Here is a 72,089-nt window from a genome sequence, read left to right on the forward strand (position 1 = left end):
AAAAGAGTACCCAATGGTGTTGCTAATTCTTGTTGGAGCCCAAGTAGGACACAACCTGGGATATTATCAGGTTCCATAGATGCTGTGTTTTTGGCCTTAGAGAGGGAATTTACAACCTGCTCTTTAGAGATACAAGGTAGGGGGCAGGTGGTAGGATGTCATGGGGTATGTGTGGTGGGGACAGAGGAAGTTTTCATAGAACCTGTTAGCTAACAGGTTGGCTATGTCCACAGGTTCAGTATATGTGGTATTATTAACTACCAGCTTGGCACAAATCTGGGCCTTTCCTTTTAGGTTATGGATATAACTAAAGAATGCCTTATGGTCATCCTTAGTTGAGGAAGCTAATTTGGATTCATAGTTTGCTTTGGAGGATTTCACAAGGAGTCTTATGTGCTTGTTTAAGCTGAGGAATGGAGTGTTTCCAGTTTAAGGCTCGCTCCCTCTTACTGTTAGACAACAATTTCTTCCTCTTATTGTAAAGCCTGTTAATGGCAGTTGTTCAACAGGAAGGTATGCTCTTCCATGAGGAGCTTGTTTTGGTCCTATTAGGTACGGCTGAGTCAATGCAATTATACAGGTGTTTGTATAAAGCATTGGTGTAGAACTCGGCACAGCTGCCAGTTTCATCTGAGGGGGGAGATACAGTGAAGCTATTTATACCATTCCGTAAGAGGTTATAATCCACTTTGGAGAAGTTTTTTAGTTTAGTTGCTGCTGGGAGGGGGTGGGACAGGTGTGAAAGTTACTTCGAATGAGACTGATTTGTGGTCAGATCTCACCAGGGAAGACCTCACAGTGGGGGTGCTACAGTGGTCCCTCATACTGGTAAGCACCAGATCCAGGATTTTGGCACCCCTTGTGGGGGTGTCAACCAGCTGGTCCAGGGCACTGGAGTTAACAAAGTTGAGGAACCTTTGGGCAAGTGAGTTTGAGCATAAGTGATTTACCCAGTCAATAGATGGATAGTTAAAGTCACCCAAATCCATAGCGCTTGCATGTATTTTGATAGACTCAAGTAGATCCAAATAGGGAGAGTGGGTGTCCTGATTCATGGAGAGGCCCCTGTAGCCAGCAATGACTTGAATAGGTGTCCTACTAACAGTTAATTGTAACTGAAGTATCTCTAGGTAATCATACTGTTTAACCAATCTGGAGGTGTATTTATCTTTAATGAATACTGATTCGCTGCCTCCTTTAGTTTTCACGCCTTCAGTTTGTGGTCTGAAGGTGTGGAAGTAGGTGTAATCCGGTATGGCTGGGGTGCTCTCCACAGTCTTGAACCAGATCTCTGTATCTCAACAAATGTCTGCATCTTCCAAGGTATGGACTGCTTCCAGTGAGTGCAGTTTCATGTTAAGATTCCTAGCATTTAGCAGCATAACATTTAGGTTGTTTTAGATGGGAGTTTTTACATCATGAATTTTGTTCTTGAGACACTGCCTAAAATGTTACTATGGGGCTGGCAAAAGCCTTAGCCAGTAGCCAAAATCCCAGGGGTGACAGATGACCATCTCTGGCAAAGCATCAAGGTCTGTCGATCATGTTATCCCAGGCTGACAGATACTGGATCCCCTTAGAATGACACCAGATACTAAGCCAATTATTGAAGTCAATAATGTTTTGTTTGTATTGATGGATCATCTTAGGTGAAGGTGAAATGCATCTTAAGGCTAGGGACATACCTGCCTGAGACACATAGTCCAAGATCTCAGTCATGTCTCTCCTCATTTAGTCCAGAGAGATACTTCTCAATTCGTTCACACCAATATGGACTATAATGGAGTTATAACAGTACCTGTTGTTGAGAGACTTCAGTGCATGTGTGATATGGTGAATTCTGGCACCTGACAGACAGCTGACCTTGACCATTTCCTTATCCAGCCTGGTGATAAGGACATTTCACGATGGAATCACCTATGATTAATATGTTTGGTTTTGTGTTTTGCCTTATGGGCTTGACAGGTGAGACACTGGTGCATAAGCTATTATGTGTACTGTGTTCCCCAGAGCAAGTATTATGTGTAGCATGCTTGTGGTTGGGTTTGGGAGGTCTCTACTGTTTAGGTATGTTTCTGGTGAGGACCTCTGCATATGTAGATATGTGTGATGTGGGTTTGAGTGGAGTAGGAGTTGAGGTATGCATGGTGACAACCTGCTCATTTTCATATGCACTGACTGGTGTGAGAGAGCATGGATTCAAGGTTCTTAATATAGTTGCATCTCTCACATGTTGTGTTTGTGTGGACTAGGAGTAGAGGGATGTTGGTGAACATGAGACAGTTGCTACACTGCCTCAGGATGCCCATGTTGACCAAGCTGGCTGGAGAAACTGTGGGAAACTGTTCAGCCATAGTGTTAGGTAAATTTATATGGTCAGGAAAAGAAGTTGTACTTAAGAATGGCTAGTGGGTGAGAGGTGTGTTGGTACCTCTGAGGCTAGTCTTAGTGTTCCACCTGGCAGTAGAGCAGTGCAGCGAAAAACCTCTAGAGAACCGCAAGCAAAGTGCAAAGGGAAAATTTAACAAACAAAATGTTTGCATCTATAACCATGAACAGTAACCACTGCTACGCGGCAGTGCAGGATGGTGCACTACACGCCAACAGGCTCAAACGTGGGGCTTAAATAAAACAAGAAAAAGCCCTTTAAGTCAAACTAGCTGATAAGAACACTCTCTCTGAGCTATAGTTCAATCATCCTTGATTAGATGGGACCCAGACAGCACTCTCCTCCCACAAGGGTGCAGAAGGGCCTTCACCAACAAAGATTGCTTAAATTTGATGCTGAGAAGTTACAAAACAGACCCAAAAATAGCAAACCTGGAACTGGTCTATGCTATAGCTGAACTAGTACAGTATACAGTAAAATGTGGCAAGAAGCAGTTCAGACAATTCAAACAGACAGTCAAATGCAAATACAAATTAAAAGTGTAATGTAAGAGCAGAAACAGGCACTTATAGTTGGAAGCAACAGATGCCTCAGATCTTTCAGTATATCAGTGAAGAGCTGGTTTTAGTGCTCAAATCATACCAAACAGTCTAGAGTCAGCAAGTCTGAATCTGGCCTGTGTAATAAAATACAGAAGTTCTAGAAATTCAAAGTGCATAAAATCGCAGTCACGACAGCAAAAAAGATTTTAAATAAAATAGCAGTTCACCAGCAATTCCCAGCTTAGAAGGGTATAGGCTACACTCTCCCACCACGAGAGTCTAGGCCACAAACCTCCCTTCATTATTTATTTATTTTATTTATTTTACATTTGTTTACTGGGATAGTCCGACTGGATACATGTCCATTTTCAGTGGCGGCCCTGGGAGAAAAGCTCCAAAAAGACATTCAACAAACTGTTACATTTTTACAGTTTAAAACACAAAATAAAACCCAAATAAAAGGATTTTTACACAGATGTAAACAAACACAAAAACAGATACACAAACAAATTATTACATTTTTACTCAGATGGACAATTCTAGACAGTGTTTTTAAGAATGATAGGGTATTGAATGCGTAGTAGGCTAACCTGATAGTAGATCCAAGGAGATCATAGGATTTATAAGTTAAGAAACAATAAAGCATAGGAAGAAGTCCTCCATGTGCACACGAGTGATGGTTAGAGTTAGTCTGGATTAGGACAAGGACATAGCCATCGTTTTTTTAAAGTACTGAATCAGACTTTTCTTGAATTCAGGTAGCGGGAGTTCAGATGTAAGATTAGCAGGAAGAGAATTCCAAGTTTTGCCAACAGAGTTAGCAAATAGAGATTTACCGGCTGTGTTGTTGGATTTGAGAGTTTGAACTAGTAGTCTTTCAGATGAACGAAGTGCGCTAAGGTTACTGTAGGGGGTGATGAGGTTTTTAAGTATGGGTGTATTATCTGATTGGTACAGGATCTTGTGTGCAACTGTTAGTTGGTTAACCTGAAGTAGGTTAGGCAGTTCAAGCCATCCTAGTAGATTTAGGTTATGACAGTGATGAGTTCTGTAGGCTGCATCGGTAGCAAATCTAGCAATGTGATTGTAGCTGCTAGAAAGTTTATTAATGTCAGTTTTGCTGAGGTTTGTAAACAGAGAGGAAGTATAGAGGAGGGTGGAGAGTAGATGTGTACGACCAATTACAGTTCTGGCTAATGTTGTTAGGAAGGGCTTGATCTTATATAGTGAGCCAAGTTTTTTATTAACTGTTTTAATAGTTTTATTGATATGCAGAACAAACTTAACGTTATTATTTATTATAACTCCTAACAGTTTGGTTGAAAAATCTGGGGAAATAATGGTGCCGTTGTTGGATTTTAATGTAAAGGTTATAGGAGCAGACCTGTGAGTGGGGGAGAAAAGCAGCCGTTTGGTTTTATTAGGATTTAACATGAAACAATGGTTAAGGAGCCAATTTTCAACTGTGTTAAAAGTATACTGGGATAGAATCTGCAACTCTGTAGGTGAAGTGTCGGAGCATACTAAAGTGGAGTCATCTGCATATTGATTGCATGTTGCATTTGGGATGATCTTATACAAATCATTGATGAAAATGGAAAATAATAGTGGTCCTAGTATAGAGCCTTGGGGTACTCCAAGGGTGATGGGTAAAAGGGTGGATAGTTTGCTCTGCCATAGGACAGCCTGTTGTCTATCACTGAGATATGATTGAAACCATTGGATGGCCTGGTCCTCTAGGGAGATGGATTTCAAAGTGTTTATGAGTATTTGGTGGTTTACCATATCAAAGGCTTTTGAAAGATCGAGAAAGATAGCAGAGGAAAGTTTATTATTGTTTCGGTGTTGGTTAATAACATTAGAGAAGGAGAGGAAGGCTGAGGTTGTACTATGGAATGGTCTAAAGCCATGTTGGGTGTTGGCTAGAAGATTATTATGGATAAGATAGTCCAGGAGTTGATTGTGGATGCATTTTTCCATAATTTTAGCCAAGGGTGACAGAATAGCTATGGGTCTGTAGTCTGAAAGTTCAGTAGAGCTGCCCCTTAATGGTGTGGGATGACATGGGATATCTTCCAGATGGAGGGAATGGACACTTCAATTATAGTTCTATTGATCAGGATAGTAATGGGGTATGCTACGGCATCTGCAACTTTTTGTAGATATTCTGCATGGAGGAGATCAGCTGACAAGGTGGTAGGTTTTAGTTTTTTTAAGTAATTTTCGGACCAAAGATGTGCAAACTGGCCTAAAGTTAAAGAGGAGTTTGGAGCAGGGTGTAGTGGCCAGAGAATATGGGCATCCAGGGAATAATTGGTTAGCTAGGTTCTGGATGGTTGTTGTAAAGAAGCTGTTAAAGGCATTGGCAATTTCTGCCAGGGGGGTTTGGTTAGAATCCAAGGGGGCAGGAGTGGAGGACTGTCCTGGACTAAGGAGTTTGTTTATACCTACCCAAAACTTTTGTGGCTTGTTTTGGTGTTAGTGACTTTAATCCTCATATCATCCCTTCTGTTGAACTTGTCAGAAAACATGCATATTCAGATAGGAGTTGTGGACCCAGCTTCTTGCAGCACTCAAAAGCTTTGAAAAATCAAATCTATTATCTCATCTGAACTCAAGTCATGCAAAATATATTAAAGTTTTCCACAGGCAAACAGGGAAACTATTGCTTTAACATCATGATGCTTCTAATGATAGCAGCAATGATGACGAAGATCTTAATTATGAAATCTGGACGTGCCCTCAAACAATGAACAAGTGCATGCATTTGCAGCTACTTACCACCATAGACTTAAAATTATTTTCAGATTAATAATACTATCCATGTAGCTTGTGTAACTTATTATGTTTGCAAAAATGCTTACAATAAGTTACTACATGCTGTTTTTTTATTGATGATGGACAGTTTCATTGTAGATAACCACATTCACGTCAGTATATTAAAATAAAGGCCATACTAAACAAATGTAACTTGTTAGCATTTTTGTGCAAAAAAAAAAAAAAAAAGAGAGAGAAATGTTTCTATTTTGTTTGCTAAGCTATCTAAATGACATCCACTAGTTACTGTACACCAGCCAAGGCAAGTGCCATGACAAACCGTTACATAACTTGAAATATTTGAAATACAACTTTCAGGACTGTATAAACATTTCAGAAGTGCGATGTCAACCAATGTATCATTTATTACAAGAAGAAAAGAAGTAGAAAACATCACTCATCATTTATCTATATAATTGTATGATTCTTTAAACAATATCCATTCCCTTTAAAGACAGATGTAGCATGACTCATAACCTAAATGCAAGTGAACTGAGCAGAAACCTTCAGCACTGGCATCTAGAACTGATAAAAATAAAATTAACCTTGTTGCTACGGATGATGTATTGACTCATATTGTGAGCTAACTTCAGTGATGTTCATTTAAGGTGACATTTTATGAAGATGACAGTGACAAATATTTATGCAATACTTACATGTAGGCTATAAAACCAGACAGCAAATCATGTCCCTGAAGTGTGTGGAAGGTGACTTTCCACAGCCTGAGCAGCATGCACCAGAAAAACAACATATTTTCCAACATCCTTTACCCATAAAGTAGTGACTGGTGAAAATAAATCACATTAAATGTTGTACTTTTGGCAGGATAAATAAATAAAGCAATTTATTTAATAACTAAATTGCTGTCAGAATTAGCCACCTAAACAGAAGGATTACAGCAATTTATTTAAAGTATCATTCCAAGTAAAGGCACTGCCTTTTATGACAGCAACAAGAATTGCTGATTAGGTATATGTCATCATTAGAACTATGACAGTTGTGCTGTTCCAGGCTTCATAATGTCAGCTGTGTGAATTATTTCTGAGCAGATGGCTTTGTTCTTCTTATCCCTATTAATCACTACATTTGAAAAGTAACATAATTCATACTGTCACATGTTTGAATAAAAACATTTCTATAATAATTTCCCTTATAAAGTTATCTACCATTCATAACTGATATCCTTTCTGGCTATCACCTTAAAATTGCCTAATCTCAACTGCTAGACAAACTGGGCATTTTCTGGTATCTCATATTCCTATTGCCCATAGCAATGAATAGAAATGCTCTAGCATATGCATTTGTTGAGTTGGACCCTGTCTCCACAAGAATAATGCTACAATGCACAATCTATATGCACCCAGGCGGTAATCTGCGGTGATACTGTATTAGAGCAGTTATGCACCATTTTATCTCTGTGCTGTACCCTTTCCAAAAAGGTGACAATGGTAACAGAGATATGCAGACAGTTCAGGCAGTTCTGCATTTCTTTATTTATTTATTACTAAATTATTTATGTTATTGTTATTTATTTCAATTTACCAGGTGAGTCATAGCTCTCAACTGCAGAGATTTTCACAGAATGCCCAGATTTTTGCCTCATATTTTTGGTCTAGTCACCATAAAATTTCTGGTTTTCTGACAAATTGATGATTGAAGTCATTAAATAACACAAAATAATGACAGACATTTGAGTTTCTGACTTTATATCTTTCAGAAAATATATAATCTTTTCTCTGAAGTATGGCGATCTCGGAGTTGGTATACATAAGTTCGGTCCCATATGGGGGAGTGCAGGGGTGTTTTGCACCCCCTCCAAAAAGAAGTTTTAAGGAGAAGTTCAATTTTTGAGATTCCCTCTTCCCCTATATTTTTGGTCTTCTTTTTTGGGGGGGTTGTCAGCCCTTGGCAATTTAAGTGCTGATATTTCAATAGGAAGCCCTACAGGGAAGTTTTCATTGGATCATAGGATTATAGGAGATTACTAGGCTACTGACCCGAAGGTCATTTTAAGCCTACCCATTTCATCCAAATATAATATCACAGAAGTACTAGTCATTACCCAAGATTGCATTTAGTGATGACTGCCCATGTCCAGGAGGGTTGTGGGTGCTATCCTTGGTAAGAATTTATGGTTCCCCATCCACTCATCCAGGATCCTCTTGAACAATGTCATAGAGGTGCTCTGTTTGACATGAATTGGTAGCCTGTTCCAAAGCCATAGCAGTCGCTAATAAATAAATCTGTCCCTACAGCATGTCCTTTTTAAGTTGCAGGCCATATTTAAGTCCCTGGAATGGGTAGCCCTAGATCCATTTGATTTACGGATATGCGATAAGTTCATTTTGGGTTTTGGGTTGCTCTGTAGGCCAGGCATAAGTCTTCCCTAAGATGTCTATACAATATGGATTATAGTGAAAAGGGATTTTAGTAGGCTCGTGTAAGACACATGCTGGAGGCCCTTGATCTTCTTTGTTAGAAACCTCTGAGGTGTCTCTAATTGCTGTGGGTGCTTAGTACGGTACATACCAAATGGGGTGTTATACTCATTTATGGGCCAGATAAGTGTCTAGTATAGAGCTGCGGTGGTGGTGCTGCAGTAGCGTTGTCGCCTCACAGTAAGACGTTGTCCTGTTTGATTCTCAGCTAGAGCATCTTCTGTGTGGAGACATGTGTGAATGGGCGTGCCTTCATTGAAGGTTGTGCATCAGGGATGGCAACTCGGCACATAAAAATCTACTGCCAATCATTAGCGGACCGGAGTTCCACTGTGGCGACCCCTAACCGGGAAAAGCCAAAAGACTCAGTCAGTCATAAGTGTCTAGTATAGAGGGGGTTATAACTACTTTTGGTCTCGAGGCAACGTCTTTACTAATCAAGTGAGCTACATGGAAAGCTTTCCTAACAACAGTAGACACGTGGTGGTCAAAGTAAAGGTCACGCTCAACCTGTGATCCCAGGTCCTTTACCACTTCATGGGTACTTACGGTACTGTTATTGATTTGATAGTCTGAAGGGACATTGTGCTGAATGGAATGATGATTCATTTATTTGCACTCAGTTTGAGACCATGACTAATATACCAGTCATTGATCTGTGTGAGACCCTCATCTTTTGGGGAGTCAATGATTGCACCTAGTTTACAGTCGTCTTTAGTTTTGACCGGAACTTCTGAGAAGTATATATCAAACAGTAGGGGGCCCAGCACTGACCCCTGTGGCACCCCACTGGTAACATGTCTGCTGGTTGATGTGGAGTCACCCACTTTGATCGTGTGTGTCTGGTTTGTGAGCCATTTGGCAGCCCATCTTACAAAGAAGGGGTTTACATTCAGTTTGCTAAGTTTAACAGTAATGCCTGAATGTGGGATTGTGTCAGATCCCTTTGCCAAGTCGAGATATGCTGTGTGCACAGATTTGCCCTCATCAGTGTCCTTAGTCATACTTTCAAAGAAATTCACCTGATTTAACAGACAGGATCTACCATTCACAAAGCCGAATTGTGTAGGATCCAGGGTTTGGAGGTCACCTATGTCTTTATTTATGAGGTCTATAATAATACATTACATGGTCTTACAGATGAGGGATGGTCAGGCTTATGGTTCTGTAATTCCCTGGGTCTGTTGTTAGGCCACTTTTGTGGAGGGAAATAACTGTAGCTGTTCTCCATTTCGCAGGAACAAAGGTGTGGTTAGGCTATGACTGAAAAGGGGACTTAGTGGTGATGCTAGTTCATGTTTTAGCCTGTTTAGAAGACAGCCTAGGATGTCATCTGGTCCCATAGAGGTCATGTTCTTTGCCTTGAACAGAGCTTTGAAGACCTGCACTTCAGATATGTAAGGTGGGGGAAGTTTGGGGGTGGGTTTGTTGTAAGTTAGGAGGGGATAAGAGAGTATAATTTTCACCAAACTTATACACTAGGAGGTCCACTATCTCAGTGGGGTCAGTATGTGTGATACCATTGGGCACCAATTCTGCACATGCTTGGGTCCTGCCCTTTAGGTTATGCACATAACTGTAAAAGTCCTTATGGTTATCCTTGACAGTACTTGCTAGGTTTCTGTCAAAGGAGTTCTTGGAGGATTTGACAAGTTGTCTTATTTACCTGTTAAGGCTGTGGAGGGTGCTTTTCCATTGTTGGGTCCTTGTCTTTGTTTTCTTGGACAGCAACTTTTTGCATTTATTGTAGAGTTTGTAATGCTGGAAGTCCACCATTTTACTTGGGTTCTGGCTTTGATTATATCTGGTACGGCTAAGTTTATACACTTACGCAAGTAATTGTACAGGGTTTTAGTGTATGCTTCAGAATAGTTACCACTTTCAGCTTGGGGTGCGGATTTGGAATGCATTAATACCTTTACCTAGGAGGATATAGTTTGCCTTGGTGAAGTTTTTTAGTCTGATTTCACCCTTTCTGAGTTCTGGTGTTAGTGTCAGTTTGAAGGTGACTGATTTGTGGTCAGTTTTAACTGAGGGTCCAAAAGTTGCAGCAGTGCACTTTTATATGTTGGTGAGGACCAGATCTATTATTATTTATTATTATTTATTTCAGTTTGATTACCGGGGAGGTCCACTGGGCTTTGGGGCCCGTTTTCAGTGGAGGCCCAGGGAGAAAAGCTCCACAAAAACAACAGTATTTATTACAAAAGAGTTCAGACATAAAATAATTTACAAAGATTAAACAGGATTTTAAGAACAGTCTACAGTAGTACAATAATTTACAATGATTAACAGGATTTTACAAACAGTCTACAATAGTAATGTCCGATGGCAAAACATAGCAAAATATTAACAGATTTAGTTAGGTTTCAGCACAAAAGAAAAGTGAAGTAAAATATTATGGGATGAAGAAAGCAGGAGGAGATAACTTTAGTTGCTCATGCAATTAGGAATATAGAAGAGGAGAGGAGAAAAATATGGTCAGCCTAGGGTGACTTAGTAACTAATTCATCTAGTAAAGATAATATATGAGTAGCTTATACAGCTAGTATTTTAGGAGAGGTGAAAGACAGTTTAATTGAGAATGGGGGTTATCCAGGAGAGAAGGAGGAGGATGATTTGAAAGGTGTAGGTTGAAGAGTGCAGTTGCAAATTTTATTAAGATAGAGGTGAGAATGAAGTAGGCCTTTGAAGTTATCTAGGTTGTTGCAGGATCTTAGAGAGGTGGGTAGGGCATTCCATTTTTTAGCAAGGGTGAAGGATAAAAGCATTTGGTCAGCTAGGCGCTTAGGTTTTTGTACAGTGATCAGGTTTTGGTGAGAAGATCTAAGGGGTCTAAGGAGGTTATAGGGTAGAAGAATGTTTGACAGAGCAGGACAGTTGGTTGGATGGAACAGTAGTTTATAGGCAATGGAGAGTTGGAGAAAGGTAAGTTGATTAGGGAGTTCAAGCCAATTTAGACAGTGGAGGGGGGAGCAGTGATGAGTGATGGACTTGGTATTGGTAGCAAATTTGGATATTTTGTTATAGCATTGTTCCAGTTTGGAGGTGAGACTGGATGAAATATTAGTGAGCAGAGGAGCACCATAAAGTAGAGAGGGAAAGAGGTAAGTAGAGGCAAGGAGACAGAAAGTGGTTATTTCTGTACAATAAGTCAAGTTTTATGTGTGTTTTTTTGATGTTTAGCTGGATATGATTATTGAATTTCAGCTGGTCATCAATTATGATACCGAGAAGTTTGGTGGAGGTTACTATTTCAATAGTGGAGTTGGAAAGGCTGGTAATATGAAAGGAGTGTTTGTCTAGTGGTGAGGATTTGGAGGGTGGAAACAGGAGGATCTTAGTTTTGTTGGCATTAAGGGAGAGGTGATTTTGGAACATCCAGTTTTCAGTGGTAAAAAATGCAGTTTGGGTTAGAGCTTGGAGTTCTGTTTGGTTAGGGGCATGGCAGATAAGAGTGGAATCGTCAGCGTATTGAACAATTGTGGTGTTGGGGATGGCTTTATGGAAGTCATTAATAAAGATGTTGAATAGTAATGGGCCAAGAATGGAACATTGAGGTACTCCGGTAGGTGAAGGAAGGAAGGTAGATGTAGCTTGGCCCCATTTCACAGCTTGGGACCTGTTTGAGAGGTAGCTAGTGAACCAGGAAAGAGCATTTTGGCTAAGGTTGAGATTAGAGAGATGGTTTAGAAGGAGGGAGTGGGAGATGGTGTCAAAGGCTTTAGATAGATCTAGTAGAACAGATGAAACTAAATTGCCGGAGTCACGGGCAGAGTTCACAGAATGAAGGAAAGAGAGAAGGGCAGTGGTGGTACTGTGTCCCGGGCGGAAGCCGTGTTGGGTGGGGGAGAGCAATTGGTGTTCAGTAAGGAAAGGCAAGAGTTGCAGGTGTATACACTTTTCTAGGATTTTGGAAATAGGGGAGAGGATGGCAATGGGATGGAAATTAGAGACATTACCATTCTTGCCACCTTTGTGAAGTGGAAGAATGAAAGCAGAACGCCAGAGTTTGGGTACATAGGATTCATATAGAGACCTGTTTATTAGAATGCTGATGGGTATAGCAATGGAGTCAGAAGCTATCTTTAGGAAGGAGGAAGGGATGTTATCAGGAGCATTTGAGCAAGGTTTGAGTTTATAGAGAAGTTTCCTTATTAGGTTGGTAGGAACAGGTTTAAATTCAAAAGTGGGGTGGGGGTGGGAAGGGAGAGAAAGATTGATATAGGAGGGTGGGTTGCTGTTAAAAGTCTTGGTTAGGTCAGCAATGGAAGATGTGAAGAAGGAATTGAATAGTGAGGCAATTTCAGGGTCTGATTTGCTGGTGTCAGGACATGGGTTGCTTTTAGTACCTGGTGTAAGGAGGGAGTTAATGGAGTTCCAGAATTGTTTTGGATTCCTTGTATGGTTTTCTTGTAATTTGATGTAGTAAGACTTTTTATCTCTGATGACTAGTTTTTTGGTCAGGTTTCTCAATTGTTTAAACTGAAGGAAGATTTCAGGCAGTTTGTGTTTAAGGTATGCTTTCCAGGATTTGTCTCTTTGGTGCATAATCGTTTTTGTTTCTTTGGAGAGCCAAGGGATGGGTTTAGTTCTGATTCTTTTTTTTCTTATTGGAGCTTGGGAGTTAAGGATAGTTAAGAATGTAGAATTGAAATATTCAATGGCTTCGTCTAGTGGCAGTGTTTTTAGGGGGTTCCAATTAGTTAGCTTAAGGGAGCTAGAGAAATAATCTTGATTAAAGTCGGTTAGATTACATGTTTGAATGAAGTAGTGAGAGTGGGGGGAAGTGGGAGTGGCTCAAATAGAGAAGGCAGGGAGGTGGTCTCCTAAAGGGTCAGGAATTACACCAGATGAAATAATTTTGTTAGGATGGGATACAAGTATCCAGTCGAGTATGGTGCCAGGGGGGTTGTTTTTGTTAGGTCTAGTAATGGAGTTAGTAAGTTGAGTGAAGTTGAATAGATTGATGGTAATGGAGGGATTAGGATTATTGATTTTTCCCCAGTCAGTGTTAACATCTCCCAGAATAAAGGTTTCTAGTTTGATGTTAGAAGAGGACCAGGAGAGGATGTCTTCCAATGTGTTAGCATTATTACCAGGAGGAATATATAGTGAAATAATGCAGATGCTTTTGTGGCTGCTCATTTGAAGTATGCCAATGACTAGTTCTGCATTATCGAAGGATGGGATGGAGTTAGGGTATGGGGTCATAGTCAGGAGGCTAGAGTAAATTAAAGCAACTCCTCCTCCTCTTTTGTTAGTGCGGTCAGATTGGAGGGAATAATATCCAGGAGGTAGGAATTCGGAGTCTTTGATGTGAGGTTTTAGCCAGGTTTCAGAGATGGCCACTATGTCTGGGGAGTTATGGGTAAGCCAGGCATGGAAGAGTGTGAATTTATTTTTTAAGCTTTGCGCATTAAAAGTGAGGAACTTGAGATTTTTATTAGGATGTTTATTTTTGGAGCTGGGCAGATTTGTTGGAGAGAGGTTAGAAGGGGGATTTGTAGGAGAGCAATAAGGACCTGGAGTGGGGTGAATATCGCCAGCTAAATGCAGGAGAGTATAATAGGTGGTACGTTTATTAGGTTTGTATAGGAAACATTGGTAGAGGTTTGCTTTAAGTCTATGGGTATTATTAGGGATTGGAAGTAATTTTATTTTGAAGAGAAGTAGAGGGTGGGAAATGATTAAAGAGGCTGAGATATTGTGAAAGTGCGATGTGGGCTGGTTTTGGGGTGAAAGAGGAGGAGAGGGCACATAAAAGGTAGTGAAGGAGGTTAAGTGGTATAGCAATGACAGAAGTAAGATGAGGTGGGAGAAGAAAAGGACTTTTGATGGAAGGCTAAGCATGGTAAAAGGAGAAATGAGTTATAAGGAATTAGAAGGTAAGTGACAGTTAAAGTGTTAGGGGTGTGGTGAAGGAAGAGGGAGGGGAATAATGTCAAACCTGATTGGTCAAAGATGAGGGAGTGACTAATGGAGTGGAGTAATCTGATTGGTAGGAAAAGGAGGGAGGGACTGTTAGGAAAGGTATATGTTTAGACGTACTGGGGGCGTGTGGGAAATGGGGGCAGGGTAGGGGAGTGGAGTGAGCCCGCAGGGCGAACGGAGCGGGAAGAGCAAAGAAGGTGGGAATGGCCAGAAACAATCAGTGATCAGCCAGAAGGAGAGCTACAACAGGGGGTGCAGGTAAGAGGGTGTAACCTTTAGAAGCTTAGTTTCTTAAGCTTTGTTGGGGAAGGAAAAGCTACTCTATTTGTCTTTTAAAAAGGAGGGAAATAGAGTATGGTTTTGTGAGATAAAAAAGTAGACAGAGTGGAGAGGTAAAATAACAGCAGTCTTAGTGAGGGGACGGACAGTGTCTAAAACAAGTGTATCTAAGTAGTGGGATGAAGTTATGGCTATTCTTGGTAAGGGCAGTGGCTGAATAGAAGTGAGAAAAGGAAAGGAATTACAGCTAAGCTTGGTGAGGGCAGGGACACTGAATGGGTAGAGTTGGATTGAGGAGAAATAAGAGGGAGGTTAGTTGCAGGGCTTATTATTAAGAGGGTGCTGCCTCCTAGTGGGAAAAGGAGGGAGTTGCACTCAAGGATAGGAGGTACAACTAAGAGGTATGGGATATGGAGATAGGATAGAGGTGGGTTGTAATTATTAAACCCAAGGAAGGGGTTGGGGGGGGCCAGTGCAGTGACCAGAGGTAGGCTGCTGTCACGTGAGCCAGGTAGGGTGAAGCACAAGTAAGGTAGAAACTACTAGTAAAACATGTAAAACAGATAACATACACTGAGTCTCTTTGGGGAGAGTAAGGTCGCAGTAAGCTTAGATAGTATAGAGCAGACTGTCCACCGCTGTCTTCTCTTTTGATGTGAAGGATATTCTATTTGGCAGTGAAGAAGGGGAAAATAACCACCTTGGGAGCAGCTGAAAAGAAGAGTGAGAAATACCAATGGTTAGACAAAAGGGTATAGGAAAAAGAATGAAAAAGTAATAGGGATGAATGGAGAGAGCAGGAGGAAGTTATTGGAGCAGAGAAGGAGGAGGGAGTTTAAAGTAAGGAGTAAAGTTGTAGAGAGGGGAGATAAAAGAAGGTGAAAACAAATAGGGCAGTAGAAGGTTTACAGGATAAGATGAACTAATACCTTGCATGTGATAGGCAAAACAATAAATGTAACATGATAACAGCATGTATTACAGCAGTCTGAGTCAGTTTAAAAATATTCAAATAGCATTAAAACAGCAAATACAAAAACATTTCCTAGGAGGAGAAAACACAGTTAGAACATTTAAGGTAAGCACGGGAAAAAACTTTGAAGACCTTTAGTTGAGGTAGGCCTTGTTAATGGGAATATCTAAATACAAATAGACTGCATTAATGAAAGACACCTATAGAGAACAGGAATGTTTCTTCCTCTTGTTAGGGTATGGGCAATTTGCTCCAGGGCATTCAAATTCACAAAGTCAAGGAACTTTTGTGCTAGTTGAATTTGGGCTAGAGTATGTTTCCTAGTTGATGGTGGGATAATTGAAATCCCCCATAACCAGTGTGTTGGGTAAAATTTGGATTGTCTTCAGTTTGGTTAAGTAGGCTTCATGGGTATCGTGACCTATGGAGTGGGATCTATAACTGGCTAAGACTTGAATGGGGTCTTACTCACCATAACCTGGACCTGTAGTAATTCTATGGAGTTGTCCAGTCTAACTAGACGCGAGGTGAATTTATCTGTAATGTAGATTGAAACACCACCTCCTTTGGTTTTCACACGTCCATTTTTTGGTCTAAAGGTGTGGAAGACATTGCAGATTTTCAGGGCTGGTACTCTCTGAGACCTTAAACCAGGTGTCTGTGACTCCACAGACATCTACAGCTTCTATTGATAGAAGTGTACCAGGGAGTGCAGTTTTTGGTTTAAGCTCCTAGCGTTTAGCAGCATGACCCTTATTTTGTTCTGACTGGTTACTTTCACATCGGTAATGTTGTTTTTGAGATCTTGCTTAAAAAAGGCACTATGTGGGAGGCAAGAGCCTTTGCTAGCAGCTGAAAGCCTAGTGATGCCAGATGCAAACTGTCTCTGGCAAAGCAGTGAGGTTTATCGACCATGGCTTCCCAGACAGACAGGAACTGGATCCCCTTGGAATGACACCAAAAACTAAGCCAATTATTGAAATCAATAATTTTTGTTTATACTGCTGCATCATTTTAAGTGAAGCTTGTATGCTCCTTAAGGCTAGGGACATACCTGTCTTGGACACATACTCAGAGAGCTCGACCATGTCTCTCTTCCTTTAGTCAAGTGAAGTACATCTCAGGTCATTCACACCAACATGAACTATGACAGTCATAATGGCACTTGTTGCTGAGAGACCTGAGTACATGCGTGATTTGGCAAATCCTGGCACTGGATAGACAGCTGACCATGACTTTCTCCTTGTCCAACCTAGTGAGTGGGACATCCCAGTGTCTCACTATTGAGCAGTGACAAAAAATTGATTTTTGAGTGTTACACCTTATGGGCTTGGTGGGTGAGACACTGGTGTTGCTATGTGTCATGGGTGCTGCGGAGACTGTGTTAGCTGTAGTAGACTTGTATTTTGGTGGTCTCTGGTGTTTTGGTAAGTTTTTCAGGAGAACCTCCATATATGTGGATTTACGTCTTTGATGCATACTATGTCTATGTGTATGTGTATGTGAAGTGGTATGTATATGAGCGGTGGTACTATGTGAATACGTAGTGGTCAGGGAGTTGACAACCTTCTCCGTGTTACTGTTTTGAGTGAGAGAGAGCATGGATGCTAGATTCTTGGTGTAAATACATCTCTCTCACTATATACTAGACTGTGTTATTAGTAGAGGGTTGTCTGGGTACATGAGGGAATTGCTACACTGCCTCAAGGACCCAAGTCAACAAGGTTGGCAATAGAAACAAGGGTAGTCCAATTGTCCATAATGCCAGGTTGAAGACTGTTGTCACTAGGGGTGGCTTTTCAGAAACGATCATGGAGGAGCTCGGCAAATGGATATTTCTGCCTGGGTTTTAAGAGAAAATTTGTTGACGTTAACTGTCTGGCTTTAATGCACAACTGACCGGCAGTGCATGGTGCTGCATAATGAGCTAACAAGCAGAAACCTGCTCAGATGCAGGGCCTAAATACCAGAAGCTAAAACTTGAAAAAAAACAAAATTCAAAAGGACCAATGAGGATGCTTATTCCAAGGCCTAGACTGGCTTCTCTTTACCAGTCAGGTGCCAATCAAAAGCAATTCTCTCACAAAAGTGCAGATAGGCCCCTTCCAATCCAGATGGCATGGAAAACATGCTCAGAACAAACAAACCACTACAAACAGTTCCAGAAGCAGCAGGCTTGGATCTGGACTATGTTACAGCTACTAGCTACCCTAGTTTTCAGTCTTTAAAACCATTACGCATTCCATCAATAGACTTCCATTTGGGACAGATCACTAAGAAAGCTATACCTGCAAGGATGGAATCATGTCTAGAATCTGTGCAACATTTTTACAAACAGAGAAAAAAAATGCTGGCTGTCTCAAATAACTTTTATTCTACCTCATACATCACCAGGAAGATTTCTCAGGAGAGCAAAATAGAAAATAATGAAGTCTTCATCACATGGGATCACCCATTACCAACAGTTCAAAAGATAGATGCGAGAAAACCAGATATAGTGGTCCATGAAAAGAAGACAAAAGTAGCATTGATCATTGAAATCAATAAACACATTGACTACAGTGTCATGTGTACAGAGAGGCATAAAGTCATAAAATATCAGAATTTGCAGGCCGAAATGAAAGCACTGTGGAAGAAAGCTATCCAGACAGTTCCAAAAGTAGTAGGAGCAACAGGTCTTATAAAAAATAATTTGCAATCGTATTTAGATATGTTACCAATACATGTTACTCCATATGAATTGCAGTAGGAGTCATTACTGGGCACATTGCGGGTGCTGCAAAGACCACTTTTGTCTGACATCAAAGATTGAAACAATACTAATTTCATGAACTTTAATTGTACTTTGACTTAGGAATGGGGTCCATTCCTGTCATGGTATTAGAAACCCAAAAGACGAAACAAAAATTACCATTGGCATGTAAGGAAAACACACACACACACACACACACACACACACACACACACACACACACACACACACACACACACAGACACACACACACACACACACACACACACACACACACACACACACACACACACACACAGGCACACACAAATATGTTAAATCTAACCCCTAGTCTAACTGAAACCCTAACCTTAAACATTCACGATATACACATTTAAAAACATTCTCTTACCTAACCCTTACTGTAACCCTAACCCACTCATATATGCAAACACACACATAAACACACCTACTACACAATCACACTTATTGTTTCAATGAAACACACACACAATATAATGTCCACTATGTAAAATCCACAATAAAAACCAGGAAAACTGAAACAGGCAACTCAGTATCGACTGCTGAAAACCAGTTTAATGATAGTAATCAACAAACAAAAACAATAAAAAGTACTAAGCGCTTTCACCCGTACATGTTCTGGGCATCATCAGAGTACTAAAGAATTCACATACTAACTTCCGTATATATAACAACTTGAATAATTGATAAATTAGAGAAATTAGAGAATTGATGTTAATACTTACATCACAATGCCTAATTAACAACTCTTTCCATTAAAAACTTTTAGAAACTGCTAAGGTGTCATCATACCAATACAAAATAACAACGAATAATTTGTTATTAAAAACCTATGTAAAATACCATCTTTGTAACTGTAAACATAGAAATAATGTCCACTATGTTTGACCTTAAAACAATGCACTTCCACCTGTCAATGACAATCAAACTATTTGCAACTATATATATATATATATATATATATATATATATATATATATATATATATATATATATATATATATATATATATATATATATATATATATATATATATATATAGCTGTGGTGGTGGTGCTGCGGTAGCGTTGTCGCCTCACAATTAGACGTTGTCCGTTCGATTCTCAGTTAGAGTGTCTTCTGTGTGTCGACATGTGTGAATGGGTGTTCCTTCATTGAAGGTTGTGCATTAGGAGGCCTGGCAAGCCAGCACGTAAAAATCTACTGCCAATCATTAGCAGACCGGAGTTCCACTGTGGCGACCCCTAAGCGGGAAAAGCCGAAAGACACAAACAATGTATATATATATATATATATATATATATATATATATATATATATATATATATATATATATATATACATTCTTTATATGAGAATCCAGGAAACAATGAGCTATATCAAATATTGCCAAGGCATATCCAAAGTGAACACATTAGGTAATAAGGTATTATATTTTAAAGTTAGCCAGGCTTCCAATTCATTAAGTGACTGTGCTTTACCCCATTATCCCATGCATATAGGTGAACATAAATGCACATTATATTAGTACTTATTGCAGTTTTGCGCAACTTATAATTCACTTTCCTGATGAAGATTTTTTTAACAAGAAAGAGGAACTGCCATGAAGAAAATAGTTGCACCAGCGCATGCTAATTTAATGCTGTAATTCGACAGCAGCTTCAAGAATAGCAAGAAATTATGAAAGAAAATGTGTCCCTGTATGCCAGATATATAGATAATTATTGTTGATGTTTATAGGGAATACTCAGTAGGATGTTGAATTTGTGAATGAGTTACATCAGAACACCTTTTTTTGTTGGGAAACTTTGCTCCTGTGGCCTACTGATCATCATCCTCTTCCTGGCCAATTGGCTCATTCATTTCCCGTCACCACATTTAGGATTAGCTGGGAAGGATAGTTGCCGTGTGATAAGAGTCATTTGTGTTTCTGTTCATTAAGCTCTACCCATTGCAGTAAGTGTCACTGTTGTAATGCCCATCACTTTCATAAGTAGTTGATATCAGTACATGCCCAACCAGTCACAAGAAGAACTGCATGGCAATTTCCACAGTCTCCATCACAAAATCAAGCTAACATGCTCCCTTGGGCATGCTCACTGTATCATACCCAGGATGGGCATGTTAAAATCATTTGTTTTATGATGTTTGTACTTCAAACCTAACATTTGGTTTGAAAGTATTGTAAATAATTTGGAAAGCTTTGACTCTTGTACTTTTAATTCTGAAATATTATACTGCAATCTTTCTTTTCATTGTATTTTCTTGGTGCCTTTCTACCTGGGCATCTACCAAGAAGGGGCTGCTTACCCAGTTGAACTTTCCCAGTAAGTGAATACAAATAATTCTGTAAATGTCCATGTTTCGCTATCTGTGCTATGAAGCATTCAGATCATTAATTTCACTTCAGTTGTCTGGGATATAACCCAGGCCTTTATTCCACTACAGCACAAGTTCATGCTAGTTCAAATGGAATAGGTGGGGAATTACACATAATATGGTCCAGTTTCCGGATATTTCCTTTGAACAAAGAACTGATACAAATGTTATAACCAAACTATACAGAAAGAGTATATCTGCCAAGGCTTCCACGTCACAAATATCACAAAAGCAACTAAAAACACTTAGAAAAAACATGTCCAGCTCAAGTATCAAGGGAATGCAGTCTTGTGGGAGGTGAGTTTTGTAAATATCCTTTAAAAATGGAAGAAATGAGAATAAATAATTTGAGATTAATATTTTGAAGTAACTTCTCATATTGCAGTTAGATGGTAGTTTATGGAATTAGGTGTGCGTGTATACAGCATAAATGGTACATTGGTTAGGCTAAAAATGGTAAAATATAGAATACAAGAACATTTAAGAGAATTAAATAAGGCTATAACAGAAAGTGCAGTAGCAGAACATGCCATGGGATATCATGGGAAAGAATGGATGGTTTTAGATTTAGTGTACTGGCTAATATAAATTTACTCAGAAGAGTTAATAAATTATCAGCTTTAAGTGATTTGGAAGTACATTTGAGTTTTAGATACAGAATCACAGGATCATAGGATGTTACTAGGCTAATGACCTGAAGCCCCTTATAAGCCTAGCCAAATTTACCCTTGTTACCACCATCAGCATCTATCAACCCTGTCCAAGAGGGACATAGGTAAAACCCCTGGGGTGAATTTATTGCTACCAACTGAATGATCCAGATTGCATTTGAAGAGGGCCAGTGAGTTGGTTTCCTTGACATGAAGTGGAGTCTGTTCAATAGGTGTGATAACCTCTGGGAGACAAATCTGTCCCTCCAGCAGGTTCTACTAATGTCACATACCAGGTTAAGGCCATTACATCAAGTAACCTGTGTACTATTTGATATGCAGCATTTCCAATAAAGCAAGGTCAAAGACTGCCTTACATGCAAGGCAGAGATCGCCTCTGAGTAGTCTGCATGAAAAAGAATAAAGTGACAGTGATTTCAGACAATCCTCATAGGACAGATGCTGAAGACCTTGAATTTTCATTGTGAGGAACCTTTATGGTCTCTCCAATTGCTGCAGCTGCTTGGAAAGCTACATACCAAAGGGGCGACTGTACTCAGTTACTAGCCTGATGAGGGAAGAGTACACAGTATCTCCAAATAATTTAAATAGAGAGATTACATGGCAAGCTTTATTACAGACTGAAAAAAAGTTTAAATGTGCTTGTTGGTTAAGTAAATTAAGTTAAGTAAAATTTATTTATATTTTTATTTTACATTTGTTGACCAGGATAGTCCGTCTGGGTGTGAGCCCATTTTCAGCAGATGCCCGGGGAGAAAAGCTCCAATAAAACAAGAACAAGAACAACATTGACAGGTACAGTGTCGGTTTTACATAGAATTTAACAGAAATATCTAGAGACAATAAAGAAAGTACAATATACAAAGGAGGAAGTTATTAAAATATAGTAAAGTCATATATATATATATATATATATATATATATTTTTTTTTTTTTTAGGGCAGGGGTCCATCTTTAGTTGATCATTTCAGTATACTTTAATACGTGTACATATTTATACCCTTACAAAAAAAATTATCAAATTATACTCTTATTGTAGGTACCTGATAGGTAGTGAAAATTGTTTAACAATGCTATAAAAAGGCAATCTTACTGGACTATTAAATTTTGTTCCCCATCGGAGGCAGTAAATGAAGTGCTGGGGAATTAAACTTTGATTTTACAGATGACCTTCTGTTTTTTTTTTTTTTTTTTTTTTTTAATCTGACAGTACTTATTTGCATGCTTTAAATGTACATCCTCCTTCACTAACAAATTCTTTGGCAGCTAGAAAGTTTATTAGAGTAAAAAAAAAATACAATAGGAGAGAAAGATCTGGAACAATTGGCCAATGAAATCCTTTGAGACTTTCCACCAGAGGATACTCACTGTCAGTTTTCTATAATGAAAAAAAAGGAGTATTTCAATGGCAGGAAAGTATTATACTGCAAATATATCACAATATGAGTGATCCAAATGAGGGGAAGAATAGCAAGATAGGTCAGTTTACAATGAGTTATGTTTATGCACTATTTTTTCTCAAATATTTTGCCATATAATTAAAAAGAACTGGATAATCTTATTAACATGCTATGTTCAAAAAAGGTATTGCAAAGCAGATTTTCTTAAAAAAAAAAAAGCTTTACATTTTGGCAAAAAATTTCCTACTAGGTTATTATTTAAAGTGTTCATTTGAAAGCAAGGATGCTTAAGTGAATGAGGTATAGTACTTGTGAATTTGTAGTAAATTGCCAACAAGTTAAAATTAATGTTAGGAATTTAAAAATCAAGGCAGTATTCCACATGCCAAACAAGTATAGTTATTTAAGGCACAAAGCCTGATTGTAACACAATTAGATGGTATTTAAGTCAAACTAAATACAAGATCCAATGTAAAATGCAAGACCATGTAAAACATATGGATAAGAAGGTTATTACTAACCCAATAGCAATGTGTGCATAACAATTCCACAGTGAATCATTCAAGGAATTAAATTTCTTGTTTTACCTATGGTATACTTATCAAGATGTGGAGATAAAGCTAGGGCACTTAATGATTTGGAATTCCTGCTAACTTTAAAGTATACTGCCCTATTATTTAATGTGCTGAATATGGATATGGCATGGAATATTTGATATAATTAATTTGTTTTGTGGGTTCTTTAATATATAAAATATATTTTTATTATGTTTTCTTTATATGACAAAAATACCTTCTGGGTTAATTTAATATCACAGTTTATTAATGAATTTAGCCTGTTTGAATATGCCATTCTTATTTGTTGGACAGCAGGTCATTGTATGACGTGTGTCTTTAAATGGTAATTACTGACTTGGCGAAACTTTGATTTAAAGAATATTTACAAGACTGAGAGGATATTTATTCCTGAGAGGAGGTTTCATGCTGAAGTACAGGGTAGAATAACATTTATTTGAGATAATTTCCAGCAGTTTTTCTTCCTCTGTGTATAAAAGTATGGTTGGTTTGGTGAGTGTAAGAATTTGTACATCCCCTGATAGTTATGAAGCCTATTAATGTTTCAAGCCTAATGGAGTAGATTAAATTATTAATGGCAATCATGTAAAGAAATGCATTTTAGTCATCTTCTAGGGTATTGGTAATATTGTTCAAAATAGCAGAATGTTTTCTGTTCCCAATCCCAGATCTGAAGTTCATAGGTTCATAGCAGGTTACTAGGCTATTGGCCCTAGGGCCATTATAAGCCTACCTTGTTATACCCTTGTTCCCTTATTAACCAGGTTGCATGATCTACATTTGCAGCTTGAGTCTATGATCAGCACTGACTCCCCTTATCCAAGAGAAACATAGGTGACACCCTCAGGGTAAATTTACTGTCTTCCATTCAATTGTCTAAGTTACGCTCAAATAGGGTCATTGAGGAGCTCTGTTTTACACAAATTGGGAGTTTGTTCTAGAGGAATAGCAATTTCTGGGAGTGGGGTGCCTTCTTTTCTAGTCATTCTTCAAATACTGAGATCAATGTCTATGCTACCCTTTGCATACTGTGTGTGTCTTTAACTTCCATTCATGAAATTCTAGGATTCCTTCCTACTCATTATATTCCTAGATGACTTTTCTCATGTTCTTTCTCGCTGTCCATGTTTTCCTCTGTCATGTTAAATATTCATTTTATCCTAAATATTATTCAGGTAAAATGATCAGTATTTTGACCCAAAGCTTCCACATCCATCTTATTAGATGCCTCAGTTATAACCATCGTTTTTCTAAAATGTTTGCTCTAGTTATCTGTAAAGTAATCACACGTATGCCTTTCTTAATGACATGCCCTTTTTATCATCAACAGTTACTGGTATGTAGATCACAGTATGCATGTCCAACTTTCTCCAGCCCATTCATCTCTCTTCCCATTCATTCTGCTAGGTAAACCACTTTATTAATATTTATCCCCTACTAACTCCAGCATGACTGACATAGACTAGAGACTATTTCTGTCACTGTCTTTGCTGACCTGAATTGTGACATCGCCACTGCACTGTATAACTAAAGCACCAATGGCAGCCAATCTTAAAGAGTGGCTTCTTCAAACCTACCTCGAGGAAAGGATACATTTGACCAGGGGATCACTGCTTCTGCCTGTTCCAAACGTCAGTGGTGGAATTGCACAAGGTGTTACATTTGTTCTGTCTTATTTTCTTTCTGCCAGTGTTTATCCCTTTATAATCCCAGTTCCCTGTTTATATGCATGTGAATATACCAAGATTGTGTGCCTTTATTTTTTAGATTTTAGTGCATTAAATCCAGTGTGAATGTTTTTTAAAATTCCATAGTCAATCTGTTCATCAAAACTATAATTTCAGAGCCAAAGGAATATGTCTTCACAATGCTGTGCATAAGGCACAAAATTTAAAATCTTCCCTTTGGACTGCCTGTGGTTTGAATAGAACTAAATAGCTCCAGTGTAGAAAATAATTCAAATTCACAAAGGCAACATACTGGCTAGCTGCAGCATTTATACAGGTGTGCTGGACCACAGTGCTTCTTCTTTCATCATACCTGTATACTAAGTCTAGCTAGTGCAAATATCTAAAACCAGAATAATGTTTTATGCCAAGGTACAGAGGCTTCTGTTTACCTATGGCAGTATGGTATGGGATCAATCAAGAGTTTTGGGGTGATCTAATATTTTTTGGTGCTCGCTGTTTTAGACTGCAGGGTTTTCTTTTTCACAGCCTATCTGTAGACAGCTTAGTTGATGAAGCACAAGTCAGTATAAAACAGTTTGGTGCAATGTCCTGATAATGACAATGTACTGAATGAATTCGATTTGATGCAGTCCCTAACAAATCTCACAAAATTAGGAGGTCTGCATTCCTACACACACACACACACACACACACACACACACACACACACACACACACACACACACACACACACACACACACACACTAAATCATTATTCTTAGCACACGACACCTTGAGTAACAGGTACAGTGTGTTAAAGCACTGATCTTTACATGATGCTGCTGTGGCTTTTTGGTGCAGTAGTCTTACTTATCTGTCATTACTTGATGTTTGTGTCATTGCATTTTGTGGCACCTCATCCTTTTCAATTACTCCTGACAATATGGGGCAATGTAAGTGACACTATCTCCTTTACTTAATAGGACTTTTCTGGAAACATCAAAACATTTCCGGTGGGTAGACTGTAAGACTACTTACTTGGTCATCTCGATCCCATTGGGTACTACAAGCACTACCTTCTAAGTAATCAGTTCATGGTTGTACTGCATGTTGATAACTTTGGTTATAATCTGTGTCCCTGATATGAAGATATTATTTTTTGTTTATTTTAATACTCTGCAAACATAAAGAAAGAGTAACTAGTAAAGAAACACACAAAAATCTTAGTCACACTTGTATATTTTTTCATACAAACACAGTTCATTTACTATTATAAGTTACATGCTGCCTTGGCTGTTGCACTGATAATCCTTTTGGCCTTTTTATAGTGGAATCAGGGCACTGGATCATTTGTAAGACATTAGTGTTGGAACAAAAATTCAGCTACAGTATTATTGCCACCAACATAGGATGGGTAACCAGCATCCCCTGGTGCTTAACAACTTTCTTGAAATGCAGCTGAGCATAAACTCATATAATGCTCGTTTCAAAATAAGCCAGCTTCTTGGGTCCCTCAGACAGACATAGTACTTCTGAGGTACAGTGGTACAAATCAGTCGCTGACAAAGTATCAGTATTAAAGCCATACACTGTGAACACATACTGAAGTGTAAAACATTACTGAATCACCAAGCATATGTACACAAAGCAACACACACACACAATTTGCAGTACTATTTCTCTATCTGCATGCCTTTCAAACATGCAATGAAATAGGAGGCCTCAGCACATTTCACACATACACTGGGAAAACAGAAGGCAACCAAGTCAGAAACCAAACTAGAGAGCCAAGCAATGTGAGGCAGCAATGCTAACTTCGGCACTGCTATATGCACTATCATCAATCCCATATACAGCTTTTGGAACTTTCTAGAGTTCTCCTTATGTTCTTCTCACAATAACTCTCTGCTTCACTTGTCTTTGCTGCATATTATTATTTATAGACACCCTGGAGCTGCAGCTGTTCTTCCTAATGGTATGACAATCATGAAGCGCTACTTATCACCCTGCAAGCACCTCCAGTAATAATCTAGCTCCACAGTGAGACAGAGCATGTTTGTTACTGTTTTAAATAAAAAATAAAACCTTACATTTTCATTTGTTTACCCTCAGTCTAGCTTACATGCACCAATATGGCATCTATTCACTTCTGGTGATGTTTGCAATATTTACTGTTTGCAGAACCAGTGTTTTAAAGTCATCAGAATGTTTGCTGTGATATAAATGGTTATACCTGCGAGTTCATTTTTTTTAATACTAGAAAATCTGTAGTCAGACAACTGAAATGTGTGTTCCAACTTTGCTGAAGTTCTTCATTTCACTTATTCACTCCAAACATCTATAGAAAGTTACAATTTTAACAGCCTGCATACATCTTAAATTAATTGACCTTTTATGAAAAATCATGTTAAGAGGCATATGCTAAACAAACGTTTTAAAAAATCTGATTGAGTAAATGATTATTTAAAGAAAGTACAAACAGCAATGTTATTCAGTATTTTTGCAATGTTTTCAGAATATTCTAACATACTTATATTGATATTATATTATACTGCATCGCAGAAAAAAAATTCCAGACATATTTTCTGTAAATGTCCACAGTTTTCCATATCTAAGATACCCTGGAAGCTAGACACAAAAACATGTGCACTTTGAGCCATTCAGATTTGTAACTCCTTTCTATATGCCATGCCTGTCCTTTTGAGATAGTCTGAGCTATTCATCTATCCATTTCCCCTGTCAACTGCATTATCCTTAACAGGGTTACTGGGACACTAGAGTCTATCCCAGAAGCCAGCGAATAGAAGACAATGAAGCTTGCTTTGGCCATGGCACCAGTCTATGAAAAAGATGCTTATTTACATAATTAACAATAAAAGTAACACCCGGCATCTCAATAAGTTACAGTGAAATATTACTACCAGTTTTCTCTGGCATGAGCTGAACTTTTTGCCTGATATTGTGTAATAATCTGCGAGTCACATCATTTCAGGCAAAATATTAATGCAAGTATGTAAATATTGCATATTTTTGTATAACTAACACACAACTACCAATATCTCCGGTGTAGCACATTCTCTGACATCAGCAGCAATCTATGTTTCTGTCTCCCACTGTGGCATTCACATAACATCCCTTAATAATACATAACTCAGGTATGAAAATATGAATGAAAGTGTGTAAAGAGCATGCTGAATGCCTCCATTGCTGTGTATTCTAAAGAACATTAGTTTTATCTACAGCACTCTGGCCTTTCACATTATCTGTTATTAAGTGGTAAGCTAACTTATAATGTCATAACACCAAAATGAGCTGCTGCTGTCTGATAGAAATACAAAAGAAAGGTAAATTAAGCTGTGTATTATTTTTGATGTTTGTCAGTTGTTTCAGACAGTTTCTTTTTGCTGCAAGGAGTGGAGATATGAACATACACACAAAAAGTATTAACAAGATATAACTGGACTTCGATTCAATCTGCAGGTCGTGAACATTTTTGATCAACTCATGAAATGTTGACCAAAAGACACCAAGCCAGAAGACACAAAAAAATTCCAAAACAGGCTTTAATGTGGTATTTATTTATAGTATTTCTTCTTCAGGCATCAGGATATCTGACATTTCCAGGGCCACCCTAACCACCCTAACATTTGAGAAATATGACTATAATGTTGTAAAGGTGCATGTGGGAGTGAATGACTTGAGATGTAGAACCCTAAGTGATATGCAGAGAGATATGTCTGAACTTTACAGGCATGTTATAAATTCAGGTAAGACATGGCTCCTAAGTGAAATCCTTCATTCATCTTAAATTATATCAAGATGCAAAGAAAAAATAATTGGTTTCAGTAATTGTCTAAATAGCTGGTGTCATTCCAAGGGGATCCAGTCTATTTCAACAGCGAATGAGATGTTCAACAGTCCAGCTTGCTTCACTAGGGATGGCCTACACCTCTTGTTTCAAGGCTATGCTGCTCCCCTAGTGATTTTTTTATGCAGATTTAATTTAATAAACATTCCAGCATAACAAACATATCACTTCTGACATCAGACTTCATTAAGGTACCTCTCCTTAATGCCAGAAGTCTAAACAATAAATAGCCCGATCTTGAGGTACTCCTGCATTTGGAAAACATTCATATCTGCATAGGTACTAAAACTTGGTTTAAATGTAAAGAGATCACTCCCTCTTTTCCAGGGTTTTATGCTTTTCATGCTTTCAGGCCTGCAGTATTTCTTGTAATATACTTACTACTGCTAAACAAGTCTTTGTAGCATATAGAGCAAGACAGAAACTGTAGTAGTGTAAAGTGTTTTATGTAGTAGTGTAAAGTGTTTTACAGCTTTAAAAGCTGTAACATACATAGATCTGCCTCAGTGAAAGTGAATAGAAACAAAATATATCTGTTTGTGTAACAGCCATACCTCTCAGCTGTCCAGATGTTTGCAGAATGTTCTAATTTTTGCCTAATGTTTTTGTTCTGCTTCTCTTAAAAGTTGTGGTTTTCTGGAAAATCAATGAGGATTGAAGTCACTAAATAATGACAGATATTTGAGTTTTGGACTTCATTTAATTAAAAAAATGTGTGCCAATTCAAAACCTATTACTCTAGCAATGTTCTAAGCTTATGAGAGCAATATTTAAAATCTGTCCCTATTTTTGGGCCTTTGCCCCACCCCCGCCTTTATTTTTGCCTTTGTCCAGATTTCTTGTGCTAAGAGGTTAAGAGGTATAGTAACAGCTTTACTAGAAATTCTTTATAGGTATGACTCCACAAAAACAATATCTACATCCTGAGTTTCCTGTCCTGTAAAGAAACAGCTAATGTATACTGTTGACTGTTTACTATGAGGGCACATGAACAGAAAATAATCTTACAAGAGTGACGTCTATAACACACACACAAGATATTCTGCAAACAAAATGGCTTCTTCCATATTTTTTGCTGCTTTATTTGTTGTCTTCCTTAACTTCTGTCAAGGACAACTCATAAATACACACTGCTGTTTTACTTCTGTAAGGAAAAACTAAGATCCTGCTACCATCTGAGTTTCAGTTATTCCCTATTTGTCATTTTCACTTATTCTCCTCTATACAAACACCACCAGATACAGCTTTTGTAGCCGTAATGACTGCAGTCTGGCCCATTACAATGATGTCAATCAGCTGATCAGGCAGCTTTTCTCCTTACAGTTCTTTAGTCTTAGTAACTCCACCCAACTGTTAGCTGTAGCACCTTAACCCTACAAAGGATCATCTTGATTTACTGCATCCACACTTCATCATGCTCTTTGTCTTAAAGAGCCCTATTACACTGTCTTCCAGAGTAACTGGTACCCTTATAATAACTGTCTTCTACAGTAAGTGGTACCTTTATTACACTGTCTATCACAGTAACTGGTACCTTTATTATACTGTCTTCCAGAGTAACTGGTACCCTTATTACACCGTCTTCCACAGTAATTGCTACCCTTATAATACTGTCTTCCACAGTAACTGCTACCCTTATTACACTGTCTGCCACAGTAACTGATACCCTTATTATACTGTCCTCCACAGTAGTTAGTACTATTACTCTATCTTCCATGGTAATTAGAGTTCTTCCTCCACTGTCTTCCACAGTAATTAATACTACTAATAAACTGCCTTAAACAGTAATTTAGCAGTGCAATGCTGATCTTTATTTACAAAACAAACACACTGGTCTTCCTACATTCTGCCTTTCTAGGCTTTCTATTACTAATCCTTAATTCAGCATAGAACTGCAGCCTTTCCCATACCTCTCATAACTCTTACTGTCTTGTTATTGCTTTATTCTTACCCTGTTTAATGCAAACAGTGCAGACCCCTTCAGTCACTGTCTTTTGGCATTACAAATTTCTTATTTTCCTCTAGTAGCACAACTGCACTACAACATGTATTAGTCCATTATCTTTTACAAACTTTTCATATCAAATTAGATGAATGACAACAGATAGCATCTCCTTGAACTTTGTTCCCAATATGACCTTCGTATAACCAACACCTTCTTCACTGTCAAGCCCCAGCACAAAGTTTCATGGCGGCACCCAAGATTGAAACATTAGCACCGACTTGACCTTGTTGTCACCAAATGCAGCAGTTTAGGATGTGTTAGGGTAACACGCAGTTACCACAGCACAGACTGTGATACCAACCACTAGCTCATGTGTAGTAAAGTGAGCATCCAGAAGCAAAGGTTTGTTTGATCTAAAAAGGAAGGGAGGCCACACATTGACATAGGCAAGACTCATGACCCTTCAAAATTATGCAAGTTTGTTGAAGCACTTGAAGAGGCTTTGCCATGCCTAGATGACACTGACACCAACAAGAGATAGGAAAAACTATGGGATGCTATCTACAACATTGCAGTATCAATCTTTGGGAAGAAGACCATCAAGTGTGCTGGATTTGAATCCCACACTGAAGTGCTGACACAAATGACTGAGAAGAAGAGGCAGACACTGGCTGCATAGAGGTCCTCACCTAATGGGGAGAACTTGCACGTACTATGGTGTGCTCGGAATCAAGGGCAGCAGGTAGTTTGGTGGTGTACAAATGATTAGTGGCTCCAACTTTGCTTCAAGAGTCGGCAGGCCAAGGACATTGGTAACATGCAAGGACTGTACAATGGGATCAAGCAAGCCATTGGCCCATCACAAACGAAGATTGCTCCACTTAAGTCGACCACAGGCGAGGTCTTGAAGGACAGAACCAACCAGATGGAATGCTGGGTGGAACACTTCTCCCAGTTGTATGCCAGACAGACCATAGTTACATAGAGAGCCCTGAATGCCATTGAGCCACTGCCAACTATGACTGAACTCAATCTTGAGCCAACATTAGAGAAACTCAACAATGCACAAAAAGCACTCATTTCAAGAAAAGCCCCCAGGAAAGATGGTATTCCCTCAGAAATCCTTAAATGTGCCAGTGGTACCCTAATCTCAGAGCTGCGTGCCATTCTTTGCCAATGCTGGAGAGAAGGTAGTGTACCGCAAGATATGAAGGAAGCTAACATAGTTACTATCTATAAGAATAAGGGTGACAAATGTGATTATAACAACATCTTGGCATCTCCTTTCTCTGCACCATGAGGAAGCTGTTTGCACGTGTTATCCTGAAGATGCTCCACATTCTTGCAGATTGAGTTTATCCAGTGTCTCAGTATGGGTTCAGCTGGACAGTCTACAATAGACATGGTTTTCTCTGTTAGGCAACTACAAGAAAAGTGCAGGGAGCAGAACAAACCTTTGTATATAGTATTGTATATAGCATTTATTGATCTGAGCAAGGCATTCAACTTCACCAGTAGGAAAGGCCTGTTTGCAATTCTGACAATGATTGGCTGTTCTCCAATATCGCTTAGCATTATCAGGGCCTTCCATGAAGTCATGAAGCGAGCCATCATGTATGACAGATTCACAGCCGAACCTTTTGAAATTCTCAGTGGAGTAAATCAGGAGTCTGTGCTGGCTCCAATAATGTTTGGTATCTTCTTTTCAGTTCTGTTGAAATTTGCTTTTGGAACTGATACAGAGGGTATCTTTCTCTGAACCAAAATGAACAGCAGCCTCTTCAAATTGTCGAGACTAAGATCAAAGACTAGGACGCTTAGGAATTATCTAAGAGAGTTCCTGTTTGCTGATTACTAAACTATTGTGGCTCACACTCAACAAGAATTTCAATTAGTCATGACTCACTTTGTGGATGCATACATGGAATTTGGTGTTATGATCAATTTAAAGAAGATCCAGGTGATGGGCCAAAATGTGGGTAATGAGCCATCAATCATGATCAGTGACTAAGAGCAGAAGGTTGTCCATGAGTCTGTGTACCTAGGCTCTACAATATCTGACAACTTGTCACTTGATAGAGAGAACAACAAGCACATTAGAAAAGCAGCCACAATGTTTTCCTGGCTGACAAAGAAAGTACGGACTAATAATAAGCTCACTGTGCACACCAAGGTGCAGGTTTACACAGCCTGTATTTTGAGCACTTTACTGTATGCCAGTGAAACATTGACTCTGCTCTCAAAACAGGAGCAGCAGCTCAATGAATTCCATATGTGCTGCCTTAGGCGCATACTTGGCAACCCATGGCAGGACAAGATGCGCAACAGCATAGTGCTTAAGAGGACAGGCGCCACCTCCCTGTTCACCCTCCTGAAACACAGACATATGCATTAGTTGGGTCACATTTCACACATGACAGATGTCTGAATACCAAAATACATCCTTTTTGGAGAGATGTAAACTGAAAAGAGACTGAAAGAGCAACCCAAATTATGCTACTAGGACATATGCAAGCATGGCCTCAGCACTCTCTCCATCAGCATTAATACCTGGTATACTCTCACCTCAGACAAGATTGCCTGGAAACAAGAAGTCAAGAAAGCTCTCACTATGTACAGTATGAAACCACCTTGGCAAGGAGAGCAGAGAATAAGAAAGCCCTCACGAAGTTCAGTGCCTCTAATATCAGACCAACATCTGTTTACTGCTGTTCAGAATGTGGAAAGGACTACCTCTACTAGACAGGATTGCAGAGCCGCAGAAAATGCTGCTTGAATAAGCCCAGTGGAGGTGCAAACCCTTGATCATTTGGGATCGAAGGATGCCTACATATCAAATCTGTATTTGCATAGATGTGTGTGCTGCATCTCTTACACTGTATATTGCATTATGTGGTTATATTACTTATCTGTAGCATTTATATTCTTACTAGGCATGCTCTCATACACACACACACACACACACACATATATATATATATGTGTGTGTGTGTGTGTGTGTGTGTGTGTGTGTGTGTGTGTGTGTGTGTGTGTGTATATATATATATATATATATATATATATATATATATATATATGTGTATATGGGATCCATGCAGATGTTCAAAGTTTCATTACTTGGAACCCACTTCACCAAGTCCACTTGTTCGAAGTAGTGAAACTTCAAACACTGACTTCGGCAGTCACACTACAGTGCGGAATGGGAATATTCCCTTTGCCCCGCTGTAGTGCGATCTCGGAATTTATATATTTATGTAGGGGAGTGGGTTGGCCCTGCAAAAACTTGTTTTAGTGGGGGGTTTTTTTGGGTCACCCAGGGAACTAGACTTCAGTGAAAGTGCACTTTCATTGAAGTGAACTTTCACTGAAGTGTGGGTCTCCTGCTCTATTTCGAAGACGTGTTCTTTCGATGTAGAGCAGTAGACCCATATATATATATATATATATATACATATATATATATATATATATATATATATATATATATATATATATATATATATATATATATATATATATATATATATATATATATATATATATATATATATATATATATACAAAGCACATGCAGAAAACAGTAAAAACACTATTTGATATATTGGGAAACATTTTAAGGAAGGAAACAATGTCAGCACAATAGTTCATCTCCAAAGTACTATATGTATGGAGCTTTTATGTTTTCCCTTTGTCCGCAAAGGTTTTTCTGGGTATTCCAGATTCAACCAAAAGCACAACAGATGACTTGTTTGTCTAAATTGTCCATATACATACTGCATTTACCATTACACTTGCATCCTGCATTATGGATGAAAAGGGTATGAGAAGGACCATTTCAATTATCTAGTTAACAGTACAAATGTACTGAACTATACTAAGTAAAACTATGTTACATTATTAAAGAAATAAAATGTATACAACAGTATTGGAAATGAAAAATTAAAGGACTTGCAAGAGTGGGCTATAGAACACATCACAATATCACATATGCAGATTACTAAGGAGATGTTGTCATGTGCACAATGAACCTTGTTAGCATGCAGTACTGCTAGTGATGAAAAGCCGGAATGGTATTAAAGTACTTATTTAGAACACAGACTCAGTCTTAAGGTGATTGTTTTTATTGTTAATGAAACTGAAATTTTTAAATTGTTAACAGTTCTAAACTGTGTACTTTCTCACCACTATCCTCCAACAAATTTGACATATGCATACATCTAAACTGTACTTCATTATCGGGAATGCTCCTCATTCAGAGTCTTAATAATGTTCATGTTCCATACTGTTTCACACTGAATGGGTGTATCACATATTCATTATTAATTTTTTTTTTCATAAATAACCATGGTAAATGATATTGGGTCAAACTAATTCATCACACAAGCTTCTTGTAAGTATGAAGTAACAGTTATTATCATGTTGTGCACTTACTAGTGGAAGTTCTTAGTGAGTCTTCCACATTTTGCCTATTAGTTCTACACTGACTTGGATACGGTTCCACATTTTGCAGACGGAAGGTTGAGAGCTATTGACATATAGCTTATTATTTTCCTCCAGCATCACTAAGAAATAGGTGTGGTTTACTATACTATGTTTTCAGAGCAAGGTTTATTTATTTTGTATGTCATGAATTTATTTATATTAGAATTCATGTCCTTCTTTCTCATAACTTACAGCACTAGATGCAATACCTTTTTTAAAGCAGTCATAGCATATTCTAAATACCTTTGAGTTTCTGAGTACTAAAAAACCTTTATAAATGTAAGCTACTGTCTGATAACATTTACATCATCCTGCAACCCAGTTCTATATATCAATTAAATGTTATTTTCTGACTCCCATCTACCTGTCTGTCTGTCTATCTAAACTATATATTGCATTTTGTAGACTAGGCCAATACTCTTTTTCCAGGAGAAATCCAAGGTGGCTTTTTCAATGGGGACTAATTGCCTGGAATATTACAAAACATCCTTGCTCTTCATTAGCAAGAGCTGTTGAGCTCTTTCTTTGCAAGTGGAATTCTATGGCATCCGTGAATGATGAAGGTGCAGTGGGAGCAAGTGATAAGCTGGTTCATGAGGACCATTATGCAACACCAATGTAAGATATTTCTACTGATATCAGAGGCAACAGCAGAGATAGAGAACTCCTTACCCTCACTGACAGAAAACTCAGCAGACCAGGTTACTTCATCTCTTCTCCACCCCCCCCCCCCCAAGCAACTCTACTGTTCCAGATTCATCCAAACTGATTTGCAAATTATATCAGAATCCATTCTAGAAAAGGACAGCATTGTCTCAAACATCTGTGTTATGAAAGACTGTGCTTTCACAAAGGACAGGGGTCATATCACCCTTGAAACTATTGTGGCCTACTTGCTGGCAGTGGGCATGCTAAAAAGGTCACATGTCCCCTAGGATGGAACCAAAAAAGAGGAATAGAAACTGACACATGAGCAGAATATGAGGGCTGTGGTTTCCTCAGCAGACTACCATCTACCACATAATGAGTGGCTATGAGAAGCAGGATAGAAGATAGTAAGATGGAAAACATAAACCAGATGTGCCTTGCTCTGCACATATAAACAGGCAGTTAGTATGCTAAGGAAATTGCCAGCTACAATGGTGTGTTCACGATGCTGATCAGGCAGCTCATGCAGCAGATGTCCTAGTAATCTTATTTTCTACATGACACTTATTTATATTGACATGAGCATTTGTCAGTATAACGCTGGACCGTGGAGCTGTGTAGTCACTACTAGAATGAGTAAATAGCAACATGAGACGTCAGTGCAGCTTTAGGGGTGCAGGCATACAAGCAAAATGTCTAGCTGAGAGGTCCTTTGCCAATGTGATGTGTAAGGTTAATTTTCACATTGTTAAGATTGATCAGAAAAGCAATATAACATAACATGGGTCAATGTTATACAAGCTGTTTCATATGCACTGGCACAAGTCAATTTTGTTCTATTAGCTTTAAAGTGTGACAACAAACAAATCCATCAGCTTAATTTCACTACATATACTTTCATATATTTGTATATATTTTGATGCATTTGAATATACGACTGATTTGGTTTATTTGTTTTTCTAGCCTGGATCATAACTGAAAAGGGTCCTTGGATAAGTTTACTTAAGTGGTTAGCTAAAGTATAATAAAAAAAAAGTAATTTACCCACCTTTCTATCTCTTAGACTTCTAGATTGGTTATCTTAATTATCTTTTACATACAAGTAAACAGCATAATCCTTACTATTTACATAATTACATTTGAATAGAATGTATAATGTTTTACATTCTGGTTTCTCGAATTCCTGTCCATGCTTCTCTCAGATGCTTAATGTACTTGTGAGGTGATGTTCCTCCAAATGCACGCATTTTAAAATATATTCCCATGGTTGCAAAAAGTCTGGTTAAGAGTCCTTCTAAATAAACCATGTAAACTGACTAAATTGCTGAAGCAAAAATACTGTTTATTCTTCACGGAGCACAAATGCAGTATACTTGATCATTCAGTCAGGAAGCATGCATAAACTGACTAACTTATCCCATTACGGAACGACACATTTAAAAATCTACTCATATTAATTAAAGCCACTAAAAGGCTAAGCATATCTTCATGGACCAGTTCAATAAATCATTAGGCATTGCTACTTAATACATATAAAATATTCACAATGTGAAACATAGCTTTTCAATTTAGTTCTTTATCTCACTTCCTTATCTGAGACATAGTTAAGTGCTATGCTTCTAAATATAAGGAAGAACTATAAGGAGCTAGTAATTAACTTAGCCAAGAGTGAAATAGTCTGTTTGCTTATCAAGATCGGATTTTTAAGGGATGATCAGTCATTACAAAATAATATGCTCTAATTTTTGAAAAATGTAAAAAAAAAAAAAAATCTTAAATGAAGTGTATGTATCTTTCTTTTTTTGTCTTTAACTTTCACTATGTTGACTCAAAGCCTGTTGATCACAATCCTGTGAAGTACAACTAAGTGAAACTCAGGAATCATCCTTAACATGATGGAGCCTGCAGGGAGGAAGGTTTGGTTTTCTTTGCTCCTTAGTATTGACAAATCAGGACTTGATCTATTGCACTTAACAAATTCCAAGTTGATGAAAAAATGCTTGACTAACCCATATGTGTGTGTGTGTGTGTGTGTGTGTGTGTGTGTGTGTGTGTGTGTGTGTGTGTGTGTGTGTGTGTGTGTGTGTGTGTGTGTGTGTGTGATTTATGTGTGTGTGTGAGGGTGCATATATGCATACATGCATGCACCCACATATATAGCTATATATGTGTGGATATGACAGTCGTATACTCATATAACTTAGATGAAGACAATCAATAAAAAATGGTCGATCCCCCAAAAAATCAAAATAAAAAAACAGTCTTTTTAGCAGGGGGGGGGCCCTATTCCCCCCTTATCTCCTATTAATTATGTTTACCATATCCAACATTGCTCTACAGTTGGGAACAGGTAAATTCCTTATCCCCACTGTTTGCAATCCCGGACTAGAATAAAGTCGTTAATGTTCGGTCAGTTTATTTTCTATCAGCACTGTTTTAAAAAAAACAAACTCAAGAGATTGATGCTAAAATGTGCATGCTCCAAGACATAACATTCAGTGGCCCTGGAAAATCTATGACTCTATTAATGTTAGATCAATTTATATACCTCTGGGACAGATTCCACCTACAAATCAAGTAGTGTGATACACTATCTTCCTTCATACAGGACCTGTATAATTGGATGGGTGCTCACAAATTTATCAGTTTACCCCAGGATTGACTGCCCTAGCACTGCTCAAGAGAGGGACAAATGTCTATGGGTGGGAACTAACAAGGCAAAGATGGCCACAAGACTCAGTTGCCTTGAATTGTTTTGTGATCCTGTGACAGAACCAGTCAACAGATGGGATCAGAAGGTGACAGGACAGGTATACATGCTCACAGAAAATACATACCCCGGGATTCATGAAGCTTGCGCCAGGTGCAGGTGTAGCGTCAGCAATCTAACACCAAATATGGCCTCCGAGCGATTCAGGTACGAGCTGTTTCCATGTGCACTACCAGCGTATGCCACAGCTGCGCAGCTCCCTGCGCATGTATGCTAATTACCCCATGCGCAGCAGTGTAGCATGCAAATGAAGGTATATAGTGATTCATGAAGTGGTGCAAGCGTAGCATTAGCATGCAGAAATGTAAACCGAAAAAACGGTTTACATTTTTTTCAAACATAAAATCGGAGCCATGACAGCAGACCAAACTCACATATTATACTGTTATTATATGCCAATGGCTAAATATATAGCCATTGGCATAAAAAAAAAACATGCACAACACATAAAAAAGAACATTTAATGTCATGGCCACACTAACGCAAAGTAAAATCGCAGTACATCGGTGAACAAACGGGATCACAATGAAAATATATTTATATGTAATAAAACTGCAATGTAATACATTTCCTGAAGTCCCCATAATAGTCAATGGCATGCCTGCTACACCACAACCATGGCGCAAGGGTTGCTAAGGGTCTGTGACAGTGTTCTGCATGGTAACTAGGAATTAGTAGTGAATGCCATGCAAATGAGACAAGTTATACTGAATCGCAAAATCCCCGCTGGCGTAAGGATGTACCTCACAGCATAGTGGTACAACACCGAGGTGTGGCCTGGAGATAAAGATGATATCAAGAGAGGGGTGCGCCAACTTAGCTGTAAGCACACTGGAGCATTGCTAATCTGGTTTGCCTGTTGCTAAGCAAAGCTGCAGGATAGGGGTGTGGAAGTAGCCATAGCTTTGCTTAGCTGAGAGCACACAAGGTAACCAAAAGTGCATGTGAACGTGGATGAAAACACACTCGAAAACCAGTAAAAGGCTGTGCGCAGCACGTGCCACAGCTGAAACAGGAAGGATACGGGAAGACAATAAGGAAATGCTGAAGCATGGTAATTGGAGTACAAATGAGTAATTAACACCTAGCAACCCACAGTGGGCCATAGACAACAGCTAGCAAGGCTGCTACCAGCTACCTGCAGAACAGGAACGGGGAGGTGCCGTACTGCAAAGAAAAGAGAACTGTCACAGCAGAACAAAGCAAACTTGCAGTAGATCAGCTACATAAAACATTTTGCTACACAATCCTGGGTTGGGAAAGTACAAAACAAGAAAGCCAGCAGCTGGATGCATGCCTGACAATGGGAGGGGAATCGGGTTGAAAAATGAAGTAAAGGGCAATAGATGAATCACGGCAACCAAGCGTAATTCAACACCAAAGGCCCCACAATAGCAGTACCTGCTGTAAAACCCATAATTATGATACCCTGCAGCTGGAATTGCACATACACACCCAATTACACCAGCAGCATCCATTGCACAATAGCATAAAGTGTGAAAGCACCTCACACACACTTGTGTATTCCCAGACACTCTGCACCATTGGTGTATACAGACGGGGAACTTTTAATATGTACATGTTAGGGGCTGCCATAGCTTTGATTCACCAGCATGTGTTGGAGACTGACGGTGGTGTGGAGGATGATGCTGACAACCATCTCAGGCACCGGAAGAGGAGAAGAGTGTTCAGACACAGGGTAACCTGCCAGGGGCTACATGATCTGGAGATAGTAGAGCATTACAGGGTGGACAGGGACACCATACAGCAATTTGTTGAGCTGTGCCGGCCACGCCTCAGAGCCAGAAATAACAGAGGGGAACCCATCCCAGTGGACAGGAAGGTATGTGCAAGCTTGAGAATACTAGCCACAGGTACCTTTCAAAGGCCAACTAGGGATATCATGGGGATCTCACGGGCATCAGCATCCAGGGTACTCCACCGGTTCCTGGATGCCATGTTACCACATGCCAATGAGCACATATACTTCTCCCGAAGGCAGGAGGAGTTGGCCAGCAATATGCGTCTCTTCCACCGTGTGGCAGACTACCCGGAGGTACTGGGTGCAATAGACTGCACGCACATACACATCAAGACACCACCCAGTGAGCAGGGTAGGCGCTACATAAACCACAAGGGATATCCCTCCATCAACTGCCAGGTCGTGTGCAATGCCCAGAGCATTATCATGGATGTGTGTGCTGGCAGCCCTGGAAGCTATCACGACTCCCACATCTGGCATGCCTCACAGCTGTATCAGGTATTTGCCAGGGGGGACATTCCATATGGCCACCTGGTGGGGGATGTTGGCTATGCACTGGAACCGTGGATGATGACTCCCATCAGAAATGCACACACCCATGCAAGAATGCCATAATGAGGCACATGCAGAAACCAGAATCATCACGGAGCATGTGTTTGGGATGCTGAAATCATGGTTCCATTGCTTGGATATATCTGGTGGAGCCTTGCAGTACTCTCCAGGCATGAGTGCCCACATCTTCATAGTATGTGCCACACTACACAGTATGATCCTGCAGAAACAGCTGCAGCAGGGACAGAATGGTAAAGGCCCTCACAGCCCACCTCCATTGCCAAGGGCCCCATAGGTACAGAGGGACTCAGACCATGAACACCCTGTGCTAGCCCCAGTAGGCAGACAAAGGCATGCCCAGTATGCCCATGCCTTGGCAAAGAGGGAACGTATAGCACACACACTGACAGTGTAGGCACCTATGGAATTACACCCTTCTCCACCTGCACACACAGCAAACATGGACAGCACACACACGACCACCTGTAAATTGTCATGTATAGGTGGTCTACTGTGTGCATCCTACATAGGCAGCCCTCAACTATTGTACACACAACTGTCATTGGCACAAGGTAAGTCAATACCTGAACAGTAAATTAAGCTATCAGCATGTGTCGATACTGTATGTATAGCTTCATAGGCACATGGGTAGATACATGCCTAACTGCCCGAGGCCATTCATAAGCCTAGCAAAAATGTGTCTGCTGTCGCCACCCCATTGATTAACTAACTGTCCCTCTGTGGAGCAGAGCCAATTGTGGGATCCCTGGGGTGTATTCATTGTTCCCCACCCCTCTGCATGGATTCCCTGGATTGTTAGTGAGAGGCTCCGTATAATGTAATCAGGGATATAGTTCCAAATCATGGGAAGTACCAGTGACAGGAATCTATCACTCCAGCATCTTCCAGTTATGGTTGTGGCAAGGTGTAGCTCATTACAGTCTGTGGCTCACTGTGACATGGATTCCCATATGTGGAGCATATCCATTAAGCCTGACTTGGACACTGCTTTGTTGGCCAGCAAATATCATCTCTGAGTAAACGAGATGCCACTGAGTAATGCAAGAGTTTATGCAGTCTGGCAGCATAGGACACATGTCTGAGGGCATTATCCCTCTTTGCGAGGTACGTTCGTGGCCCTTCCAGCTGTCAGATGTGTCTTCTGAGGTACATCCAAAATGGGTTATCATACTCGATGATGGGATTGATGAGTAATGAGTAAAGGGACACAATAACCTCAGTCTGTTTAGATGCAAACCCTTAAGTAATTAGATGGCCTACATAGACGGATGTCCCAACTACTTCGAAGATATGATTGTCAAAGGAGAGATCACTATCTAATGTAGTCCCCACATACCCATTACGTCATCTGAATTATAGTGTCTGCCACTCATGTGTTAATATGTGTGTGTGTAGTTTCCCAAAATGGAATGACCATGCAGTATTTGGCCTTTAGCTGGAGGCCATGACTCTGACATCCTGTGTTGGTCTATGTGAGGCCCCTTGAAGGATGTCCGTGACAGCTGGACTGTCAGTTATGGCTCTGAGTCTGCAGTAATCGGCAAACACAGTCTGCTGTAGTCCACCTGTGTTAGCCCATACCTCTGAGAAGTATATGGCAAACAGTAGGGGTCCCAGGACTGAGTGCTGTGGGACACCAGTTGTGACTGGTCAAGAGTTGGACCTGGAGGCTGCTAGGCTTACCATGTGGGTTCTGTATGTAAGCCTGTTGGCAAACCAACCTGTGATGTATGGGTGTATGTACTGGCTGGTATGTGTAGAAATAATACCTGAGTGGGGAATGGTGTCAAAACCCTTGGCGAGGTCCAGGTAGTAAGTGTGAACTACCACACCCCACACCTAAAGTCTAGGTGACTGTAAGATGTCAAACAGGTTCAGTAGGCATGATCTGCACTCAGTCAAGCTGACCTGGGTTGGGTCAAGTGTCTGGAGGTTACCATTGTCTATGTTAACAAGTGCCACCACAGCCGTGCAGATCAGGCTACTCAGGCTTATGGGGTGGTAGTTACCATGGTCAGTTGTGTCACCACCTTGGTGGAGTGGAATAGCTGTTGCCATGCGCCAGTGAATGGCCATGTAGCCTGTGTAGAGGCTGATGTTGAATTGCTATATTAGGCAGGGCGTCACTTTGTCCTGTAGTGTCTGCAGGATGCAGTCTGGGACACCATCTGCCTCCATTGATGCTCTGTCATGCCATTTGAAAGGGCCATTACCACCTGTATGTCTCAGATGTCTGGGATACTGTACGTTTTGGATATTGTTCTGGGACCTGTAGGGGGTGAAGCTTGCTCCGAATGTATCAAGTGTGTTGGTGATATCAGTAGGGTCAGTATATTCAGTGCAATATTGCACCAGCACAGTGCAAATCTGTGTGTTACTGCTTACATCCTTGACATAGCCAAAGAAGCCTTTGTGGTCATATTCTGAATCCATGCCTATTTACTTGTGGATATCTGCCTTGGATGATTACATGAGTAACATAAGTATCTTGCTAATACTGGTCACAGACACCTGCATGTCTTGGGATGTGCTGTTGTTCTAGACTACTTTCCTACTTCTGTTGTATAGCCTGTATAATGCTGGGGTTCAGCAGACTGGTGTCCTTGTGTAGGAGTAGTGAGTCCTAGTTTACCATTGATGGCATGACCCATACATCTTTGTAGGTGCTTATAGAGTGCATTTGTAATTCTGGCTGTATCTTGAGCAGTGTCATCCCTGAGCATGGGGCTGTGAACCCTCCCACCTCTGTCATTAGTACTGTGAGTTTAGCTGTAGGAAAGGTATTCACTGTGTGTTCCTTGGGTGGGGGAGATGGTTGGGAGTGGAAATCATCAGTGAATAGTTCATGGTCAGATCTAAACAGTGGCTGGTTTACCTCTGCTGTAGTGCACCTTTTGCATGTCAGTGATTACCACTTCTAGTATGTTTTCACCTTTCGTTAGTCCATCTACCAACTGATAAAGGCCATATGAGGTGATAAATCCCAGGAAGTGCTGGGCCCGGAAGTGAATACTTGAGTAGGTTATCCAGTTAAGTGTAGGGTAGCCGACATTGACCAATAACAGGGTGGCTGGTAGGACTGTCATATTTACCACTGTCTCCAGATAATTGTAGTGGTGCTCCTGGGTCATGGAAGGTTATTTGTAGCAGCTCACAGTTTGCATTACAGTCGTGGCTGATGTTAGCTGCACATGGATGATCACAGAGGCATCATGCTGCCCCACTAACTTGGAGGTGTAGGTATCCCCAATGAATATGATACACCCACTCCATGTCTGTGCCAGTCCATGTTCAGTGGCTGAAATGTGTGTTAGGGGTTGTAGTCTGGTAGTGCCGGTGTGCTCACAGGAGCCTTATATGGGTCCCAGTCAGAGAACAGATGTAGATGTTGTCTATACTGAGGGGTCCTGTGAGTGTGTGCATGTTGTGAGCACTACCCCTGGTGTTGAGTAGCCTAACCCTCATTGATTCTGCTATTGTGCAGTTCATGGAAGTGAGATTCACCTCTGAGACTTGCCTAAAAATGGCACCATGGGGGCGCCAATAGCCTTGCCCAGCATTCCAAAGCCTTAGACTGACACATGCAAGTTGGTATGGCATTGTTGCAGGCATGTATCCCATCTGTGCTTGTGTCCCATCTTTCCTGTAGGTAACCTACTGGTAAGCAATACAACGCCTGAAACCTATACAAGTCCACTAGCTTCCAAGATAGGCTTTTGGAGTGATTATGTATCAGTAGTCTGTATGCTATTGCTGTACTTAACTGTTGTCTGACTACATGGTGATTTTACACTGTATATTGTGATCAGAAAACTCTGTATAATCACATATTATGTTGGAGATGGCCTGCACTGTAGAGGTTCACAGATAGGTAGTAGGCTATCTGTCCAAGGGTATTTAGAAGCATAGCTACAGTGTGGTGGCTTTACCTGCACCCTTGATGAAGTAACTGAGCCTCTGTCAAGCATAGCCAATGAAGTGATTCCAGGCAGAGTTGCTGGAAGCTGTTGAAGACTGGGGTGTTGTAGGGTGATAGGGGCACATAGTGATCTCAAAAGGGCATGTTAACATGACAACCCAACAGCATTCAATTTCCCAAACAGGTCTTGCAGCTATAAAACTAGAGTGTCTCCCCCACACCCTGGCTGTATGTTTCTGGGACACATGATCCCAGGTGTGTGTATATACTGTTGCCCAGTCACACATCAAGGTTACCCCTGAATTGTGTCAGTGAGGGCCTATGCCAAATGTAGTTAGGATGTTAATGTATAGTCTCTCGATTCATGTGTTATGTCGGAATTTTGAGACGCTCACTGGGTGTGGGTGTGGGAGGCTCCAAGCTTGCACATAGGATTCATGGACATAGGAAACAGGCAGAAGGAACGTTAATGTCACCAGTGTAATGGCTAATGCATTTGCATAATATCTGTGCAGTCCTGGTTCAAATCCCAATAAAGTCAGAGATAATTTACATGTTACATAGTATACCTTAACCACAGGTTGCATATATAGGTAGTATTCCACAGAATAATAAACATTTGGAACACACATAAACCCACGTGTGCTGGAGAGTACAGTTAACAGACAATGTAATGTTATGTAAGCACATAGTGAGATGTTATGTCACTGAAATGTATATATCCTGAGTAGTTAGCAGAAGTGGCCATATTTGCGTGCACAGGTTGTAGGATGTAAAGTTTGTTTAACTGTGTACAACCGCTAGTATAATGTCACACAAACACCATTAAACCTGCGTACAACTGCTTAAATTAGCCTTACTCTGTAGTAAAACATGTCTAATACATCGCAGGTGTTGAACCCTGGACCATGTACACCATAATCATGGGACCTAACACTAAGCCACCTAATCTATATACATGGTAAGTGGTCGTTAGCCTACACCTTATACTACAGGCATTTCACAGTACAGACCACAAATGGGACAGTCACTTTGTGTACATATGTACAGTACATTGTAATATACTGTAATGTGTGAATCAACATATACAAGTCTACATATGTATAAGTGTTACAAATTAATATTAAATATATATATATATATATATATATATATATATATATATATACATGTCACTGATGTGTGCACATAGATAGAAATATTTATATATATATATATATATATATATATATATATATATATATATATATATATATATATATATATACATATATGTATACAGTAACATCTATAACCATATATATATATATATATATATATATATATATATATATATATATATATATATATAAACATCTATGAACACAGAAGCATTCCAAATGGAAAGAAGTGTGTGCAAAACACATGCAGCTCTGGTATTATAACTATTAATATAAACCTAATTCCCCATAGAAGCAATGGTTGCTGTGTATGTGGAGATTGGTGTGGGGGAGGACCACTGGCTAATGGAATATGCATCAAGGAGGACCTGTGTCGGATGTTCATTACGTGAACTGGAGGGGTACACATGGAGTATGGGCACAATGTAAAAAGGACACAAAACAAGAACCATTCTCATCCATAATACACCATGTCAGGTGACATTGCAAACTTACTTCAACAAACATATGAACATTAACAGGTATCATACATATGTACACCAACTGACTTACACATTTGTTTGTAGTAGGGAAGAATGGCTGTAGTACACTGTACATACTAAACACCATAAAAGTTGTACATATCTCAGATGCCTCAGTGGTAAAGCCAGTGGCTGTGGTGTTCATGGTCCCAGTTTCAAGACCTGCAAGGGCTGTTATGTCATTTTTAGGTCCCAAATAAGGGAAGTTGGATGCAGGTTATTAAAGTACTTTTAAGCAGATATTAGCGGGGTTATTGCGCCAGTAAGCAGCGCTTAAACATGACTACAAGAATAAGCGCCACACAGGTTTAACCTTTGCTGAACATTGCACATATCATGGGCAAAGCCGCCCACAACCGCTGAAATGTGCGTTAATCACCCTTGCACTACCAGTGCCTCCACTGAGAGGTAAAATGACCACTGCCAGGATTAGAACACACAACCATGTACTCAATCTTCACAATAACCTACCACTAAGCTACTTGAGATGTACCAACGGCAGTTGTGTATTCTGACAGGTTAAAACACAAAAGGGAGGAATGTGTGGAAATAGGACAAACCACCATGTACCCAATGAAAGGTGTATGCTATAGATATATATATATATATATATATATATATATATATATATATATATATATAGATATATATATATATATATATATATATACATATATATATACATATATATATATATATATATATATATATATATATATATAGAGAGAGAGAGGGAGAGATATGTCAATATATAGGGATATACATATATATGTAGATATATAGATAGGTTAACAACATCTACACAACCATGGAGGTACATATAAATGGGATACCTACCAAATACCGAATGCTTGACATACCGACGCATGTAATCACAAGGCTTAAAGACCGAAGGACCACAGTACCGAAACACCAGAAGCGTGAGTTTTAAAATCCCGATGTTAAGGGACATTTAGTTAGTGCTTCTGGTATTGCGGTTCATGTAGGTTACTGTGTGTAAGTGTGTTTCTGAGGGCTGCAGTGTGTGTAAGTGTGTGTTCTGAGTGTGGTGTGTGTTCCTGGGGGACTGTAATGTGTGGGTGTGGGTTTGCTTTGTGCGTCTGTTTATGTGATCTCGAAGGTAGAATATTAAAGTAGGGGGGGTGTGGGGTGCGCAGCCACCCACATGGGGGGGGGTGTAGCGGGGGCTTGCCCACCTGCTCATACGTAGTATAGGATGGTTTGTTTGGATGTGGTGGGTAGCAGTGTGTCTGTGTGTGTGTGTGTGTTCCATGTTTGTGTTACTTTCGCAAGTTTGACTGTTGCGAGTTTGAGTGATCGGTAATGTGGGGTTTGGGAGTCTGGGCCCGGTACTGTGGGCGTCGGAATTGTGTGCGTTCGGGATTCCGTAGGTATCCAGTATACAGCGGTTGAAGTGTTCCTATATGAGTATAACATGGACCATAGCAATCACACATTCCGCCACGACCAAACTTTATGAACAAAGGACGTGGAGAGTATATGCCTATACACTATTACAAATATGTGCTATGGACATGAGCCAAAGATAGGGTTACCACCTGTCCCACTTTGCGAGGGACAGTCCCTCTTTCGGCGGTTGTGTCCTGAAAAAAATATTAAAAATGGCAAATGTCCTGAGATTGTAGGACATAATTATGTCCCATATGTAATGTAATAGTTGCATAAAATAGTTATTTCTGTATCTAAAATACCTACATGTTACAAGAAACAGGATAAGCAACTAACCTGCTACAAGAATAAGCTCTTATTTAGGCAAAAATGGAAAGTTCTATCCTTTGTACTGACCGTGGGTTTGTGTTGGCCTGTAAACTCTGATGTGTGTCCCAAAAATATCCCACTATGGCCATTTGAAAAGGTGGCAACCCTAGCCAAAGAGGGTCAGTCACCAACACAACTCCAATGACTGCAAATACCTGTGACAGAAATACACAGACAGCTTTCATGTAGCAACACTTTATTACATTCTGATGTATTGCCGAAAGGATTCAAGGACTAACATCACCTGCATGCTATACAGAAACCAATTAACAGTGCCTTAATGGATCAGCCTGCAATTACCATAGTATTAGTCCACTAAAGGATAGGTGTTCAAATAGGGAAGGAACCCTCACGCACATATCGATTATGTATAAAAGCAGTTCCTACACACCTGCATCTGCTATGTACACCCACCAACATCTCCCCCACACCCAAACCAATTACAATACAAACTGTAATAACATCACAAATCATTCACTCACTGTACGACATCTGCAGAAGCCTTAACATACCTTATCAGAGACACACTAACATGGCCCTTTGTGAAATAGTTGCTGTTATACAATGGAACAGCTGCTGATGTTACAGGGTTTGTTTGCACTAATCCCGTTTCAGAGGGTTGTGTGTACACCAGGAAGTGTTGCCAATTACTGATTAACAGCATGGTATGATACACATGTACACCAAATCAAAGATGTCTGGTGAGCACACTGTAAACCACCTAACATTTCATGCATAGCCATACAGCCTTGAGCTGCTCAAACATCCTTGCCAGACTGAAACATCTGCAGAAGTATCAGGTACAAGCAAACCCTGCATAAGTAGCAATGTTCTGAAATATAACAGCTGTACTCACATGTAGAACAACATCTTCTAGCCATTACACACAATCCACGAGAGTCATGAAGCTAATATATCTGTCTGTCTCCATATAGCTGTTGCAATACATCACAAACAACACATACAGGCTGTCTTCCTCGAAAGTAAGGCAAAGGGACAATGCCCAAGTGGAGTACTCAATTATACACCACTGTTGCCATGGTATTGGCTAATGGAGCAGCTGCACAGCTGATGTGCATGTAATTAACTACTTTGGAACACCAATTGGTGGTCAGGACAGCACATGTTACCGATATTTAACTATAAAAGGATGGCTTGCCACACATTCAAACCATCTGTATATACCAGCCGAACATTAAAAAGAAGATTGAAACACAAACTGAAAAGGATTGAAATAACAGTCAACGACACCTCGGGTTACTAATAAGGTATGTAGAATGCTCAGTATGTCTATGTATGTAGTACCTGTTCTGTAATAATTAAAGTGTACGCAATGCATATAGTGGAAACAGTTATCTTGTAGTGATGTATTGTTGTGCATAGTAACGCTTGTAGTATTTATGTGTGTACTGCTGTAGGTCACAAGACAAACACCTCATACACCACAAATGATACTATATAAGGGCTTTGAACCCAACAATTCTTCTCCAGCCGCTGTCAGTGGCAGGGTTGGTCCAACAAGTACATGCTATAACAGGGGATAGTATATGTTGATATATTGTAACAGTAGGCATATGTATGGGTGTATTACTGAGAATAACATGTCAAAGGTGGGTCTACTGTGCAATTATGATTTGCATTGTGGGATATTGTGTCAATAACTGTGCAATGTACAGTATTGTAGGCAGATATGTATGACATTTTACATAGCATTACTGTTATGTTAGGCAAACATTAGTTATGTCTGTTGGCATTTACAATACAAAATAACAGCATACATATGACTTGTAGTCACCCGACAGTGTATCAGCATGATAGCAAAGTAAAATAGAAGAGCTAGTTAACTATCCATGCACATAAAACATGTAATAGGTTCATAGGTAGGTACTAGGCTGTCTGCCCAAGGGTATTTATAAGCCTAGCTAGAGTGTGTTGGCTTCCGCCACCCCCTTAAGTTAGTTCCCTGTGCCTATGAACAGCAGAGCCATTATTTCCCTGTGCCTCTGTCCAGCAGAGCCACTGCAGTGATCCTCGTGGTACATGTCTGTCTCCCATCCACCCATCAAGGTTTCTCTTGAAGAGTGCTAGTGAGGGGCCCTGCCTGATGTACATTGGAATCATGTTCCAAAGCATGTGGAGCCTCCGGGTCAGGAATCTATCCCTCCAGCACGTCCTAGTCATCGTGGTGGTTAGGTTTATATCCCTAGAGCATGTGGCTCTCAGGGGCTTTTGTTTAGGTGGAGCATATCCAGCAATACTGGGTTGGACATGGGCCTTGTATGTCAAGCAGAGATCACCTCTGAGTACGCGGTATGCAACTGAGTACAGCTGGAGTTTCTTTAGTTGGGCTGCATAGGTCATTTGTTTAAGGTAAGTAATCCTCTTGGTGTGGTACTGTTGTGGTCTTTCAAGCTGTTGCAGTTGTCTTGTAAGGTACATCCCAAATGGGGTGTTGTATCCTTTAATGGGTCTAATAAGTCATGAGTAGAGAGGTACAGTAGCCTCCTTTGTTCTGGATGTGAACCCATTTTAGATTAGGGGGGCACGTAGAAGGATATTCTAACCACCTTGGCATTATGGTATTATGGTTATCAAAGGAGAGATTGCTATCTGCTTGGGTTCCCAGATCCCTTATTACCTTTTCTGTATGTAGGGGACTAGCACCTATGTGGTAGTCCGCTGGTAATTAGTTTTATCCAAAGGGGATGACTATGCACTTTTTGGCATTCAGCTTGAGGCCATGATATTGACACCAGGTATCTGTCTCAGTGCGACCCTTCTGGAGGCTGTCTGTATCAGCTGGGGGACCAATTATGGCCCCTAGTTTGCAGTCTGCAAACCTTTTCAGCCAAAGTCCTCCTGTGCTTGCCTGTACCTCAGAGAAGTATATACCGAACATGAGGGGTCCTAGGACTGAGCCCTGGGGGATGCCACTTGTAAATGGTTTACAGTCGGACCTAGGGTATGCAACTCCCACTGTGTGGGTTCTGTCCATGAGCCGCTTTGCAAACCATCTTGTGATGTAGGGGTTAATGTTCAGGTGGATGGATATGTCGATAATACCAGAATGGGGAATGATGTTGAAAGCCATTGAGAGATCAAGGTAGGCTGTGTGAACCTCCTTACCCTCATGTAATGCCTTGGTAACTATCTCAAAGAAGTCCACCAGGTTTAGGAGGCATGGTCTGCCCTTCACAAAGCCAAACTGGGTGGGGTCAAAGGTTTGGAGGTACCCAATGTCTCTGTGAATGAGATCCATGAAGATGTGCTAGACAGCCTTGCAGATCAGGCTAGTCAGGCTTATAGGGCATTAGATCCCGTGGTCTGTTGTGGTGCCACCTTTGTGGAGTGGGATAACTGTTGCTGTGTGCCATTCAGGGGGCACAAAGCCTGATGCGAGGCTATTATTGAACATGGGGCTTAAGTAAGGAGCCAGTTCATTCTGAAGTTCATGTAAAACGCAGCCTGGGATGTTGTCCAGTCCCATGGATGCTGTGATATTGGCTTTAGAGAGTGCAGCTTTTACCTGCGTAGTTGTGATTACAGGGACTCTCCATTCTTCCTGTATAGATATGGGCCCTTTAAGGGGTGAGAGGGGGGAAAGGTAGCACTGAACCTATCTGCCAGGATGTTGGCAATATCAGTTGGTTCTGTAATGTTCGTGCCTTTGTGCTGTAACTCAGAGCAGATATGGGTGTTGCCATCGAGATTTTTGACATAGCTATAGAATGCTTTGTGGTTGTCCTTGGAATTAGTGGTGGTTTTGTTTTCATAGCTAGCCTTGGAGGATCTTATAAGGGATCTCAGCTTCTTACTGAGGCTGACCAGGGAGCTCCTCCACTCATGGTATTGTACTCTCTTTTGCAACAGTTTCTTCCTTCTGTTGTACAGTTTGTTTATGGCAGGGGGACCACCATATTGGCTTCCTTTTTTTGGAGGATAGCGTCTTGGTTCTGTTTGGGATAGCACGATCCATGCACTCGTGTAAGTGCTTATAGAGTGCATTTGTGTAGGATTCAGCAGTTGTAACTGTATTGTCCATCTGCATGGGTGTCATGAAGTTCACCACTTCTGTCTTAAGAAGCATGAAGTTGGCTTTGTAGAAATATTATACTGTGGTTTCCTTAATGGGGGGGTGGGGGCGGGATGTGGATATCAAAGGTGTTTAGCTTATGGTCAGATCAGACCAACGAGGAGCTGACTTCAGATGTGGAATACTGGTCACTCATGTTGGTAATGCCTAGGTCTAGGATATTGTTGCCCTTGGTGGGGGTGTGGATAAGTTGATCCAGGGCATTGGAGTTTATGAATTCCATAAAGCGTTGAGCTACTGAGTTGGTACACGAGTAGTTTTCCCAGTTAATGGTGGGGTAGTTGAAGTCGCCCATTAGTAATGTGTTTGGTTGAACCCTAATAATTTCCAGTACATCAAGAAAAGAGGAGTGGGAATCTTGGGACATCTGTAGCAAGCTACACTTTTGATTGCAGATTAGCCCAGAAGTAGTTGCACTTGGATAACCTCTGATGCAAACTGGAAGCAAAGCTCTCTCCAGCCATGATTTTTAGACAATCAAGAGGAGAAGGTTAACACCTGCATTACACCTCAAACAACTCATAGCCCTTCAAAACCAACACCATCAACACCCACACATAGCAACACTATACCCACATATGTGGAGGCCCTTAAGATAAACCTGCCCAAGCAACAAGGACCTCCGAAGCTGAAACGCAAACAAACACCAGTCACAATCAAAGTGACAAATAGCTCACAACACCAGTGTGCCACCCAACAACAGCCCCTAAGGCAAGACAATGTACCCAACACTTTAGTCATAGGTGACTTTATAGTCAGGCACACTGATGTCCCACTCACCAGGCTAAACAAGGAGAAAATTACAGTCAGCTGCCTGTCGGGTGCCAGGATCCACCACACAACGCATGCACTTAAGTCACTCCACAAGTACAAATACGACTCTGTCATTGTCCATGCTGGAGTGAATGACGGGAGACGTACCTCCCTGGACTACATGAAGAGAGACATGGAAGAGCACTTGGATCATGTGACCAAGACAGGTATGACCCTAGCCCTGAGTAGCATCCTGCCTTTGCCCAGAATTATACCACAGTATAAGGGCAAAATGACTGACTTCAACAATTGGCTAAGCTTCTGGTGTCATTCAACGTGGATCCAGTATTTGTCAGCCTGGAAAGACCTGATCGACAAACCACAATGCTTTGCCAGAGATGGTCTGCACCTGTCACCCCTGGGATTCAGGTTACTGGCTAAAGCTCTTGCCACCCCTATAGTGCCTTTTTTAGGCAAGGTTCAAAGGATAAAACAACCACTGTAACAGATACAAGCATGCAAAATCTGAAGGTAATTCTACTCAATGCTAGAAGTCCAAACCTCAAAATGCACTCTCTCGAGGCACTCCTAAAAATGGAGAACATTGATATCTGTGCAGTAACTGAGACCAGGTTCAAGGCTCCAGAGAGCACCCCTGCAATACCAGGCTACAATTCTTACCACACTTTTCGGCCACAAAACCAAGACCGAAACACTAAAGGTGGAGGAGTGTCCATATTCACCAAGAATATTCACACCTCCAGGCTAGTTGCCCAACACAATGCATCTGAAATTCTCCAGGTGCAACTAACACTAGATAAGACTGCAATCCAAATTGTAGCTTGCTACAGATCCCCCACCATGCCCCAAGATTCTCACTACACCTTTCTTTTTTTTTCAATAATAAATCTTTATTGTTTTACCATTTTCCATACAAACTTAAGCAAAACAAAAATATTAATAAGTTCTAACTATCCTTTCTAATAAGATCACAAAAACATATATACAATATTTACATGAATGCCTCCAAATGTAACAACAAATTATACAAGAACATATGAAAAGAATTATAAATAGATCAGATATCTCAATCTTTTACTTATTGACAATTTTTCCCCTAAAGGGTATATATGTCTCATACTACACTCGATCTCTATATATTACGCCAGTATGATATTAAAAATTTGTTCCCATATCTTTGATTATTGATATTTTTATTATGATCCTTCAGAAGTAATTTGTGGGCTAATATATGTCTTATTGCTAAAGTCCTAAAATTATCCCATGATGTTTGAGATGGATTTAACCAGTTTGTTACTATATAAAGTTTCATTAATAAAAAAAATTGATAAATATAATGATTTGGGATCTAGGAAATTGTTTTGGAGGAATATGTAAAATCATGAATTCCCATGAGAGTGTTGAACTTTGATATCCCATCTTTTGAAGTTGTACTTTTAAGTAATTCCAAAGTTTATAAATACATTTACAACTCCAGAACATATGAAGAAGGTCTGCTGCTTGATCTTTACAATATGGGCAATTTGGAGATTTTTTAGGATTAAACTTATGCAATCTAAGGCGTGTATAATAAGCGCTATTAAAAATCATAAGTTGAGTATACATTAATTTTTGAAAAGATATTGATTTCATTGTTAGATTAATTGCCTTCAGTAATTGCTTTTCTTCTGTAAGTGGCAGTTTTTCCCTCCAATATTTTGACAGAAGAACTGTATTCTGAAATTTGAGATCCTTTATTAGTTTGTTAGTGGCTGCTATAGATTTGACATCTTGTTGAAGAGTTTGCCACAAATTCAAACATTTTATTTCCTCATCTTTAATTTTAAAGTCATTAAAGTAACTTATGGAGAGTTCTTTGATCTGTCTCAAAATAGTTAAATATGATTTGGGCAGATTCATTTCTTGTCTTATTGTATTAATTGACTCCTTTAAGTAGGGATATATATCAAGTAAAGTTAAATTCATCATAAGAGGAAAGTTTTTAAGATTTATTAATTTATTATTGAGTTTCAAGTTAGGATTTCTATGAAAAGGTTGGAAGACCATCATATGCTGCATAAGATTTAAGGATTCAAATAAATTTTGTAATGATGTTATATATAATTTAATGTGATCCATTATATCATATAATTTAAGTTTTTCCTTTCCTAAGAAAGGTACTAATTTGGGATTAATATTCAAATTCAAAATGTGTTTATAATTCAAAGTTACCCATATTGGTGACCATTTATTACTCAATATGTCATAATTGGCAATTCTTAAGATTCTGTTTGAGTTTATTATTAAATAGTAGGTTTCAAAATTTGGTAAATCCAATCCCCCTTTATTTTTTGGAGTCATCAATTTATCATATGATATCCTGGTCTTTCTTGGGTCCCAAATAAATTTAGCTGATTCCCTATGAATTTGTTTAAAAAACCCTTTGGAAATTATCACTTGAGCAGATCTAAATATATATAATAATCTGGGTAAAATATTCATTTTAATAATTGCAACTTTTGCTAATACAGGTAGCTTTAAATTATTCCATCTCTTAAAATCAAATAGTATGTGATCCCAGACTAATTTAATGTTGGTATTATAAAAATCCTTATTATCTGTAGAAAAGGTAATACCCAAGTACTTAATTTTATCTTCAGATTTTACCTGCCCCACCAATGGGAGAAGCGAAAAGGGTTTGGGAGTTCTCACTACACCTTTCTAAACATACTGTAAAATATTAAGATACAACCAAATACCCTAATGCTGGGTGATTTCAACTGCACTGCCATTAACTGGGAAAACTAATCGGGTACCAACTCCTTTTCCCAACGGTTCTTGGAATTCATAAATTCCAATGCCCTGGATCAACTAATCCATTGTCCCACCAGGGGTTCCAATATCCTAGACCTGGTCATTACCAACATGGGAGATAGATGCTCCACACCAGTTGTCACCCCCTCATTGGTCAGGTCTGACCATAAGCAAATCACCCTTGACTTCCACATCCCACCCCCACCCCCCAGTAAGGAAACCTCCTTATAAAAACTTCTCCAAAGCCAACTTCATGCTACTGAAGTCAGAAGTGACAAACTTCACGACACCCACGCAGACGGGATCTGGAAGTTCGACTGAAGAATCCTACACTAAGACACTGTACGAGCACATCCACTCTTGCATGAATCGTGCCATCCCAAATAGAACCAAGATGATCTTCTCCAAAAAAAAAAAAAAAAAAAAAAAAAAAAAAAAAAAAAAAAAAAAGCAATCTGGTGGTCCCCTGCTATAAACAAATTATACAACAGATGGAAGAAACTGTTGCAGAAAAGAGGAAAATCCCAGGATGCAAAAAACTCCCTCACCAGCCTCAGTAAGAAGCTGAGATCCCTCATAAAATCATCTAAAGCGAGTTACGAAAATAAAATTGCAAAAGATTCCAAAGACAACCACAAGGCATTCTATAGTTATGTCAAGAATCTAAATGGCAATGCTCAGATCTGCTGTGAGCTACAACAGAATGGCATTAAATATACTGACTCCAAGGATATTGCCAATATCCTGGCAGATCGATTTAGTGCCAACATCACCCCCCTCTCACCCACTAAAGGGCCCATCTCAATACCAAAAGATTGCCCAGTTCCGGTAATCACGGCCACACAGGTACAAACCGCACTCTCCAAAGCTAAGACTACAGCATCCATGAGACCAGATGACATCCCAGGATGTGTACTACATGAACTACAAATTGAACTGGCACCTCAAGTGTCATGTTTAATCATAGCCTCACCTCAGGCTTCGTGCCCACTGAGTGGCGCACAGCTACAGTTATCTCACTCCACAAGGGAGGATCTGCCTTGGATCCCGGGAACTACCATCCCATCAGTCTGACAAGCCTGATCTGCAAGGGCATGGAACGCATTATCATGGAACTTATAAACAAAGACATTGGCAATCTTCAAACACTGGACCCCACCCAGTTTGGGTTTATGAAGGGCCGATCTTGTCTCCTGAATCTGATTGACTTCTTCAAATCAGTCTCCAGAGCTGTGGACGAGGGTAAGGCAGTCCACACAGCCTATCTGGACCTTGCCAAGGCCTTCAACACCATCCCCCACTCTGGAATCATAGCTAAACTTACTAAACTGGGCATAAATCCCTACGTCACTCGATGGGTTGCCACCTGGCTTACTGACAGAATCCAGACTGCAAAAGTAGCCGACTCCAAATCCAGCTCCAGACAAATGACAAGTGGAGTACCTCAAGGTTCAGTCCTGGGACCACTCTTGCTTGGCATCTACTTCTTTGAAGTACAGGCCAACACTAAGGGACTCTGGCTAACAAAGTACGCAGATGACTGCAAACTGGGAGCCATTACTGAATCTCCAAATGATGTAGATTTTCTACAAAAGGGCCTTACAGAAACAGATGCCTGGTGCCAGAGCCATGGGCTCAAGCTTAATGCCAAGAAATGTATAGTTATCCCCTCTGGAAAAAAACATGTACCCATGAACTACCACATAGGTGTCAGGACACTAAACATCGAAAGTGTGATGAGAGACTTAGGGACACAGGTGGACCACAGGTGGACAGTGGTCTCACTTTCAATAACCACATCGCCACAACAGTCAGGAAATCCTTCTATGTGGCACACCTCATCACTAAGGGCTTTTCATCCAGAAAAAAGGAAGTCATTGTCCCACTGTACTCATCCCTCATTAGACCCATTATAGAGTATAATGCCCCATTTGGTATGTACCTCACAAGACATCTGCAACAGCTGGAAAGGCCACAGAAATACTTCACTAAAAGAATCACAGGCCTAAAGTAGATGCTATATGCTGACCATCTAAAAAAACTCCAGCTATACTCTGTGGCATATCGTCTACTCAGAGGTGATCTCTGCTTAACATACAAGGCCATGTCAAACCCTGAGCTGTTGGACATGCTCCACTTAAAGAAATCCCAATCCCTCAAAGTCACATGCTCCATGGATCTAAACCTTGTCATCACAATGAACAAAACATGCTGGAGAGATAGGTTCCTGACCCAGAGACTTCCCATACTCTGGAATAGATTGTCCATACATGTCAAGCAGAGTGCCTCATTGGCCCTCTTCAAAAGGAACCTTGATAATTGGATGGGAGATAGGAAATTCACCCCAGGGATCATGTCAGTTGCCCTGCTAGACAGGGGTCTAGAGAAGTAAATATTGTGGGAAGAAATATCCAGGGAATTGTTATGGCTAGGCTTGCATAGGCCCTTGGGCCGATAGCCTAGTGCCAACCTATGAATCTATGAACCTAAGCAACTAGCTTGGAGGGGTGGATATCCTTAATGAATATGGACACACCTCCACCTTGGGTGTTTCAGTCCAGGTTACATGGCCGAAAGGTGTGGTATGAGTTATAGCCTGGTAGTGCAGGGGTGCTCTCTGGAGCCTTGAACCAGGTCTCAGTCACTGCACAGATATTGATGTTCTCCATTACAAGGAGTGCCTCAAGTGAGTGCATTTTGAGATTTAGACTTCCAGCATTGAGTAGCATTATCCTCAGTTTGTGCTTGCCTGTTCCTGTTATGGTGGTGAATATGTTATTTGAACCTTGCCTAAAGAAGGCACTATAGTGGTAGCAAGAGCCTTAGCCAGTATCCAGAATCCCAGGGGCAACAGGTGCAGGCCATCTGTGGCAAAGCATCATGGTCTGTTGACCATGTCATTCCAAGCAGACAGATACTGGATCCTCTTAGAATGGCACCAGAAGCTTAGCCAATTGTTGAAGTCAATCATTTTTGTCCTCGTACTGCGGTATCATTCTGGGCGATGGCAGAATGCTACTCAGGGCTAGGGTCATACCTGCCTGGGCTACAAGATTGGAGAGCTCTTCCATGTCGCTTTTCATGTAGTCCAGGGAGGTACATCTCAGGTCATTCACACCAACATGGACAATGACAGAATCATATTTGTACTTGTTGTGGAGTGACCTGAGTGCGTGGGTTATGTGGCAGATCCTGGTACCCGACAGGCAGCTGACAGGAACCTTCTCCTTGTTTAGCCAGGTGATTGGGATATCAGTGTGCCTGACTATAGAGTCACCTATGACTAGTGTGTTGGGAATGTTGTTTTGCCTTATTGACTGTGATTGAGTGGCACACTGAGTCTGTGGGCTATGTGTCATTGGGGTTGTGTTGGGGGATGGAGGCTGCTTGCGTTTCCACTTTGGAGGTGTCTGTTGCTTAGACAGATTATTATTGAGAGCCTCCGCGGATGTTTTTGTGTTACTATGTGTAGATTTTGGTGGTGTAGATTTAGTGAGACTATGTAATGAGTGTGGTGTGGTGCAAATGTTTACCTTCTCCACATGACTGTCAAGTTCAGTCTTGGTTGGAGAGAGTTTTACCTCCAATTTGGCTAGATAAGTGCATCTCTCACAGGTTGTACTGTTGGGTGGTAGGCAGAAAGGGTTGTCTGTGTACATGAGGCAATTTCTACATTGCATCAAGATGCCCAGATTCATCAGATAGGAGAGAACACTAGGAGCTGGGACATGCCTGAATATAAAACTATTTTCCCCTAGATAAGTGATGAAAGTGAGTACAAGAGCTGTTTTACTCTAAGCAAGTGAGAAAAGTACGTACAAAAACTGTTTACCTCTAGGTAATGAGGAAGATTGAGTGCTATAGTAATTAGTAGCTTACTTAGTGCTTACAAGTTCTGAACAAGTGCTGAGCATGAATAAGCAATCCAGGTAGGGTCTTGGATAACATAAACACACTGCCCCCCTCAACAGGTACACAGTCATATATCCATGTACACTACAGAGCCCCTGTAACCACAACTATGCAGGTACAATCTGCACTCAGGCTGCATGGGGACCTTTCCACATCCCAGGTTGTATCATACACATATGGCAAAACAAGTTGCTCTCCACATACACATCATGTAAAACATAGCTTCATGTCAGGCTGTGTACACACTGAATGGTGCACACCAGCAGTTATCACAACCCACAAAGGGGGAGACACCACTGATAATGGGAAGTACTGCACTACTACCCTGCTGAGTCTGGTCTGAAAGGCCATGAACTTGATCAACTTATTTGATGTCAGCAGTACAGATGTAGATGACAGGTTGATTTCACACTGCATATCATAACCTTGTCAGGTCATAGGACATCATCACCCATACAGTGTTCCACCTACACTCAGTATACTAGATGTACATTCCAATGTCACAGGAGTGTTTTGCAATGGGACTGCTGGCAGAACCAACACTACAGAAGGTGTCTGAATAATACATGCACATCACACCAGTGCCAGCTACAGTAAGACAGGGTTAATTAATTGTACTCCCCCTCATTGTAGTCCATACCACACAGACTAACAGAAGGCATCTGCCTATTGAAGTATGCAAATGACTATGACCTAGGAGGAATAGCTGACTCAGAGTGTTGTGGACAACATGCAGAAGGGGCTTTGTGGGTGAGGTGTGTGACATATGGCCACAATCTGACAGCTACATATTGCATTGTCACCCCTATGTTAATAACCCTGTACCCATGAACTACGACCTAGGCAGCAGTCAACATAATGGACACTGTGTGTAAGGGATGCAGCTGGGCAGTTGTCTTTCCTGTGATAGTTACGTCACCACACCTGTCAGGTAGTCATACGTGGCAACGCTAATCATGACAGGGTGCCATCCATGAATATAGAGATCATTGTCCAGCTATACTCAACACTCAAGTGACCTATATCAGATCACATATTTTCTTTAAGGGGTACTGGCCATGTTTAGATGGCCTACACCAGCCTTCCCAATCCCCATCTCCACTATGTAGCATGATGCCTACCCTGAATAAAGCCATGTCCAACCCAGTGATGTTGGACATGCTACATGTACACATCCTGATCTCAAACACATACTTCATGGACATCCACCTTCCTAGTACAAGGATCACCACATGCTGGACAGATCCTTGTCCCATACATTTTACATACTCCTGCCATACTATGCATCCCTGTCCAGCAAAGCTGCACATTGCCCCCCTCTCAGACATGATGTGATGACCGCATGGTAAATGTATCATTAACCCTGTGGATCAGTTATGTGGAACTGCTTCACCTGGCCCCAGAAACCTGCCTGTTGACTACAGCTAGGTAACCTTTCATCCTAGATTCATACATGGCCCAGGGCATATAGCCTACTAGTTGACTTTGACCGTACATGCTATAGTTGATATCCATCCCTGCAAATACCATCAGGCTAGCCAGTGTCCTATGTGTATCACATGTGCAACACAGGTGATACATGGCAGGATGTTGAACTGCTGTACAGTGCTGTGTAGATGTATATGGCAAAACACATACATGTAAAACCTTCCGTGAGCAAGTCTGCAGGGTCACAGGTCATGTCCGTTAAGGCAGTGTAAGTCTTTATATGTGACATATACACAGCATCAAGGTCAACTGCATTAATGTGGACACATCCAGGCATGTGCTGATAGGTAAGAACACCAGTACAGGCAAACAGACATGCCCACGTCAAGACAGCATCCACATGGAGTATGAGCATTGTAATCAGGTGACACACACACATATATGGTGATAATATCCAATCACCATTGAGTGTCAAATGTGTGTGACACAAACATGTCAGTGGTATCAGTGTCATGTAGATTTGCAAAGATAACTATTTAATCATAATAAATGTGATACACATGTATGTTCAGCTGTAGCTCTGTACGTCTCTGTGAGTTATTGTGACCTGTCTCCATCATTATATCTTCCAGGTATGCCACGTGCAAGGCTACCACCTTATACCCGCTTGGAGGATGAGGCCCTCGTCCCATACCCACATGACAATCATGATGTCCTGTTCAGCCATGTGCCACAGGATACACAGCAGTGGGATGCCCTGTGGCAGGAACTTCGCAGGAGGGTTAATGATGTGGGTGACCACAACATACCAGCAGGTGCACAGACACTGTACAGACCTCATTTGATGGGTGAAACAGCGTGCGAATGCAATCGCCAGGAAACAAGGTGCAACAGGTGGTGGGCCACCAACCCAGCCCCCACTCACATGTACCGAGGAGCTACTGGCCAACCTGGGGACACCTGTAGAACAACATCCACAAGCCTTAGCTGATATCGTGGAGGTGGGTCTCTCTCAACCACCAAGCCTGGAGTTGCCTGATAATTCACTACTGCACATATAACAACTATATTCCATATAGTTACATGTGTCACTGTACAATATGTAATGTAACATCATATGCAAGGCATGTATACACACATGCCGCATACTATAGCATGCTACTCTGTGTATGCACACATGTACATACTCCGTAGTATAGTATATTGTACTGGCGTATGTGTTAACATGCACATTGCACCCTGTAGCTATCATACAGGCGTGGATAATGATCATACTGCTGTGTCATTCCTATTTAGGTACCTCTAGTGTTCCGCTGAAATAGCAGCCCATTGCAGGTTAGACTGTTATTATTTATCAGGCATGTTAATGCACAGATCTATCTCCCATGTGGCCATTTACCACATGTACACATAATGTATGGTCAAGTCACAATATACAGGTCGGACCTGCAATGCATCACAATGGCTACCCATATGCAAAACTTGCAAACTATGTGAAACACTGACATGAAACCTCACAAAACTGTCATTGCCAGATGTGTGGACAGCTGTGCATACAATGGTGGAGGTGCTGTTCACTGTAAGGATATGTACTACAGATCAGAACTACACATGTGGGGAATACAAACAGTACTACACAGTGAGCTGGGGTATGGCCAGCCCACAGGATTCACCTTTGTGGATCATACCCCTGCTATGAATGTCACACAATGTGATGTGATATCTGACATGTCCATGACATCTAGTGGGCTGGCTGCAACACTGCCTAACTATCCTGAAAAACATATCTCACATACCAAACATGCCACTCTTTGTCTGCATAACCCTGTCGTCAGTGGAGCATATAACATCTATGGGTGTATGTCATATGGGGCAACACAGACATGTGAAATAGATGCCAGTCACAACCATTTGGCCTACACATGTACACACATGGCCATGGAGGATGGCCAGAGACATGAAGCAACACACACAGTTGACATGATGTGCTTGTGTGTACACCCTGTCGTACATTGGCTCCACATGGTCCAACTATGGTCTTTGTGTAATGGTTATATTGCAGATGTGGAACACTAGACATCCTACAGGCCTGTGCACATCTTGTGTAGGTGTGACATCAATCCACCACATAAGATGTGTTCAACATCTTGAGTGTGTCACGACATGACAGCAGTCACCTGTACAGTATCCACATACATACACAGACAACATCAGCCCACAGATACAGTACATTCCCCTTGCTGGTGTCGGACATCATTGTCATCCTTGCTCCTCGTGTGTGTGTGTGTGTGTGTGTGTGTGTGTGTGTGTGTGTGTGTGTGTGGTACACAGATGTCATGAGGGACATGGTGTACCAACGAGTTTGCCATGTCTGGCCTTAGTTGCCAGGCAGCAGCAATATGGTTGCAGATATGCAGGGGTGTCATCCGTATACCCTTCAGTGACCTGTGTCACACATTCCACATCATGGTTTAGTGTGTATACACCTCAGTGCATGGGTCACATTCCACAGTATATATGTATTGTATCTGAACGCAGTCATGGCTATGAACTGTGTCTGTAACTCACACTGTATAGCAATAGAGACACCTCATGATTCCCTGCAATGGCCATGCACATCAGCTAAATGTGCAGTATATCTGTAGGATGGACAGACAACACTGCATTGGGACACCATTACCCCAATGAATATTTGACAGGACACCATTGTGTTAAACATGTATGCATGTCATTGCACATGTCAGCAGATCACATGTCATACTACATGTGATTGCCAAGGTCATATGCCACACATCAGGCAGGTGTACTGTTAACCTGTGCTGGTCTACATGGTGTAACACAGGGATGTATGCTAACTACTACTATGATTGTATAATTTGCATGCCTTCTGCTATGACACATGAATGCTGTTGTGTGCAACCCAGGGATGTATGATAACTACCACTATTATTGTCTGAGCTGCATGCCGTCTGCCGTATCACATGCATGTTGCATGCCTTCTGTCATATCACATGCACGTTGGGTGCCATAGCATGCGTCTGTGTGTGTCTGTGTGTGTGTCTGTGTGTGTCTATTGTATAGATTGTAATGTACAGTTCTTGTTTGCCCCTCACAAGTGATATAGGTGCGTTTCCCTCCTGCAGTCCATATGATGTTAGTGTCCCCACAGACTCTAGCAGTGATGATGAATGTATGATTGAGGCACAGGCAGGGTTGTCAGGGGCTGAATCTGTGCCATTGGTTGCCATTCCACCTATATTTCCCTCATCCCCGCACACAGCTCTCATGCCAACACATACCCCATCACCAGTGGCCATAGAGGAAGGACAGTTGGTGTGTGGTAGCTTGGAACAGGAAAGTGTGGAGGCTATGGAAGGTGTGCCTGCACACCATGGTGTCAGCCAACTGACTGGTGATGCCCCACACAGGCATGGGGCCAGTGCTGCTCGTAGGAGGACCTCTGGTCAACATGCCCCTGCAAGACACAGCACAGCAGCTGGTGTAACCAGACGCATGTTTCAGGCTATAATGGAGGCACAGGTACGTGCTGAATGGCACAACAGAGAAGATCAAAGGCTTCAGAGGGCTGCTGTCCGTTCTTTAAACAACAACATCCAGGCAATGGTAAATGCTCAACAGCAGATTGCTGAAGCTTTGGATAGACGATTGAGTGACATGGTTGGAATCCTTGACCATGGCATGAAAATCCATGAGCGTGAGCTGTCTGTGCTGGAACATCTGGTAGGAGTGAGGCGGCGGGCACATGGATGTAGGCCTGCTACATCACCTGTTTCAGGTCTATGTGAATGAGCTACCTCACATGCCCGCTCCCATAACGGTAGCATAAGCAGTGAAGCTGGTGCTGTGCTGTCCACGCCAGGACACAGCAAGCCACATGCATGTGGCCCTGGACAGTCTCAATAGGGACACGGTCCCAGTGGACATGTGTCATCAGACAGTACCCAATTTGCACCTCTGCCTGGTAGTGCCCGTGCAACCCCTGGCAGGCACAGGTCATGTGGCTGTGGCAGGACACTGTGAACTGTAAAACCTGGCCTGTACAGTCTGCAGCTGTCAATAATACCCCTGTGTAGGCCAGACACATGCCAGAACTGTGCGCACACATACACGCACACATCGGAAACATATGTAGGGCACCGCAACACAAACATGCATAACATCCACACACTCCCAATTAGATCAAAGGCCCTAACCAACACACATGATGTCATCCAATGGTGCAGCCTAGGCCTCTGGCAAACATTATCACCCTGTGCATATGATGATGCCTTTGCCGCATCCCTGCCATCCACACAATTGGTGCAGGGACATGCTCATATGGTCTGATGCACGGGGTGAACAGACTAGGAAGATAAGTGTAGATTACAATTGTTGTGTACTGTTGACAGGCAGCAGACATACCATGTAGTATAGGTTTACAATGCATTTTGTACTGTTAACAGTATGTGTCTTGTGTAACAACAGTAACTGCATGTTGGTCATGATGTTCTGCTTTCCTCCTTCAGGTCTAATTGCATGTGCCAGTGGATGTCAGTGTTTGCAGTTAGTGTCCCATATGTAAATGTGGACTACTCACAGGTATGTATGAAAATACCAGCATGCACCTTGTAGCTTCCACATCACAGTTAGAAAGTCCCACGTTCCAAACACATCTACAGATCTACTGATCCAAGAGCATAATAGCTGTGTATTAAGCTACTGTGGCTACAGATGTGACATCCATACTGGGTGACATCACAGGTATAGTTACATGGAGTGGGGAGGTAAGAGAGCGGTCTAGCTGATGACAAGGGTAGAGGCCAGTGGGAAGCGTGATGCCTCATTGGGAAGCAGTAATACATGTTCCCATGACAGGATGCGAACACACAACTGCACCCACACACTCAGGCATTCACACACATGTATTCAGAGACACAGTAACACACCCACACACTCACAGATTCACTGACACAGTAACACACACACACACACACACACACACACACACACACACACACACACACACACACACACACACACACAGTTGCTAGTGTTGAGGTGAAGACCCCTGCCTATGTGCAAATCATCATTACAGTACTGTGCACTTACATGACATGTCACAGAGATTATACATGTACAGGTAGTCAGTATGACCTAAGATCGGGGGCATCAACATGGATAGTAGATTGCATCGCCTGGATGGGGGGAGGGGTCTTATCAGTTCACTATGGTAACATACATCCTCACTCCAGGGACCAGACAGCCATACATACATACATACACACACACACACACACACACACACACACACACACACACACACACACACACACACACACACACACTGTGGCATTCACTATTGAATACACCTATGTCACGCATATAGAGATACCTCACATGTGTGAGATACACACCCCTGCCTACGTCCTGCTTTCTACATTGCAGTCTGTATAGATGTCTACAACAGTGTACAGGAGAGTGAGTAACAACTGAGATGTATTCCCCACCATACTTGACATATATGGACACACATCAACCACACATGCCAGTACTGTGAATCAAACACCTAGCTATCTCATGATACATATGACAAACTTACAGCAGTATTGCACGCGTTACAAAGTGTACTGATGCTTACTTTGGCAACTGTGCTGATATATGCGCACGGGAGGTCTTAACTGTTACAGGTGTCAACTGATTTACCTTCGGTGTCACCCTGACCGCTGTCTATGTTGTGTGTGTTCCCCTTCAATTAACAAAACCATAGCTTAGCGGTTACACAGGTTACTGTAGGACTGCTTGTAACACACGTGTGAGCTGTCCTCAGCAAACATCCATCTGCAAAGATGCCGCACCACTTAGTTATGTCCACACATCTGTCCATACCTGAGGTACATCTTTCCGTACTTTCAGCATATCACCATATACAGTTGGCAATGTTGAGGCTACATTGCAACTGCATGATGTGCTAAGACATACGTCACTTGCATACATCAGCAACTGCACACGCATGGTATCTGAATGCACACCACTACATGTACATGTGTGTAGGTCCTATATTCCTGTCATTTTGGCATGTTTGTAGGCATTGCAATTGGTGGACATGTGTAATGACATACATGACACATGGACTGTTGCATGATATGATAGGTATAATGGGTGACCAGTACAGAGGGAATGTTACCTCTGTCAACATTGATATCATACCTTATGTACTGTTAGAATTCAGCAGCCATGGACCTACATTCCATGTGCATGTGTGTAATGGCTGTAGCCACTTGTCTGCACAAAGGACAACAACAGCTATGCTATTTACATATATGTTGTATGAGTGTGGCATGTACATATCCAGGGCAGGTACATGTATGTCATATCCAAACATGAGGGTGTTTACTGGTGTACAGCAACAGTCATCTGTTAATGCTGTAAATAACCGAGGGCCCCTGGTATGTGTACAGCTGACCTGGTTACAAACAGTGGTATCATTGCATTGCATAACACATGATGCAACTGTGTCAGTACATGGGTACTCTGCACAGCTGATGTAGAGCTAGGTACAGTTCACTGGTCAAGGGTCACATGGTGTTGTATATTACATGTCCTACCACATGTATGGATGTGTGTTGGTGGTCCAAGGGCATGGTGGTGTCTGAGGGTTACATCCTAGAATGCAGCTTTTGACACTGTGTCCTGCACCTGACTCATCTGTGATGCCTTTTGTGGGAGTACTGGTCAGTACATGTGAGTGGCCTTTATGTATGCGGGGACACCATCACCTGGAGCGGTCTGTACCTGTGTTATGGCCCACATATCTGGTTCTGAGGTATATGTTGGTAGTGCTATTGTGCACTACAGAGCCTTCAGCCAGGTGTAAAAAATGAATAACGAACCACTCGCTGAAGTAAAAGAACAAAGGTTTTACTAAATAAATAAAACACTCAGTAATAAATACAAACGTTAGCACTTTCGTAAGGCACATAGACCAAACTTCATCAGTCAATTCAATGACATAACAGTTCAGCTTATATAGTACACCCACCCCTTCAGTTAATTAATCATATACAATCAATCTAATTAGTAATAAACCTATATACTTAGTCAAAAAAATAACATATATAAATTAGATAAATATATTAAATAATAAATATACGTGACAATATTAAATGCACACAACATTCACCTACAATAATAATAAAAATGATGATAAAGAAAAAAAGAAAAACATTTAATCTATCTAGTACCCTGAGCTTTAATTTACTACTAATGGAAATAGTGTCATTCAACCCATGGGGGACATGGGCATTAAGAAAGACCTGCCACCAAGTTTCCTTATCTTCCAACCATAACTTCCAAGGCCCTCCACGATCCCCCCTCCTGACCTGCTGCAACACCACAAATTTAAATGCATGGTCAGGAAACATTTTAATATGTCTAAATAAAGCATTTTTCTCATCACATTTACGAACATCATAAAGATGCTCGTAAATAAACTGGTTCAATTTACGTTGGGTTTTCCCGACAGAAAAACCAGAACATTGTGAACACAGGGCAACATACATCACACCTTGTGTGTGACAATTAAACTTACCCTTAATGGAAATAACCCTGTTGACAATCTTAACCTTGGATGCTACCAAAATATTTTTACACTGTCTACACATACCACAAGCTAACATTTTACCCTGTACATTACAGTCCTTAACTTGTTCCAATACATTTTTAATATTCCTACCTCATCTAAATACAAATTCAGGGTGTACCCCAAAAAAAAAAAGATCCCAACCCCAAATCACTATTTAAAATAGTCCAATTCTTATTAACTATAGCTTGCATAGTGTAGCTATCATTGGAAAAAGTAGTCACCAGTGGACAAGATATATCATTCCTCCTTCCAACTCTTCTAGACATGCCCAAATTGACTGAATTAGTAGTAACTTCATGGTCACCCAAATTGGTTATGTCCACATCAGTAGATGGATCCACCCTACTCAAAACATTTTCTCCCAAGTTATTCAAAATAGGTTTAAAATGGCCAGTCACACGTTTATCTATCACCTCCCTTCTGATATTATTGATCAGATACTTGGGGTACCCTCTATCCATGAACATTTGACACATGAAATCACATTCATCAATGAAATCATTATAATGTGACACTTTCTGGGCTGCTCTTACCAATTGCCCCTTGATGATACCTCACTTGACATACATGGGATGACTACTATCAAAGTGTAAAATACTATTCGAGTATGTTGCTTTTCTATAAATCTTTGATTGCAAACCATCCTTGGTTTTAACCAAAACAACATCCAAGTAAGAAATCCGATCCACCCCAAGGTTGTGTGTAAATTTCAGAAATGCAGTACTTCCATTAATGTAGTTCATAAATTCTACAATACCTTCCTCAGATCCCTTCCATGCAATGAATAAATCATCCAAATATCTCAGATACAAGATAACATTACTAAACAAAGGAGAGGTAAACTAATAGGTTTTCTCCCACCAGGCCATCACCACATTGGCAAAAAGTGGACCACATGGAGAACCCATGGCCACTCCCTCAAGTTGTTTGAAATAGTGTCCCTCAAAAAAGATATAATTGTTCCTGAGCACTAGCTCCATCAGTTGTGTTAACATATTATTAGTAGCCTGAGGTAACCTGAACTCTTCAAACAAGAATTCAGAAAACCATTCAAGGCCTATATCTTGAGGGATACAACTATATAGCTCTTTAACATCAATAGTAAGAAAAGTAACATTTTGATTGACTACATCTACACCATTGCACTTATCCAAAAAATGCCACGAATCCTTGCACAAATGAGGGATGGCCTTAACTCTCTCCTTCAACTTGTAATCCAAGTATTTAGCTATATAGCTAGTTTTAGACCAGGATGAATCCACTATTGGCCTAAGAGGAGGATTACATAGGTCCTTATGGATCTTGGAAATACCAAATATCCCTGGGACTTTCGGAACATCCGTAGACATATAGTTGTACTCATCCAGGTCAATCTGGTCCTGCATTAACATATCCAACAGGTCACTATCAATTCTACTATATGCAATATTAACCTCATTTAATGAAGTTTCGGTGTACATGTCACCATATAAGATGTCAAACATTTTTTGCACATAGTCAACTTTATACATGATAACCACCCCTCCCCCTTATCCGGTTGCATGATCCGCAAGTTTCCATTCCTTAACTCATTCAAACAATCCTTTTCAACTGATGACATATTAGCCTCAATAACACTATTACCCAAAAAATGCCGAAAATCAGTTTCACACATTTTTTTCAAAAGCTTTAATGGCATAATGCAGGTCAGGATTGTAAGCACTAGGCATTCTCGAACAATTATTGTTGACATTAAAAACATCATTATCATTCCTATGTATAAACTTCAGGTTTAATTTGTGTGTGTACATTTTAAGATCACATATAAGCTCACTGATATCACTTTTACCGCTGATTACAAAATTAAAACCTTTACAAACCACATCAGCATGCTGCATAGAAAAATCATAGTCAGTGAAATTAAACACTTTAAAATCTTCCTTAGAATTCAAAACAATATTAGGTTTACTAAAAGTTTCTCTATTCATCTCCTCATTCTCGGGAACTGGCCGTACCTCTGTCCATACTACTTCCAATTCCCACCCTGGGGGTATGGACTCCACTGCTGCTGCGCTCGATTCTTTATCCTTTCAGAACGTCTCGGCTCAGGCTGGTCCAAAGGGGCCTCTTCCCCATGACTGTTAGATGCATTGACCTCAGCATTAGATTGCTGTAACAAACCCTGCTGTCATTTCCCCTACACAGGTGGAGGAGGTGGGTAAGCATACCCACCCTCATGAGCACGTCTGTCCCTCTCCAACTTCTTGTTTTTCCGACTGGCAATAATTGAAATAATCCCCTCCACCTGTTGAAAAACATAATCATAAGCTAGCTTGCATTGCTCCCACATATCTCCATGACAAATCCTCTCATCCAGAATATGAATCTCCTCCTGTAGCTTCCCCAACGCCATGTTATTATGCTTACGCATCAGTTCTAGCAACTCACAGCCGTAACGGTCGAAAAGGGCCAAAAGATCAAGATGGTAAGGTGAATGTAGAACAATCCCGTTTGGGAACTTCCACAAACGTAAACCCTTTGGTATATGCTGTAGCTTAAGACACTCCCGGAAATAAAAATTCTCTTGCTGAATTTTTTTAATATTATATATTATATTGTCACGTATATTTATTATTTAACATAGTTATGTAATTTATATATGTTATTTTTTTGACTATGTATATAGGTTTATTACTAATTACATTGCATATGATTAATTAATTGAAGGGGTGGGTGTACTATATTAGCTGAACTGTTATATCATTGAATTGTCTAATGAAGTTTGGTCTACGTGCCTTACGAAAGTGCTAACATTTGTATTTATTACTGAGTGTTTTATTTATTTAGTAAAATCTTTGTTCTTTTACTTCAGCGAGTGGTTTGTTATTCATTTTTTACTGCTTGGCATGGTGTTTTGTGTTTATTCTTCAGCCGGGTGTTCCTCACTGCACAGATGTCAGTATTCCCCATTGATGGATCTACAGTGAGCAGCTGTGATTATGAATGCTACACATCTAGCACTGGTTAGCATAAGCATACAATGCAGTTATCCTCTAGGTGCCAGGGTGTTATCCTGTGTTTAGGACATTTGCCTTGGAATGGCACTATATGGGCGAATGCGACCTAGGTATTATCCCCGCTCCCTTGAATCATGGATGCATGTGATATGTGACAAAGGCCTGTCTATTTTCAGTCATGTC

The sequence above is a fragment of the Protopterus annectens genome, chromosome 15.part0, assembly GCF_019279795.1.
Source record: "Protopterus annectens isolate FY-2018-M chromosome 15.part0, PAN1.0, whole genome shotgun sequence".
Classification (NCBI taxonomy): Eukaryota; Metazoa; Chordata; order Ceratodontiformes; family Protopteridae; genus Protopterus; species Protopterus annectens.